This window comes from Zingiber officinale, chromosome 2B (assembly GCF_018446385.1).
Source record: "Zingiber officinale cultivar Zhangliang chromosome 2B, Zo_v1.1, whole genome shotgun sequence".
NCBI classification, from domain to species: Eukaryota; Viridiplantae; Streptophyta; class Magnoliopsida; order Zingiberales; family Zingiberaceae; genus Zingiber; species Zingiber officinale.
The window spans coordinates 67,974,311-68,045,711 of NC_055989.1; the positions used below are offsets into that span (position 1 = coordinate 67,974,311).

General features: G+C 38.3%; 5 protein-coding genes across 5 annotated transcripts; 1 reads left to right on the plus strand and 4 right to left on the minus strand.

Moving 5' to 3' along the window:
* Positions 1 to 13,410: 13,410 nt before the first annotated feature.
* Positions 13,411 to 16,740, minus strand: LOC122048324 (zinc finger MYM-type protein 1-like). Its single transcript, XM_042609910.1, has 5 exons — positions 16,478 to 16,740; positions 14,939 to 15,141; positions 13,770 to 14,800; positions 13,526 to 13,685; positions 13,411 to 13,421 (listed from the first exon to the last, which is right to left on the minus strand). The coding sequence occupies exons 1-5, from the start codon at positions 16,738 to 16,740 to the stop codon at positions 13,411 to 13,413; spliced, it is 1,668 nt and encodes a 555-aa protein (XP_042465844.1).
* Positions 16,741 to 27,599: 10,859 nt separating this feature from the next.
* On the minus strand, positions 27,600 to 30,985 carry LOC122045790 (photosynthetic NDH subunit of lumenal location 5, chloroplastic-like). Its single transcript, XM_042606162.1, has 7 exons — positions 30,852 to 30,985; positions 30,568 to 30,759; positions 30,272 to 30,422; positions 30,064 to 30,152; positions 28,363 to 28,417; positions 28,192 to 28,277; positions 27,600 to 27,856 (listed from the first exon to the last, which is right to left on the minus strand). Exons 1-7 carry the CDS (start codon positions 30,873 to 30,875, stop codon positions 27,704 to 27,706), a joined length of 750 nt encoding a protein of 249 aa, XP_042462096.1. The 5' UTR covers positions 30,876 to 30,985; the 3' UTR covers positions 27,600 to 27,703.
* Positions 30,986 to 42,189: 11,204 nt separating this feature from the next.
* On the plus strand, positions 42,190 to 44,294 carry LOC122045792 (ACT domain-containing protein ACR6-like). The gene is made up of 6 exons (XM_042606163.1): positions 42,190 to 42,384; positions 42,476 to 42,521; positions 42,596 to 42,710; positions 42,803 to 42,870; positions 42,961 to 43,662; positions 43,728 to 44,294. Exons 1-6 carry the CDS (start codon positions 42,299 to 42,301, stop codon positions 44,070 to 44,072), a joined length of 1,362 nt encoding a protein of 453 aa, XP_042462097.1. The 5' UTR covers positions 42,190 to 42,298; the 3' UTR covers positions 44,073 to 44,294.
* A 978-nt stretch (positions 44,295 to 45,272) lies between these two features.
* Positions 45,273 to 52,470, minus strand: LOC122045793 (membrane-anchored ubiquitin-fold protein 4-like). Its single transcript, XM_042606164.1, has 4 exons — positions 52,312 to 52,470; positions 52,091 to 52,234; positions 49,251 to 49,421; positions 45,273 to 45,666 (listed from the first exon to the last, which is right to left on the minus strand). Exons 2-4 carry the CDS (start codon positions 52,218 to 52,220, stop codon positions 45,611 to 45,613), a joined length of 357 nt encoding a protein of 118 aa, XP_042462098.1. The 5' UTR covers positions 52,221 to 52,234; positions 52,312 to 52,470; the 3' UTR covers positions 45,273 to 45,610.
* A 4,245-nt stretch (positions 52,471 to 56,715) lies between these two features.
* Positions 56,716 to 57,708, minus strand: LOC122048325 (protein FAR1-RELATED SEQUENCE 5-like). The gene is made up of 3 exons (XM_042609911.1): positions 57,552 to 57,708; positions 56,956 to 57,491; positions 56,716 to 56,877 (listed from the first exon to the last, which is right to left on the minus strand). Exons 1-3 carry the CDS (start codon positions 57,706 to 57,708, stop codon positions 56,716 to 56,718), a joined length of 855 nt encoding a protein of 284 aa, XP_042465845.1.
* Positions 57,709 to 71,401: the final 13,693 nt, after the last annotated feature.

Consider the following 71,401-nt stretch of genomic DNA (forward strand, 5'->3'; position numbering starts at 1 on the left):
AGTACGAGTCGACCAAGGCTCCGTACCAAGTAAATTGGTTTGCGTTAGCGTTGTTTTTTTTCCCTTCCGTTGCTTACTCTCGATACAATAGTTTTTTAATCGCTATTCATCCCCTCTAGCGAATTTCTCGATCCAACAAGTGGTATCAGAGCAGATATCGTTTTGATTTGGTGCAACCATCAATCGGACAAAGGGATGAAATTCTTTTTCATTTTTTTTTATTTTCAATTTTACATTTTAATCCAAACTGGTATCGTTATCTTTTTGAAAATTTTCTCGTAGCAATTAATATGAATTGGTGCAACACTAATTCAGTTTTAGATATTTTGTAAACACTGCACTACTAATCCAAGACCAAGTCTTGACATTTCTTGTTTTTTTTTTTGTGTGTATGTGTGCAAGGTAAAAATGTCTCAAGTCGAAGACTTCAGCACAGTTCGTCGTCCTCTATTCAACGAGGACGACTTCCCCTACTGAAAGAAGTAAATGGATGTCTACTTGAAGATCGACTTCAACCAATGGTTCAGCGTCACCAGATGCTACAAGGTACCGGTCGACAACTCCGAAAATCCACTGGACCCGGAACAGTGGACTTCGGATATGAAAAAGAAATCTTTGACATACTTCAAAACTTTTAACACACTATAATGTGGGCTGACGAGGGAAGAGCTGAACCGAGTAGGACCGCACCAAAATGCGAAGGAATTATGGGACAAGCTGGTCAAACTAAATAAATTATTTAATATTAAAATGCAGAAAGGAGAAACGGTAAGTCAACTTCATGCGAGGATCAAAGACATCCTCAACGGACTTCACGCGATAGGCCACCAAATGGAGAATCATAACTTAATCAGATACGCCTTAAACGTCTTTCCTCGAAATACATTGTGGGCATCCATCGTGGATGCCTACAAGATTTCGAAGAATCTCTCTAAATTGAAATTAAATGAGTTATTTTGCGAACTAAAGTTGCACAAGCAGACTAACGTTAGAATCGAGAAAGGTATCGCTTTGTTTACAGGTTCCTCCAAGGAAAGAACAAAGACCAAGCCTGAACATGAAGATGAGTCCGACTAAGATTTTGAAAATGAAGAGTACTTGGTGAACCTGGTAAAGAAGATGTTCACTAAAGGGAAGAAGAATTTCAGTAAAAAGAACTTGCAGAAGATCGACTCACCAACTGAACCAAGGAATATGACTTGCTTCGGGTGCAATAAAAAAGGTCACTAGAAGAACGAGTGTTAGAGATTGAAGAGCGATAAGTCGAAGACATCCAAGATGAAGACCCTCAAAGCAATATGGGACGACTCATCCTCAGAAGAATTGGAGGCCGAAGATCAGAAGCATCAAAGCCACCTTGCATTGATGGCTTGCGAAGAAGAATCGGAGGACGAATCGAAAGATGAGTCCGAACCCGAATCGAGCCACGAGTCCATTCTCATTTCCGAAAGTCCTGAAGAGATATATCTTAATTTAAATAAGAAATTTTTTAAAATTATTGTTTGTTTAGATAAGAAATTAATTGCAATTGAAAATAAAAATAAATTACTCTTTGAGGAAAACCAGAACCTCAAGGTACAAATCACAAATTCTAATCCAACTCAAGACCTAACACTTGAGTAGGAAAATTCAACATTAAAAATAGAAATTAATAAATTAAAGTGACTTTTAGAAAAATTTACAATAAGATCTAAAAAGTTAAATCTTATTTTAAATAGTCAAAAAGCGGTCTATAATAAAATCAGACTTGGCTAAAAGTCAAGTTTAAATAAAATGTTTAAATCACTAATAACCCAATACAAACAATAAACAAAAACTTGGGTTCCAAAAATGTGTTTAACCACGCAAGTAAGAATTAACAAATATTACATACTCAAAGATAAAATATATTATATAAAATCTGATAAACCAAATCAAAACTCAAAACACAAACCTAGACTAATTAAATCAAAATCTAAATATTTTAAAACCCACCAAGAATTAGACTATCATTAAGTTAAATATAATTTTAAAAGTACCAGACATAAACCTAGAACTAAAACTTGAAAATACAAGCCAATAATTCAGGGGGAGGCTTCAGAATAGCTGACATCTCCAAAACTAACCTACCCGATAGGGTAACCAGAAATTAACCTATCCTGCAGAGTAATTAGAACTAGTTTAAAGGGATAACAGTTTAACTTGACCAACGGTACTGGTGAAGTTTTGGATGATAGTACGTTAGGGAAACTTTGTCTATGCATATCTAAGAAGATATGACTTCGACTTGGTGCATTTGACTTAGTGGAACTAACTGAAGTTACTTTTTACGGATCCTAATCAATTAGATCAAGGTTTTGTATTAAGTTTAGTGGATAGGACTATTTGGAAAACCTCGAACACATAGTTATTCTAATGATGTCCAAGTGTCTCACCATAACCCAAAAGTTTATCTAAAGAATGCCTATTTGTTGAGCCCAAAATTAAACTTGAATTTAATACAAAGTTAAACCAAACCCTAAAATTGAACTTAACTTCATCTCACAAAAATTATAGGTTTCCCTGATTGAAAATATAGATCAGGTGAAATGAGTAAGGACTTCGAATCGAACTGAATCGAACCGAATCGAATCGAATTACATCAAATCTAATCTAATTAAATTAAATAAATTAAATTCAATTAAAAAATTAATTTAATTTTTAAAGCATTATTATTAATTTAATTTAAAAAATATTTTATTAATTTAACTTTAAAAAAATTAGTTTATCTTAAAAATTATTTTTAAAATTAATTTTTACTTAAAAATTATTTTAAATTACTTTAAGTTAAAAAATAATTTTAAAAATTAAAATAACTTTAAAATTATTTTAAAAAAAAAATTAATTGAATTTAAAAGTTATTTTAAAAATTATTTTAACTAAAAAATTATTTTATTTTGAAAATTAATTTAACTTAAAAATTATTTTAAAAACTACTTTAACTTTAAAAAATTATTTTAAAAATTATAATAACTTTAAAAATATTTTAAAAAATTAATTTATCTTAAAAGTTTAAAAATTAATTTAAATTTAAAAAATATTTTAAAAATTACTTTGACTAAAAAAATTATTATTTTAACTTAAATTTTTTTTAAAATTATTTAATTTAAAAATTAGTTTTAAATCATTTTTAAAAATAATTTTTTTAAATAAAAAAATGTTTTTCTTAAATTCTAGGATAAAAACGTTTGTGTTTTCAAAACTTCTCATTTTTAGAATTTTTGAAAATTAGATTTAACTTTAGAATAGATCAGTCCTTTAGAAATCATGTTTCTATAGCTCTAAGGTTTGAGCATCTCACCAACACGTTAGGGCTAACTTATTGTGTATTTCTGAACTTAAAAAGAGGTGTGATGCATAGATAGATTGTCTAGACTTAAGATGTTTATTTCAGTGCATCAACACAAGTCTAGGCGTTAAATGCAAAACGCATATTAATTAGATCTAAGGTTTGAGCATCTCACCAACACGTTAGGGCTAATTTATTTTGTATTTTTGAACTTAAAAAGGGATGAGATGCATAGACAGATTGTCTAGACTTAAGATACTTATTTCAGTGCATTAACACAAGTCTGAGCGTTAAATACAAAACACATATTAATCAGGTTAAGTTACTCAGTTTAGTCAAACACTAACTGATTACAATTGACTTAATCTAACTAACCAAGTGAAAACTGTTATCCTCTGATAGTCAGTAAGTAACTAACTGGTTACACAGATTTTTATGTGAGGTTCAGGGGAAAAATTAATTCAAATCTTTTTTCTTTAGTTTTTCTTTATTGAAAATATTTTGTAAAATTAGTTTAAAAAAATATTTTTTACCCACTTTTGAAAACTAACTTTTATAAATTAAGTTTTTGAAAATTGAATTTTACAAACTCAGTTTTGAAAATTAGATTTTGTTGACTTTAAAAATTAAAATTTGTAAACTTACCTTTTAATCTAAAGATGATTTTTTTAAATTTTATATAAATTTAGTTTAGAAAAACTAATACTTAATACTTGAAGATTAATATAATTAGCTTTTTGGATGTTACAAACTTAGTTTTAAAATTGACTTTGTTTATTTTACTTTTTGAAAATTAATCTCTATACAACTTATGTTTGAATATTGTCTTCCATTTGTAAGCTTATTTTGAAAGTTAAATTGATTCTTCAAAACTTACTTATTTTCAAAACTGAAAAGGAAATTTTAAAGTAAAATTTTTAAAATTTTCTACTTTAAATTCCACCAGGTCAATCAGATTTTAGTTGGAATTCTCTATTGCATTATTTTTCTTATTCGCTTATTTTTATCTATCCTATGTTCTTTTTTGATGAATGTCAAAGGAGTAGGGTTAGGTGATTTAAGTTAGTTACCAACGAAAAATTATCAAAAATAAAACGAAACAAGACTAACATAACATCATTGCTTGTAAGTGGTTATTTATTGCATATTTTTTCACTAACTTAACCAGGTTGTCATTGCATCAAAAAGGGGAGATTGTTAGTGCGATTAACACTAATGATCTAACTCGGATTTTGATAAATGACAAAGTATATTAAGTTAGTTTTATTGTGATCTAACGTTGTGACCAAGTGTGTAGGAGAAGCCTAGCTAGGTCGACGGGTCGATCGGATAGTTGGCACAAAGTCCAAACAGGTCGACGGGCTGACCGGATGTCTGGCACGAAGCCCAGCTAGGTCGACGGGCCGACCGAATAGCTGGCACGAAATCTAGATAGGTCGACGGGCTAATCGGACGTCTGACACGAAGTCCAGACGGGTCGAAGGGTTGACAGGACGTCTGACAGGTAAGTTAAGGTAAGTCACTGGAGGGGAGTGACGGTGAGGACGCGTTCCCAGGAAAGGAACTTAGGCGTCGATCCAATTTAGAGTCATTTCGGAATTCTAAGTTGAGATCTTGACTAGCTTTCGGTCTCGGTGAGACGGAATCTAATTAATACTCTATTTGATTATTATAATTGTGTTAACACTTTGTTTTGCAGAGTAATTTGCATTATGCTTCGGACTAACGTTTTCTTACAGGTAGTTGGAAAATAGACGTTCGGGCGCCCGGAAGGGCTCCGGGCACCCGGAATGCAAGTTTTATCCCGAAGCAACGTCGCAACGTGGAGCGCTCTGGTTGGCTGAGCTACGTCACAGTTCAAGCGCCCGGAAGGGATCCGAGCGCTCGGAGCCTCCTAATAAGGAGGTATTCTCCAGAGCTTCAACACAACAACGATGTCTTTTCTACCGCGCTGTGCTCCGACAATGTTGCGATGCTGCTATGCTACTCTGACAACGTACTACTAAAGAGTTTTTCTTTCCTATGTACTGCTAAAGAGTTTTTTTTTCCTTCATTTTGTTGTCGATATTGTTGGCCTTGATAGTTCCTGTACTCAAAATTGTAATCCGATTTTGCGAACTATTAGTGATTGTCCAATGAAAGCACTCGACGAGTACGGGTCTTGCAGTAGGAGTCAACCAATGCTCCAAACTAAGTAAATTTGTTTGTGTTAGCGTTGTTTTTTTCCCTTCCGTTGCTTACTCTCAATGTGATAGTTTTTTAATCGCTATTCACCCCCTAGCGAATTTCTCGATCTAACAGTCTCCCTCGATGAGCCCTTGAGTGAAGGCGTTCATCATTGTTTCAAATGAGACTGAGGGGATGTCCATGGCTATTTGATTGAAACATTGTATGTACGCTCGGAGCGCTTCTTTGGGCCCTTGCTTTAGGGCAAAGAGGTTGACGCTTGTCGTTTGATAGTGTCGGCTGCTGCCAAAATGGTGCCGGAACGCGGCTCGGAAGTCTTTCAAGCTTCGTATTGAGCCGTCTAGCAATCTTCGGAACCAGCGCTGCGCCGATCTGGAGAGGGTAGTGAGAAAGACTCGGCACTTCACTCCATTTGTATATTCGTGCAGCGTGGTCTCGTTGTCAAACCTATCCAGATGATCATCTGGATCGGTTGATCAGTTGTATATCCCGATCGCCAGTGGGGTATAATGTCTGGGCAGAGGGTCTTGTAAGATCCCCTCGGAGAACTGCCGGTTAATCCGTTCGGGTGACGCGCTATTTTGGGGCGCCTTCTCCTTTCGTGTGTCCCGAACGAGAGCATCATCCGAAGATGGTCGCGTTGTTTTGGGGCGCCTTGTCCTTTCGTGTGTCCCGAATAGGAGCATCATTCGAAGACAATCCCGTTCTTGATTCGCCTGGGCTATTTCTGAGGGGGTTTGGAATAAGGCGCGATGGAAGGGGATCGGCGCAAGCGGCGCCTCCCTCTGTGTGTCGGTCGACCTTCTATTCTGCCCTCATACGAAGATTTGCTCCGCTCGGTCTTCTTGCCTTGCTCCTCTCCCTGTCGCCAATGTTGCAGGCTACGACGTTTGTCGATAGGCTAATGCATGTTTTTGTTGTTGCTCGATCATCTTCGTTGCTCGGGCTTGCATAAGCATGTCAAGCTCTTTTGGGTGAGCGTCATGATTGTGAGTCATCGAGCGTTCTCCATCTTCTCGGCTCGGATGCAGGCTACCTTCCCACAGACGACGCCAAATATGATCATGTCCGAAAGTTGAAGAGATGGAAAGCCGGGGATGTGACACTCCCGCTAACCGCCTGTAGACTCCGCTCGGACCTGCAACACAAACTACGTTAGTGCCAAGCTAAGGAAGGGGTCCCCGGCGATGGTCCTCCGACGCTCAAATCAGTCATGGACGATGAAGTAGAAAGTGGAGTAACAAGAAGACTGTAGCGCAAATAGTGAATATCTCATATCTCCCTTTATATAGAGCTCCCATAGCGCGTGTGCACACTTCCCCAAGCGGGCACACGTCTCGAAATTTTTCTTAAAAAGATGTGTTAGTAAAGTATCCCTGGCAGTGGAAGCTTCTGTCATACGATCTTCTGGCTGTCCATGCACGGTGTCGACGACACCAACTCCCAAAAGGATATCGATGGATATCAGTGTACTGTACTGCTAGGCCGAGCGGGCTGGCCGCTCGGTCGGAGTTTCGACACCAGAGTCGCTCGACCGAAGTTTCGCCGCTCTAGTGTCCTTTCTAATCGGCCAAAATCTCGCTACTCCTGTGTATGTCCACTTGATCGAAATTCTCTTTTGCCACTACCACTGCTGAGACCTGTTGTCAGGCCAAGCGGGTAGCCGCTCGGCCGAAGTTGAACTATGCCCATATCAAGCTCTACTGTCTGGCCCAGCGGGGTAGCCGCTCAGCCAGAGTTTCGTCTGCCAATGGCGAATCCTGGTGCCTTGCCGAGTGGAGAAGCCACTCGGGCGGCTTCTGCACCTTGTCTTCATATAGCGTCGGTCGTTTGACTTTTCCTTGTGTCGAAGGCGGAGGCGGATCTAGACCAGACCCGGGCCGGGGCCCGTAACCGGGTCAACGGGCCGATTGGCCGTTGACCCGGTTCGTCGAGTCGAACCGGAACAGGCCCGGCAAGTTGCCTGGTTAGTTCCAGTTCATTCGTTGTAAAACCGGCGGGTTGAACCGCTGGTTCAGTCGATAAATTTTTTTTTCTTAAACGACTTCAACCGCCGGTTAACCGGCGGTTCACATACATCTTCTCTACTCTTAATCTCATTTTCGTATTCTCTAATCTCTAGACTCTACACACTTTCGTTTCCAATTTTTAATTACAATGGAAGGAGGCATCATCTCAAGCTCGGAAAGGAAAGCAAATAATGAATCCGCGGGAGGAGGACCCTAACATTCAATCCACCGATGATAAGATCGAGCATCTTCCGAATCCGACACCCGAAACACAAGGAAGTACCGATGCAATTACTTCTAAGGTTCGGGAACTTCCTCCTCTAAAGTCTTCTATTTTCACTAAACATTTTGAGAAAATCACTCTTCCGTCGGGAGAAATGCGTGTAAAATGTAAGCACCGCAATGCTTCCTACAAATTCCAAACCGGTAGCGGCTATGGGTCGTTGAAACGACATGTAAAAACGAAGCATCCGACGGAATATGGACTCGACCATTCTCAAATACAATTATCAAGATTTTCTTTAACTAGCGGTAGTACTGATTCTAATTTATTTTTATATTCGGATAATAAATTAAGAGAATCATTAGCTAAATTTGTTTCCGTAGAACATCTTTCTTTTAGTTTTGGATCTAAATGCACATTTGAAGATTTTTGTAAAGAATCTCTTAATCTATGTGCTAAACGTGTTCCTAGGAATCACTTATTCGTACAATTAAAAAATTAGTAAAATAAGGAAAAAAGAATTTAATTGATGAATTTAGTAAATTAGATAATAAAGTTTCTTTATGTTTCGATATTTGGAGTGATCATTGACGAACACATTTGTATTGGGTGTAACTTGCCATTAGATCGATAACTCTTGGAACCTCCAAAAAAGATTATTAGCTTATATAGTTTTTGATGAATCACATAATGCTCATAATATCGCACAATTATTATGTTTAATTTTAGAAAAATATGGTTTAACTCATAAAATATTTTCAATATCATTAGATAATGCTAGTTCCAATACCGCTTGTATAGATGATCTAAAATTTGTTTGTCAACCTATTATTGGAGGTTTATTTTTTCATATTCGTTGTGTATGACATGTTTTAAATTTATGTGTTCAAATAGTTTAAAAATTTTAGAAAGTTATATTAAACCAATTAGAATTGTAATTTCTTATTTATGGTCTCATCCATCTATAATGAAACAATGGGGTAGGCTTTGTAAAATTAATGGGATGAGACCTAAAAAATTTTCACGTGATGTACCAACATGTTGGAATTCAACATACCAATTATTACAAGATTCATTTCAATATAAAGAATTATTATGTTCATTTTTTGCACAAAACATTAATACTAATATATATTTATTTTCACAACAATGGAATGTTTGTAGTAGTATTTGTGAAATTTTAAATGTATTTAATGATGCAATTGAACAACTTTCCGGTGTTTATTATCTCACTGCTCAATTAATTTTAGAAAATTTTTCTAATATAGTATTAGTTTTAAATGAACATATTAATAATGAATCTTTATCTCCTTGCATCTTAACTATGAAAACTAAATGGGAAAAATATTCTTATTTAATTCCTGAAATTTATTTATTTGTATTTGATTTAGATCCTAGATTTAAATTAGAAGTTTTACAAGAAATGTTAACTTTATATTATGACGTTTTAATTCCAATTAAAGATTTTTCTTCCCTGATCCAGTTAATATTATATATAATGTTAGAATTTATTTATATGATATTTATAATCAATATTATGTAAAATATGAAACATAAATTAATATTTCTGAAATACAACAAACTACTAGTAGTAATTTTAAACTTACAAAAGCACAACTCTTATTAAAAAAACGGACAAAACGTCCACGAGGATCCTCAAGTTCCACACAGGAACTTGAGAATTATTTTACGACTTCTTTTGATTTGAATGAAACAGGTAGCGAAAACTTCCATATCTTAAAGTGGTGGTCACAGAAGGCTTAAAGCTTTCTCGTTCTCTCCGTGATCGCAAAAGAAATTTTAACTTGTCCAGTGTCAACTGTTGCTGTGGAGCAGACGTTCAGTGCCGACGGCAATATATTAGATGAACGACGATCAACTTTGTCTCCCGACTCATTGGAAGCCCAAGTATTATTGGACGATTGGACCAGAGCAGAGAAAAGAATCCAAGGAATGTAACTTTCAGATGACGAAGTTGAAGATTTTGATACTGAAGGAACAAATACAACAGGAACAGGAAATGGTAGTGAGTGAAAATGTAAAAGAACTACGTGGGCTTTGATTCCTCAAAAGGGATACGTAGGTAACTTAAATAAGTACAAGTCATTTTTCCAATAATTTTTAATTTTTAATTTTTAATTTTTAATTTTTTTTAACATAACAATCTTGTTCCGTGACAAATCGTGATGAACTGTGAACCGAACCATGAACCGGCGGTTCCGAACCGTGAACCGTAACTGTCTTGGGTGGTTAAGGTTAAAGGTCGATCGGTCTAGAATCGTCGAACCGGCGGTTCCGAATCGTGAACCGTAACTGTCTTGGGCGGTTAAGGTTAAAGGTCGATCTGTCTAGAATCGTCGAACCGGCGGTTCCGAACCGGCGGTTCCGAACCGGCGGTTCCGAACCGTCGGTTTCAAACCGTGGTCAGGTCTAGGTGGATCGGAACTTTCTCCCCGGTCGGGGCATGCCTCTCTTAACCGATCGATGTCACCTACATATTGATCGTCTGGATTTTGACCTCCACCGTGACAATAAGATGGGGCTCTCATTATCATTGCATCACTAATGAATCTAATATGATGCAAGAAGATCTTACAGGTTAAAATTTAAGAAAAAACTTAAATTTGTTGATTACTCGAAAGATATCATTTGAGATTAAGATGTGCTTGTGTTCTTCCTAGAGGATACTAAAGATTTCATGGTGCATTTCGTTTATAGAAACAATTCTATTCGCTTTGAATGTTTATGAGATTTAGTTGCAAAATGTATTTGGAATTCCAATTTCCCATAGTAATTTCTTATCTATTGATACGGTGATAGAGATGAATCCTCTAATATTAGGTTATGTTAATATAATTTGTACTAATGATCTAATTCAAATTTTAATGAATGATAAATAGATTAAAATTAGAGTGTTTGTGATCTAAGTGCTTAATCAAGTGTGCAGGAGTTGACAGGTCTGGAGGACTTGACACAAGACTGAAATCCAGTTAGGTCTACGAGATCTAATAGCTGGTGCGAAGTCTAGATAGGTCTGTGGGACCTAATATTTGACGGAAAGTTCAGTTGGATCCATAGGACCTGATAATTAACCAAATTTCAGTTGGGTCTGCAGATCAGACAACTGACGAGAAGATTTGATGGGTCAAAAATAAGTCAAGCGTATGTAGTGGGTAGGTAAGAGGTAAGTAATTGGAGGAGAGATCCAATGAGGATGTGTTCCTGGTTGAGGAAACTGTAGGTGTCGGTCCAGCTTAGGTCTATTTGGGAAACTAGATCCTGATCTCGAAGAGGCATGATCTAATTATTACTCTTATCTTATTATGTTGTACTAACTTTGTTTTACAGGATAAATATATTTTTACTTGTCTAAACTAATTCTTTTTTGTAGTTAGGAGAAGTGCGAAAAAGGAGAGTTCAGGGGCTCGAACTCCGGACGCTTAGAGCTGGTCCGGGCACCTGGACCAGCTCGCCCGAGCGGGTGCCTGGACAGGCACCCGCAATCTAGGCACCCGGACCAGAAAAGTTATCCAGGAGCTAAGTTGAAGCATGTCAACTAACCAAGCTTACGTCAACGGTCCATGCGCCTGGAGGGAGTCTGGGCGCCCGAAGGTGGATAAAACTTTACGGATGAAGTTTCGATGAGAGGTCGTCACGTCAGCATGGTCAGGCGCTCGGAGGGGTTTCAAGCACCCAGAATGGGTCTATATAAGGGCATTCGACCAGCAACTTCATAACAACACTTTCTACGACTTTCATTCTTGCGTGCTGCTTTGAAAAGGCTCTGACGACATCGAAAAGCTGCTTAGAAGTTTGAAGAATGAAAGACTTCAATGTCCTTTTTGTTTGTCGATAATAATTATTTCAGTTCTTATACTCAATACTTGTAACAAATTATTCGAACTGATAGTGATTTGTCCAACAAAAGCGATCAACGATCGCAGACCTTGGAGTAGGAGTCATCACAGGCTCCGAACTAAGTAAAACCATCTGTATTAGTGTTGTTTTTTGTTTTCTTTATTCCGCTGCATAACTCATTTTAATTCTCAATTTTCGACGAATGTTATTAACCCCCTCTAGCGTATATACAGTCCTACAAGTGGTATCAGAGTAAGACTACTCTAAATTGGTGAAACCACTAATTAAGCAGATGTTTTTTTTTTAAAGAAAAAATTATATATTTTTCCTTTCAATTTTTTTTCTTCATTGAAAATTTTTTATTTTTTTCATTTTTATTTTTTCACCATTAGTTAAAATTGGTAAAATATCTTATTAACAAAATTTGTCATAATATTTTTTATTATATTATTATTATTTTCTTTGAAATTCGTGTAATACTAGAGTAATTTCTTCATCTCCCGCATTATTTACCCTCAGGCATAGACTTCGAATCTTTGCGAGTTTTCTTTTAATGCTGAGAAATGGTGTATAAAGAATTATGCAGGCGAAATGTCAATGAACCGCCTCCATATAAGATGTGCAAAAGACACGAATTCAATCTGTGAAGGATGTAGATGAAAAACTTCATCCTTATGAACGACTTCGATGGTGGCATGACCAGGGGCGGAACCAGAAAAAAAAATTCAGGGGGGCTGAATTGTACAGATATTTTTTTTACGACTAAATAAAAATATTTAATAATTAAAGTTTTACATCAACTCTTAGTCTCTTACATAATATACGATACTGCAGAAACTATACATATGAAATCTGAAATCTAACGGACAAAGGAGTTAAGCTCTAGACTCGTCTATTCATTTCCACTGTGCTGATCCCTCCAAGGCTCCAACTCTTGCATAATATACGTTACTGCAGAAACTGCAGCCAAATAAACATGAACGTCACTCACATAAATTGTAATATGCACAGAATTTTTATGAGAGAGAGCGTAGAACAGAGCAAAAAAAATAGGTTCAGAATTTTGAGGAATCAACGATGAACAAAGAACAGTTTAATAGCAAATGTTTTTGTCAATATAGAAGCAATAAGAAATAGGTCTACATCTCATTTTGCAACCCACTTGATGACTAACAACATATAACACTCTCCATGCAAAAGCTATTAGCCATTTAGCCTATTAAGTTAACCACAACCAATTGATCTTATTGAACACTTAAGATTCTCATTTAAACCATATAACAGGCTGCAATACTAATACTTACAATATGTGATTGAAATGATATTGTTAGAGTTTACCAAGAGTCCAAGATACTAGAACTCGAGAGTCTTTCCATTGTCCCACTTAATACTCGACTGATTCTCCATAACCTGATAAAGTAACATTGAGAACATTTAATCTAACTTGCAAGAAAAAAAAACTAGAAGTTTAGGAAAGATTAGTCTACCTTTCTTCCATAGGTGAGCTTCATTTTCTGGTTGGCACAGAAGTCTGCGACTGCGACGGTCGACGAGTCGATACAAGAGGAGGCAATTGGATTCTACGAGATTGCATTTGTTGAAAATGTTGTAATATTTGTTCATTTGCAATTGTAGAAAAAATGTCCTTTTCAATGTATACAACTAGACTGTCATTCATCCATTCATCTCCCATTCTATTGCGTAAATCAGTCTTCACAGTCTTCATTGCAGAAAAAACTCGTTCAACCGAAGCAGTTGCAACTGGTAAAAATAATGCCAACTCTATCATACGATAAACCAATGGGAACACCAAATGTTTTTCAGTCTCAACCAATTTCTGAGCAAGAATTCCCAAGTCATCAATTGAAGAAAAGTAAGGATCATCCCGCAGATTATAAAAGTAACTCATAAGTTGTTGTTCCAAAAATAAATAATCAGTACCACAGAAGTCCTCGGGATAAAAATCAGCAAGATGGATGAGTTTGTGAACATCAAATTGAGAGAAAGAATTTCTTGGATGAAGACATGATATGCAACCAAGCAAATCCGTACTAACTTCTGAAAATCGATTATTCATCTCTTGTATAATTAAATCAACAACCTAGCATTCAAATTTGCAACCATGATAACATTAATACTCAATGAAATCTCTTTAACAAAAAAACAAGATTTTTAGAAATAATACCTGACAAAAAATCTCCACACGATAATGATGAAAATTGGTGATGAGTTGCCCTCTACGCCTACCATGACCACGAGTTAGCATGTTGTCCTCCATATCAAGTATTGGAATCATATTCAATTCACAAAATGTGTTAACTTGTTCCAAAATTATCTGCCATCCATCTTCCCTGAAGTCTTGTAGTCGACATTTCACACTTCTAACCAAGGACATGGCTTGAACAATATTTTGATCCCCTTGTTGTAGGGAAAGTGATAACTCATTTATAATTCCCAATATATACTTCATCAAATGTAACACAAAAACAAATTGATAACTCTCCATCTTTTCAATTAAACCTGCGGCAACACCTTTATTCGCAGAATAAGAAGCATCATCATGTATATTTCCTAACACTTCTATCACTGAAGACCACATAAAGCATAAACGAAGTAATGTTAAGTAGTGTGATCCCCAACGAGTATCTCCAGGTCTTGCTAAACTAGTTTCTTGATTTTTTCCTTTTCCACTAGTAATTTCTCCACTTTCCAATTCAGCAATTATCTTATCATGTTGAATCTTTCTAAGTTGATCTCTCCTCTTACAAGATGCTCCAGATATATTCACAATCATGGTTATATACCCAAAAAATTCACTCACAGTAAAATTGTCATGGGCAACAGCAACAAGAACTAATTGGAGCTGATGAGAGAAACAATGAACATACATTGCAAATGGATTTTCTTGTAGTATCAGGGATTTCAATCCATTAAACTCGCCACGCATATTTGAAGCTCCATCATATCCTTGGCCTCTCAATCTAGATAATGATAAACCATGTTGCACAAATAAAGTATCAATAGCCATTTTCAAAGAATGAGAACTAGTGTCAGGCACATGCACAACCGCAAGAAATCGTTCAATCACACATCCTTCTTTATTCACATACCTCAAAACAACTCCCATATGCTCCTTCACTGAACTGTCCCGAGCCTCATCAACCATCAAAGAAAAGAATTTATCTCCAATATCATTGATTATAGCAAGTGTGATCTCTGAAGCACAAGCACGTGTTAAATCCTTTTGAATTTTTGGGGAAGTCAATTGATTGTTTGCAGGAGCATTTTGTTTTATAACTTTAGAAACTTCTTCATTTCGTTGACTATACCATTCAAGTAACTCAAGAAAATTACCTCTATTTGAAGAACTAGTTGACTCATCGTGTCCTCGAAAAGGTAACCCCTGCTTCAATAAAAAGCGTGTCACATCCAACATTGCTGTTAAACGAGTGCGATAATCAATTTCCATATCGCGACTATGTACTCGTAAAATATTCTCCACACTATGCCTTTGATCTTGAAAAGCCTCAAATTGTATTCTAGCTTCATTGTGACAGCTATTCACAGTCCCCATATGACGATTGAATCTTTCTAATGCCCTTTTCCAATTGTTGTATCCATCTTTTATAAAGGCATTATCTACATTTTCTTTATTTAACGGTTTGAAAAGATAACACCAAAAGCAAAATGCAGCATCTTTTGATATGCTATACTCTAGCCATGTATATTTTTTATACCAAGTTCCTTGAAAACTTCTTTCTTGATTACCAAAAGTTGTTTTCGGATACACATGACCATTTGGTTGACAAGGCCCTCGGAGCACATACTCTCTTCGAGCTTGATCTCGAATAGCAATATCAAAGTCTTCAATTGGTTTTCGTAATCCTGGATCACTAATAATATCATCCAAATTTAATTCTACATGGGATTGATTTTCCACTTGTTCAATAACATTCGGCTCATTAGAGGAGCTAGAGCTGGAAGGCCCGGAACTACGAGTTCGTTTAAAAAATCTCTCCATATCCTATACAAATAAATAACTAAAAATAAATTATGTAATGAAAAAATATATGTTAAACTAAAACTTTAATAAACTACCACTACAAATGCAATAGAAAACTAATCTGTATATTAAAAACTAAACTGCAATAAACTACCACTAAAAAATGTACAAATACAATTCTGTATATTAAAACTAAAACTTTAATAAACTAAAACTTTAATAAACGTTAATAAATTATGTAATGGAAAAAATGTACAAATACAATTCTGTTCATTAAAACTAAAACTTTCATAAACTAAAACTTTAATAAACGTTAATAAATTACATAATGGAAAAATGTACCAATGCAATTCTATACATTTTATACAAAAAAAAAATCAAATAATAATGGAAACTACCAAGTACCCAAAAATAGTATTCTGTACATTTTCAAAAAAAATCAAACTATAAAAAAAAATAAAACACAACAAATCTAAATTCAAAGTTCAAACCTTATGGAGAAATGACGTTGGAGCTTGGAGCCTTAGAGATCCAGTTGCCGGTTGGAGAATGGAGACTACTGCCACCGCAACGCCGCCGCTGCTTGCCTTAGACTCTAGAGTCTTGGAGTTGGAGGAGAGTTGGAGTGGGAGAGGAAGAGATTAGGGATTTAGGCCTTTAGGGTTTCCGCCGCCGTTCTGTGAAGTAGCAGCGAAGAGGTAAATCGGCATCAAATTAATGAAAATAAAAGAAGGTGTCGTGTTTAATGTTTTCACTTTTTTATAATTATTTTATTTATTTAACGTGGGCCCACTTACCACTAAGTTATATATTATTTAATTAAAAAAATTAAGGAAGTAAGAATATGAAAAAAAACACCTTGTTATCTTCGTCACCCACCGCACCTGCACCTGGCCACTTGCACGACGCCGACGCGGACGCACCACACAAACGCCGAACGCGACAAACGCACAGTGGCGAATGGAGATTGGCAAGCAGCGCCGCAGACCCGCAGCGGCACCACCGCGGCAGGGCAGCGCCAGCGCCGCACGGCCCGCACCAGTGCACGGCGCACCAGCACGGCAACAGCCGCACAAGCGGCACTGGCAGGCGGCAGCAAGCGCCGTGGGCAGCGTCCTATGTCCAGGTGGGGGAGGCTGAAGCCTCCTCTCATCCTCTTGCATCGCTCGGAAATTTTCTTATCGTCCGGCGATATCAGTGGACGGCAGCCACGCTGGGGGGGGGGGGCTGAAGCCCCCCTCAGCCCCCCTAGTCGGTCCGCCTCTGGGCATGACACTGAGACGATCAACCCAATATACAGAAGTCAACAGAAAGGTAATAAATTCAATTGTAAAATTATTATCTAATGAAATCACATGCAGAATTAGAAAACATCAAGATGCCTATGAGTTCTAGACTTGTCTGACCAAGCTTCACGAAGAGCCAATGGAACTAGAGGATTAAGTCAAAAGCATATCCAGACTCGAGTCCAACTAAACGGAGAAATATTGAATAAGGGGTTATGCTCAAGGTAAGTCTAATTTACTAAAATACCTTTATTAATAGTGATTTATATAATATGCCTAATAAATTAGATATTATATTTTTTGGTAAATTAAATAATATTTTATATGACAAATTAAATTTAAAATTTTTAAATGAAAAAATTAATTAATAATTTTAAAAATTAAACTATTAATTTTAAAAATTAATTATTTCATAAAACTATGAAAATTTAGGTTAATTAATTTAACAAATTTAAATTTAAATAAAATAATTAATAATAATTCAATCAATTTAAAATTAAAAATTAATAAAAATTTAAATTTTAAGGATAAGAGATAACTAATTTAGTAAAATTAAAATTAAATCATACTAATTTAAAATTAACAAATATTAAAAAATTAAATATTAAAAATAAATCAGGAAAGAAAAATAATTTAAACAATTTAACTAATTTAAAATTTAAAATTAATAAAAAACTTAAATATTAAATATAACCAGTTAAATAAATATAATTCAAACAATTTAAAAATTTTTAAATTGAAAGGAAATTTTAAATATTAAATATAATCTTGGAGGGGGTTCGGCAGCAGGGATCTCCTGGTCCGCAAATTGCGGACCAGGGGATGGTCCACTGATCTGGACCTTTGATTTGAATGGACCCCATCTTTAAATAAGTGGGGTTCATTCAAATCAAAGGTCCACATGTAGTGGACCATCCCCTGGTCCGCAATTTGCGGACCAGGAGATCTGCTCTCGGGGTTCGGGCGCCCGAATGTGGATAAAGTTTTGACAAGAATTCACCATGTCAGCATGGTCCAGGCGTTAGAATGAATGTATATAAGGGTCTTCGACCAACAGCTTCATAACAACATTTTCTATAATTTTCATTTTTGCATGCTGCTCCGAAATGACTCCGACGACACTCAATGATTACTAGAAGCTCGAAGAACAAAATACTTCAATTTTCTTTCTATTTGTCAGTAATAATTATTTCAATTCTTGTATTCAATACTTTTAACACATTATTCAAATTAATAGTGATTGTCCAACGAAAGTGATCAATGATCGCGAGCATTAAAGTAGCAGTCATCATAGATTTTGAATCAAGTAAAATCATTTATATTGGCGTTGGTTTTTTATTTTCTTTATTCTATTGTGTAATTCATTTTAACTCTCAATTTTTTACGAAGATTGTCCTCCCCTTTTAGTGTATTTATGGTCCTATAGGTCATATCTGTGTTTTCGGAAGACTCTGATCTTTCAAATCTCTATTATGAATTAACAAAATAGATCAATTAGTTTGGATGAGTTAACTGGATGGTCGGTTGAATTGGATGGATCCGGACGATGTCGCGTAGATTAGTTTAGATGATTGGATAGTTAATTGGTTCAAATATTAATTAATTAAGTTGGGAGAGTAAATTGTATGAGCTAAATAGTTATATTTTATTATTATAATTTATTTAACCAAATATTAATTTTTTAAGGATAAATAAAAGTAAATATTTAAAATTAGCTTTTCTATGTAACTCGGAGAAATTGTCTTAAATAGTTATATTTTTTCTTCTGTAAAGAAAAACTATTTTCACTTTCTCATGTAAAATTTTGTTTATTTCAACTTCCTTATGTAAACATTTTTATCTATTGTCCCTCAATTTTTTTTAGGTATAAAAAATTTAAAATGAGATATAATTCTTTTTAAATTTAGTATATTTAAACTTGAATCGAATATATTTTCTATCAAATTGAGCACGATTTATTTCTCGTTTTATATTTTTGTTTGCTTCAACTCCCTACATACAAACATCGTTACATAATTGTCTCTTTTTTTTTAATCGAGTATATTTTCTATCAAATTGAGCACGATTTATTTCTCGTTTTATATTTTTGTTTGCTTCAATTCCCTACATACAAACATCGTTAGATAATTGTCTCTTTTTTTATATAAAAAAAAAATTTAAAATAAGATATAATTCTTTTTAAATTTAGTAGAATCATTTTTGATAAAAAGGAGAAAATTATGCTATTTATATATTCTCAATAAAGCACATTTTTTATTTAATCATTGATAGAACCTATTATTGTTGGTGCGGGAAGCATCCGATGATCGAATTTAAGTTTTGATAATGACAAAGAGATTCAAAGTTAAGATTCCTTGTTATCTAATGTGCTTAAATGAGATTTCAGGAAAGTCCTAACTGCGGTTAGGCATGTGGAAAAACCTAAGGGGCGGTAACCTTAGGTCCTAGGGGATGGTAACCCTAGGTGAAGGAAAATCCTAAGGGGCGGTAACCTTAGGTCCTAGGAGGTGGTAACCCTAGGTGAAGGAAAACCCTAGAGGGCGGTAACCCTAGGTCCTAGGGGGTGGTAACCCTAGGTACAAAGTCCAGTCGGTCTAGAGGACCGGACTGCCACCAGGTAATCTCTCTTGACGGGAGTAGGTGAGGACGCGTTTCCCGTAGATGGAACAGTAGGCGTCGGGTCGACCTACGATTTCTAGTCGGAAATCCGAAGTCAGACCCGGACAGTCCAATGACTGTCAAACATTTAATTTATCATTTTTATACCTGTTCTAACTTTGTCTTGCAGGGTACGATTTTGTTTTGGGACTTATATATCTTGCAGGTACAAAAGAAATAAGTTAATCCTCGGATGAACAGTGTCTGAGGCGCCTTCATGGAGCTTGGAGGCGCCTCCATGGAGCTTGGAGGCGCCTCGGGTGCAAGCTGAAGCTAGCTGTCTAGAGGAGCTGGAGGCGCCTTCATAGGGACTGAAGGTGCCTTGGACCACGGCTTGGAGGTGCCTTGGAGTGGCTTGAAGGCGCCTTCAAGTGGATGAGGTGCGACCAGTTCGATGCTGATCCACGCGGCTGACTCGGGAAGCTTGGAGGCGCCTTGGATAATGTTGGAGGCGCCTCCAACACTATATAAAAGAGGTGTTCGAGCAGCTCCTAAAATAAACTAACAAGCGATCCTTCTTCCGTGTGCTGCTCAAGAAACGTTCCAGAACTGCTATAGCAACATCCCGACAATCCGGAGATTCAGATTTAGCATTTCTTGTTGTCGGTATAATCTTTACTGCTTTTGATTGTACTTAGATTGTAATAATTTTGCGAGATATAGATGTTGCCCACAGAAAGCGAACAACGATTGCAGGCTTTGGAGTAGGAGTTACTCAAGGCTCCGAACCAGGTAAATCACTTGTGTTCACGTGTTGTTTTGCTTTATTATTTCCGCTGCATTACTTGTCGTCTTTACGAAACCGAAACAAGTTAAAGTCACGAGCGCTATTCACTTCCCTCTAGCGCTTTCGATCCAACAATTGGTATTAGAGCGGAGTCGCTTCGATCTGGTGCAACCACTAAATCAAGCAATTTTTTCGTGGTATTTTCAGTGTTTCGGAGTCGACCGGAATTAGTATAATTACTATATTTCGATCTATTTCTCGTTTGAATCGGTTTTGCTCGAAGCTGGTGCAACACCACTCGAGTTCGTTTTTTTTTTTACATATTTCCGCACTACTAATCCAAGACCAAGTCTTGGAATAGATTTTATTGTTTTTGTCGTGCAAGGTATCAATGGCCCAACAAGAGGGTTACAGCAGCGTTCGTCCCCCGCTCTTCACCGGAGAAGATTTCGGATACTAGAAAGGATGAATGGAGAACTTTCTAAAAATCCAGTTCGAGACATGGATGATCGTCAAGACTGGATTACAACTGCCAATCGACGAAGACGACAAGCCTATATCCTGCGAGAACTGGGAACCAACTCTAATCAAGAAGGTGGAAGCCAATGCCAAAGCGACCTGCACCCTCCAATGTGGCCTGACCAAGGAAGAGCTCAACAGAGTTGGATTATTCTCGAGTGCCAAGGAGCTATGGGAGAAGCTGATCGAGATTCACGAAGGGACCTCCGATACCAAAGTAAGTAAGCGAGATTTGTTATTTAATAAATTGTATAACTTAAAAATGCAGGAAGGTGAAACGGCTAGCCAGCTCCACGCCCAAATTCAAGAACTACTTAACGGACTCCATGCGATCGGACAGAAGGTAGATAACTGGGATATCATCAGGTATTCCTTAAACGTCTTTCCAAGGAACACCTTGTGGGCATCCATGGTAGATGCCTACAAGGTTTCTAAGGACCTCTCTACTATTAAATTAGATGAGTTGTTTTCTGAGTTTGAGCTTCATGAACAGACTAACTCACGTCCGGCCGAGAAAGGGTTGACTTTGATTGCAGGTACAGGAAGAGCACGCGAGTCAAAATCAAAACGTAGAATCGAACAAGAATCAGAAGAGGAACAAGATTCGGAAGATGACGACGAGCTCACAACCGAAATCGTCAACCTGATGAAGAAACTCTACAAAAAGAAGAGCTTCAACAAAAAGGATGTCAAAAAGGCCATCCAGACCAAAGAAGCCCAATCAAGCTCAAAGGTCAAATTCGAGGTGAGTTGCTACGGGTGCAATCAAAAGGGGCACATCAAGGCGAACTGCCCGCACCAAAAGGATCCAAAGAAACCAAGAAGGAAGAAGGCTCTGAAGGCAACTTGGGACGAATCTTCTTCCGAGGAATCCAACGACGAAGAAGTCGAGCAAGCAAGCTTCCTCACATTGACAGTCCGGGATTACACCAGAAGCGAGGGCGAATCGGAAGCCGAGTCCGAGAGAAGCCACAAATTCGCATCCGTTTCCAAAGGGACAAACCCCTCTGTAAGTAAATGTCGTTTATATAGTTTAATCAGTTATTTAATGCATAAAGTAGCTAAGTCCAATATTCGAATCAAGTCGCTTCTAAAGGAGGTAACACTCCTTAAAGAAGTGACTAACTCCATAACCTTGCCTGACCCAGTTCAGACTAGAAATTCAACTCAAGTCCAAAGGCTTAAGGAAGAAAATTCTAGTCTGAAAACTCAGGTCAAGGATTTAGAGAAGACCCTAGAACGGTTTTCTTTGGGGTCCAAGAACCTTGACCTAATTCTTGGGACTCAAAAAGCCGTTTATAATAGAACTGGACTAGGTTTTAAATCCAAAAGGAAATATCGATCCTATCTATCCTTAGTTAACAGACCAAATAGTAAACTAGTCCAAGCAAAGATACCCAAGTCCAACTTGGTCAATCAAGTTGAACATAGTCAATATTGAGTCCCCAAGAATCAAGTTCATTACCTTGATAAACCTTATCGAGGCTATGATCCAGGAGGAGCAAAAAGAAAAATTATCTTAATAAATTAATAAATAAATAAAATATAATATCAATAAATAAATAAAAACCATCTTAATAAATATATAATTCAAACTTTAAATTAAATAAAAGTTATAAAGGAATATGATGGGAGGCTCCAGAATAGTTGACACCTCCAAAAGGAATCTACTCGACATGGTAACTAAACGCAACCTACTCGACAGGGAAATTAGGACTAGAATAAAAAGGACTAAGTTTAACTTGACCCACAATACTGGTGAAATATTTGATGATAGTACGTTAGGGAAGCTTAGTCTATGCATGTCTAGGAAGATATGACTTCGACCTGGTGCATTTGACTAAGTGGAACTGACCGAAGCTACCCTTTATGAATCATAACTAGTTAGACCAAGGTTTTGTACTAAGTTCAGTGTATAGGACTATTTGAAAAACCTCGAAGGCATGGTTACTTTAATGATATTCAAGTGGCTCACCATAGTCCAGAAGTTTATCCAAAAAATATTTATTTGTTGAGCCCAAAGCTAAACATGAATCTAACATAAAGTTAAAACAAATCCTACAATTGAACCTAATTCATCTCACAAAATTATATGATCCCCTGATTGAAAAATTTAGATCGGGTGAGATGATTAAAAATTAGAATTGAAATTAAATAGAAATTTGATTAAATTAAATTAAATTGAAATTAAATTAATTCAATTGAAAATCGATTAATTTACTTAAAATTAACTAAATATTTTTAAAAAGATGTAATTAACTTAAATATTTTTTAAACTTAACTAAATATTTTTTAAAAAATATAATTAACTTAAATATTTTTCAAAATTTAATTAACTTAATATTTTTTCAAAATTTAATTAACTTAAATATTTTTTTCAAAATTTAATTAACTTAAATATTTTTAAATTTAAATTAACTCAAATATTTTTTTCAAAAATTTAACTAACTTAAATATTTTCCAAAAAATTTAATTAACTTATTTTTTTTTTAAAATTTAACTAACTGATTTTTTTTCAAATTTAATTATCTTAATATTTTTTCAAATTAAGTTACCATTTTTCAAAATTAATTTTTTAAACTTAATTTTTTTTTAAAAAAAAAATGTGGCCTAACTGAGGCGCCTCCCACAAAACGGAGGCGCTCTCAACAGCGACGGGAATAATCCCGCCGACTTTGTCGAAGGCGCCTCGTATCATCTCCGAGGCGCCTCAAATAGGAGGTCTAAGGCGTCTTATAACGTGTATAAGGCGACTTCCACCCAAGATTTTTACCACGAACAGAAACATTTCTGTTCGTCTTTTGCCGAAAGTTCCCACGAGTTTCTCGTGCGATCTCTACACAAATTCATCAGCCAAGGCGCCTTCAAGCCAACTCTTCCCTTTCTACACCTAGCAATGTCTCCTAGGTCTACTCTAAACTACTCTTAATCATCTCCTACATGATTTTAGCGCTAGTTTTTGCTATTTTTCTTGTATGTTGTCAAAAATAGGAAAAGTCGCAATGTTGATCCTACTCTGGCTAGAACCCCATCCACGGATCTAAGATTCCCCTCAGAACAACATAGGATTAACTTTGCTAGATATACATTTGAAACCATTAAACCTTGGTATCTAAGAAGATCATTCTTTGATCAGTTTTGTCACCCATCAGTCCGGATAATAGATTACTACCAACTAGGTAGATTGGTTTACTGCAGTACTGCAGTAAATCATGATTTATGTGCACAGTTCTATCACAACTTCGATCAGGTTGATGATAGTATCTATTCTACCAGAGTTGGTGAGACAAACATCCAGTTTACTCCCTCATTCATCCGCACTAGCTTAGAGCTTAGGGCATCTACATGTCCCTTTCTATGCTACCCTAGTAGGGATCTGTCATTTGACAATCCCTACTCTCATATTACATTAGATACCATCTATATGTATTTTTTTGGGGAGGAGAGATCATTTGGCTTGACTAAGTTCAAGTCAATCTCTCTTAGGCTTCAGGACTATGTTATGTACAGAGTCTTGACAGTCTACATCTTGCCGATCTCATCTCGGGACATCCCGAAGATGCGACCCTGGCATTCATTCCTTTTGTATGCTTTATATAACCGTTTAGACATAGCATTACATATGTTCCAGAACATTATTTATGCATCTAGTACAGTCACATCTCATGTAGTCCATATGCCCTACTGTCATGTTTTGACCTACATCTTTTCGACCCTTAGGATAGACACTACCAGAGGAATAGTCATCCCTCTTACCCTATATGACGAGTTTGGGCAGCGCAACCTTAAATTAGCCCGTGTTCATGTCACCGATGAGGGGATTCTAGCCTGGAGGGGTCGACCACAGCCAGCCGCCGCTCCGATTGATCCAGAGGTCGAGGATGCACCACCCGACATTGTCCCGGGCGAGGAAGAGGAGTGGCCCGACTTCTTAGCCGAGGAGTTTTTCGGAGATCCATTACCTTCCACCTCCGCCGGGTCTTCCACTTCAGCCAGGCCTTCGACTTCGACACCACTCTCCGTCGAGGATAGACTCGCTCGTCTCGAGGTTCAGTTCATTCAGACGCGACAGACTGTTCTAGATGGTCATCGCTCCCTCCGATCCCTCCGATCCGAGATAGCTGCCGGATTCACTTCTCTTCGGGATGAGATATGTCCGCAAGGACAGCCTGCACCCGAGCAGCCCCTTGCACCACCTCCAATTGACGACCCTCCAGCTGATGATCTTACTGTTTGACGCTATCATTTCATGCATTGTACCTTGGATTTTGGACACAGACATTTTCATTTCCTAGTCTAGTTGTACTTGTGATTAGTAGAGTTCAGTTACTCTGCTTATTTCTAACTACCAGTCTTTTTATGTTCTTTTATTTGCTTAATTCTGCACAAATTGGAATGTCTTTGGTAGAATAGAACTTAGTTGCTTATTGCTTACCAGTCTTTTATGCACAAATAGAAATGCGTTGGGTAGAATAGATCTTTATTTTCAAACAAATCTCATCCCAATCTTATTAGTCTTTCAAAATTTGGACTTAGCCTAGAATTTTCCCCTTAGATATCATGCTCCCCTAGCTTCAGCCAGAGCATCTCACAAACACACTTGGCATAACTTGTTTGTGTTTGAAAGAAACTTAGAATGACGTGAGATGCATAGAGTACAGCCTGGACTCCAGAATGCTTATCTATGTGCATCATAGTGAGTCTGGGCGTTAAAAACTAACTGTACATTAATCAAGTTAAATGATCCAGCCCTAGTCAAATCTAACTGGATTACTAACTTAACTTGACTAACCAAGTGAAAATTGTTGTCCTCTAGGTATTCAGCCAGCAGCTAAAGGTTAGACAGTTGGTCAAGAATCTTAGAAATTCAAATTGACTCAGCTTGCACTTTAGGGTTCTGATACCTTGCAAAAGGAACTTGATTAATTTACAATTTATTTAACTCAACTCATGCTTGGACATTAGGGTTTTGAGCTTATTGCAAAACTTAGCCTACTATTTTCGAAACTTGCCTTTCGAAAATCGTTTGTTTCAATTTTTTCAAAATTTAACCTAACTTTGCACAAATTCTAGCTAAGTAAAAAGAGTTCTTCAACACTAAAGTAATTTTAAAGTAAAACCTACAAGAAATGTTATTTTAAAGTACAACTTTTTTGTTGAAAATGTAATCTATTGGTTTTAAAAACTTAGACCTTTCATCTTCCCTCCTTCTTCCTACAAAGGTTTTTGATATATGACAAAGGGGGAAAGTAGGACAAATTCAAAATACTAACTCAAGTGATAAGAAAAGCAGAGCTCTCATTAAGGGGGAGCCTTACACACTATGTTTTAGCTTAAATCATGCCTGCACTGTTTATAGCTTACTTATCTTTATTTTGTGCATCTTGTTTTACTTAATTTTGAATTTTTATTGTCATAATCCAAAAGGGGGAGATTGTTAGTGCGGGAAGCATCCGACGATCGAACCTAAGTTTTGATAATAGCAAAGGGATTCAAAGTTAAGATTCCTTGTTATCTAATGTGCTTAAATGAGATTTCAAGAAAGTCCTAACTGCGGTTAGGCAGGTGGAAAAATCTAAGGGGTGGTAACCTTAGGTCCAAGGGGGTGGTAACCCTAGGTGAAGGAAAACCCTAGGGGGCGGTAATCCTAGGTCCTAGGGGGTGGTAACCCTAGGCACAAAGTCCAATCGGTCTGGAGGACCGGACTGACACTAGGTAATCTCTCCTGAGGGTAGTAGGTGAGGACGCGTTCCTCGTAGAGGGAACAGTAGGCGTCAGGTCAATCTAGGATTTTCGGTCGGAAATCTGAAGTTAGATTCGGACAGTCCAATGACTGTCAAACATTTAATTTATCATGTTTATACATGTTCTAACTTTGTCTTGCAGAGTACGATGTTGTTTTGGGACTAACATATCTTGCAAGTACAAAAGGAATAAGTTAAGCCTCGGACGAACAGTGTCCGAGGCGCCTCGGGTGCAAGCTGAAGCCAGCTGTCCAGAGGAGCTGGAGGCGCCTTCATAGGGACTGAAGGCGCCTTGGACCATGGCTTGGAGGCGCCTTGGAGTGGCTTGAAGGCGCCTTCAAGTGGATGAGGTGCGACCAGTTCGATGCTGATCCACGCGGCTGACTCGGGAAGCTTGGAGGCGCCTTGGATGGTGTTGGAGACGCCTCCAGCACTGTATAAAAGAGGAGTTCGAACAGCTCCTTCTAAAATAAACTAACAAGCGATCCTTCTTCCGTATGCTACTCAAGAAACGTTCCAGAACTGCTGTAGTAACATCCCGACAACCCGGAGATTCAGATTTAACATTTCTTATTGTCGATATAATCTTTACTGCTTTTGATTGTACTTAGATTGTAATAATTTTGCGAGATATAGTTGTTGTCCACAGAAAGCGATCAACGATCGCGAACCTTTGAGTAGGAGTCGCTCAAGGTTCCGAACCAAGTAAATCACTTGTGTTCGCGTATTGTTTTACTTTATTATTTCCGCTGTGTTACTTGTCGTCTTTACAAAATCGAAACGAGTAAAAGCCACGAGAACTATTCACCCCCCTCTAGCGCTTTCGATCCAACAACTATTTCATATTTTTATGAGAATTCTCCCTATTTATATGAATTGCCTAAAATTTACAAAAAGGGGGCAAATCATACATTTGTTCAAAATTTAACCTTAGTTAAGAATTTGGAGAATAAAATAGTAATAAAGTTAGGTTAGGGTTACAAAGGGTTCTTATCTTTTTCCTTTTTTCTGAGTTTTCTTGCGTAAGCATTTTGGTATATAGGGAAAATGTGGTTTTGGGTCAGAGAATACAGTTGCAAAGACAATGGAAACCTATCACGACCCATCAATAGAATGTGAAACTAGACGGTTGGAAAGACAAGTGCGAGATGGTTCTCTTAACAAAAAAAAAAATGTTCTTGTTCAGACCACTGGAAGCTCACCACAGTCGCTGATCACAACCCTCTTCTTGGGACCATCTCCACGGTCCGTCTCTCGTGACTCGATCAACCGTACCACATCCATGCCCTCAAGAACTTGGCCAAAGACAACATGCCTCTGGTCCAACCATGGTGTCTGCGTGAATGAGATTTTATTCTTAATTAGCTACGTTATGCTCATAATCATCGCACCAAAGTATATCGTTATCAATGAGGAGACAAGAACTAGCTGCTTAGATTGCAACAACTAAACAGAAATTATACGAACAAGACAATTATGAGAAAGGCATAAAGAGATTGCTAGAATACGATCGAGTTTTGAAATAGTATGGACAAAAGTTTGCTTTATAAATACTTCTCAGCTGATAAAAGATAAAATGCATTCAGAAATAGTCGAGGAATAGAAAGAGAAATTCAGAATTTGCAAAAAACTATAACGAAATTCAGGAATCAATTTCAACTTAGTTTTACCTTGACAGTGCAAATGAAGAACTGACTTCCATTGGTGTTCGGTCCGGCATTAGCCATACTAACCACTCCCGGGCCGATATGAACCACTAACAAATTTCAGAGAAGAAAATAAACATCCTTTGTATTCATATAGTAGCAGTTTTGATAAATGGTTTGCGATGTTCAACTCACACTTGAAGTTTTCATCCTTAAATGTGCGGCCATATATGCTTTTACCACCAGTTCCCTGAAATTCAACAATTCTATGTCCATTCATATCGCAAAATATTTCCTAAACACGATCGTTATCTAGAAGTGACTCTTTTTCATGAACTTCTGCGAATTTGAAACTATTTTGGAAAATAAACAATTTTCTATGAAACATACCGTATAAACAGAAAGCTATAAACATGTTTAAAGGATTTAAGGAAATGGTAATCTTCCAAATTAATACATCTGTGCCCTCCATGCATTCGACCATGAAGAACAATAACAACTAATTCATCATACAAATCTAAACTTCTCTGGAAAAACAGTATTGTAGCACATCATAATGCCGTAAAGTATGATAGTAACTCCAAGTGGCAATTGATTATCCTGGTTCAGCATTTCAGATATATTCTACTGATCCCATTTGAAAAGGCAACTAGTTTGAAACATGATTTAAGATAATAGTCAAGCAGATACCAGAACCACTAGAACCGTAGCTTGGCAACCATTCATGTCTTTTTCAGAATATATTAACAGAAGATAGTAAAAGCACAAGTTGGAATAATATTTTTGTATTAAAAGTCATGTTGGTTCATGTGTAGATTTTAAAAACAACCGTGTTGCTTCTTTCTGACAACTTGTAAGCCATGATGAGGCAAAATAAAATCCGAAAGATGAAATTTTAAACAACTCCAACTAGCATGACAGCATAGTCGTAACATCAAACCTGCACGATGATGACAGGCATGTATATTTAAAAACAAACTTACCGCCATAATAGTTCTTGCTATCCCTCTAGATCATTGTCCTAACACAACAGAAAATGGTTGCATATACTCTCAAACAAAATACAATACAATATTAAAGAGTAAAACAACTGACCCCCAACTAAATACAATAGACTGCTAAAATTCATAACTTATGAGCTCATTTGGTGCCCTTGAGAAAGTCATAAGCCCTTCAAAGAATTATGATTTCCGCATATGGTACGCCTCTAAGATAATGTGTTATTGAGCTTAACTCCACGCTTAAACAAACTGAGGCACAGACTTCACTTGATGAGATTGTAACAAATAGCTGGCATACTTAAACCCCTCTTATTTGAAGTGAAATAAGAAAGAAAGCAAACCAATGCTCATAAATTAGCACAAGGGAAGACTCTACAAGGCTGTAAAATAATCATCCTTTGTTTTTGTAGAAACATAGTCTAGTGAAGGGGACCCTTAGTGCAACGGTAAAGTTGTTGTCATATGATCTTGAGGTCACAAGTTTGAGTAGTAGAAACAACCTCTTACAAAATGCAAGATAAAACTACATACAATATATTCTTCTCCAGGACCCCGCACTAGGGGGAATTTCGTGCACCGGGTTGTCCTTTTATAAACTAGTGATCTACAATGGGAAATTTTTTACCAACACCTGTATATTTTGTAAACATATTCAAATGCGTGGAATGGATAGTTGAAGTTCTTTCAATAATATGATATTGAGAAAGATTACTTAATATGATGCACCTTTTTGTATCAAGGAAGAGTGTGCATTATGGTTTGCTACCATAAGGTAGTTCATTGCAGTCTATTTGTGTCTATTTTAAAACCTTCTGTAAATGCATGCAAACACTTGTACTTTCAAACATACAATGCATGATATGTAAACTAATCATCAAGGAATAAGAGCACCTACATTTCCCTTGTCAAAGTCTCCTCCTTGGATCATGAAATCCTTGATCACACGATGAAATGCAGATCCTTTGTAACCGAAGCCTTTCTCACCTGATCAAAATAGTCACATAATGCAAATACTTTCACCAATCAAACGAAACAGAAATCTGTTGGGCGGAGAAAAAAATCAAGAACAAAATCAAAAGAAACAAAAGAGAAGATGAAGTGACCTGTGCAAAGAGCACGAAAATTTTCTGCGGTTTGAGGGACATCATCCCCGTACAACCCTATCACAATCCTGCCCACATCCTTCCCCACCGGGTTGCCGATGCTGATGTCGAAGTAGACTTTGGTGGTCACCTTAGACTGCAGCGCAGCTTCCTAAAACCCCAGCACAAAAACACATCGTAGCTACATTTTTCATTTCCAGAGAACAAAGACCAAATAGATACCAGATCTCGGAAAAGATAAAGTCAAAAAGGAATTTAAGAATCAACGACAAGTTAATCGATCGAAGTCGCCTAACCTTCACCTCCGCGCGAGGCGATACGGTGCAGCGGGCTCTTCTTTGGGAAGCAGGCGTCCAGGGGAGCGCGGCGGAAGACGAAATTTCCGGCCAGATCCGGGATTCAGGCACGAAGAAGGCGGTCGAAGGTCTCAGAAGAGTGCACCGGATAGCGATGCTTGCGGCGCCGGCGACAATTGGGCGCACGCTTACCTGCGAGATAAAGAGCTCGGAAGTGAGAAGAAAAGAGGAGAGATCGAAGCAAATACTGAGAGAGAGAGAGGGAGAGAGAGAGGTTCACTCACGACTGAGGTCAACAAAGCCGCCATTGACGGAGGAAGACGCGGCGGCGACGGCGACGATGACGACGGTCGTTTCGAGCTCCTCGAACCTGCGAATTGCGATTACAGATACGAGACAGACTGGAACGGAGTTAGGTAACACGGCCAATTGGGCCTAAGTAGGCCTTTATTGAGCCGATGTAATTGGGCCCATGAATTTTGAGATAAATTCCATTTTACTCCTCCTTGTTTGATATGCCATTTGAAAGAGAGCGCATAAACGTAAAACACTTCGTATAAAAACTAAATAAAAAGATTAAGATCCGAATTTCAATAGAAATAAATATTTTAAAAGTTTTTTTTAAAATATTTTTAAACTATAGTTAAGATTTTTATTATATTCACTTTTGTAACGGAAGATGAATAGATATTCACCCTAAATGTTTGATCCGATCTAAAATCAACTAAAATGGCAAGTTAAAAATATGGTTGTACAGTTAACATGGCGAAAACTCCATATAACATTGCAAGACAATAACGTCAGTGTCAAGTTGAGAAGGGATTTTCAGCGTTAACCTTCTGACGCTGGAGTCAGTATCCAAAGAAAGGCTTTCTATATAGCTAGGAATCCCCTTTTATAGTGTCAACGTGGTGCTCGTGCACGCACCTTAAGGTATAGACATATTTTCCTAGGTGTCCTATGAATAGACAGGTAAAAATTATCCCTGACATCATACATTAAGTAGCCGTGCAATCCTCTGACGTGACAGCCAAGAGGTTTCTAACGTACGATTGCCTGCTGGACATGCCCTGCTGTTAGCAGCGTAGGCTTCCAAAAGGATATGAAAAGATACTTAATGGGGTCATGCACAGTCGCTCAGGGTCTGCTCGACTGGGCTGCCTCCGCATGGCGTTTTTCTCAGGACCTGCCGACTTTGTCCTTTCCTTGATTCCTTACTGTCTGCAGTTATTCCACTCAGACCGGACACAAAGCCTAGTTGGCGAGACCAACTGCTGCTTATTTCTCTTTGTTATCGGAGGGTCATTTTACCCGACCAAGGCAGAGCTTGACTTACTTATCCATATAGCTATCACCATCCGCTCGATCATAACCGGCCCGTTCGACAATACTTAGTCCGCTCAGCACTCCATGGTCCGCTCGGCGGACTAGGATACCCTGCTAAATTTTATCTTCCACGTCAATCGATCTTCCTTACATTAACCCATCTTTAGTGGGACCTCCTATCATTATCGGATCATAAATCTCCCCTTCAAGTCTAATCGAAGGAGACTGCAAGTCCGACTGACTGGACCATTTATATGCTCGTGAGCCTCTCTACCCGATCAGGTGTGCTGCAACTCGGGGTCGCCGATAGACTTTGCTGATGTCTTCCCTGGGATTTTTTAGCTGTCGTTCGGCTACTGCTGATGAAGATATCTAGTTTTAAAGTTGTCGTTCGGCTGCCAATGGTGAAGACCTTTAGTTTTAAAGCCGTCATTCGGTTACTAATAGTGAAGACATTCAATTTTAAAGTCGTTGTTCGGCTGCTAAAGTGAAAACATTCAGTTTTATAGCTACCGTTCGACTGCAGAAGCAAAGACACTTAGCCAATTTTTTGATTCCCTGCTGAGCTCTGCTCCCAACAGTGGTGGTTTTTAACTGTCGCTAATGTCATCTTAATTTCTTGAAAACCACTCAAATCTCCTTCCATTAACGCTGGACACACTCAGTCATGCCCCGTAATCATACTCTCGGCTTTATCATTAATGTTTCATGTAGAAGAATGCCACGTGGTGTGCCTATATGACGTCACATATGTGATGTGGTAGGTGACGGTTTGGGAATGATGTGACTGTTGTCTTTTTAAAATCAACGATCGCGATAAACTCTCCTTTTCCAAAACCCTAGATTGAACGGTTGAGAATGGCCGCTCTCTATGCTTTTAAGCCACTAATTTTTTCTATTCCCTGCAACGCCTTCTTTGAGCCCACCATTATCTCCTCCTTCTCCGTCGGCGATTTCTTCTACAGTAAGCTTCTCTCCCTTTCTTTCTTTGAATCTTTTGATCTTCTTCCCCCTCTATTCTTCGTGGTTGAGTCTCTTCATCCTCCCTAGCCTATCCCTGGCTCTAGTATACCTCCACAGCCTCCAAATTCAACGGTGATGAAATCGACCAAATGAAGTTTACCTATCATTTCCTTGCTAATTACCAACTCGCCATCCATTTTTCTTACGACTGTCCCCATCTGTCTCATGATGACTTTCTCACCTTCTTTAAGGACCAGTTTTATGCTAGCCTTTGATTTTCCATTCATTCTTTCTTCTTAGAAGTGTGTAGATATTTCCACATCTCTATGAACCAACTAGTGTCCAATTCCTTTAGGTTGCTATGCGGGGTGGTCAAGTTATTCCGTCTGTATGGAATTCCCTTAGTACCTCACGTGCTACATTATTTTTATTACCCCAAGTTATTCGAGCCGAATACCTTTTTGTTTCAAGCCTGAGTGGGTTCTGTCTATTTTGATAAAATGTCGTCCTCCAATAAACAATGAATAGAGCATTATTTGTTTGTTCACTTTCCCGTCCAACCCAACTTTCAACCAGTTGACAGATGGAATTGATGAAGCCTCCTTCGCTCAAAAGATATTGAAGTTGATTGGACTACCTCCAAGCAACTTCTAGTTTGGCCGGTCAGAAGTATCACATACATCGACTGTTATTAGAGGGTGTCTTATATGTATTTGGACTAAGTCCTATCCGAACGCGGCTTCTCCTTCCCCTAGGTATGTCCTTTTTCTTCCCATCATCTTTGAATCTAACTGATTTCTCTTTATTTTTTCAGTCCAAATCATGTTGAGGGCATAGTTGAGCGGCAAAAGCAGACTCGCTAATGCTAGGGGTGAGCATTCGGTTAATTTGATATTAATTTTGTATAAATTCTTTTTATTATTATTTTAAACAAATTTAGTTAATTCGATGTTAACCGAAATAACCGATTCGGTTAATTTAATTTTAGTAAAACTTTGATTTGATTCGGTTAGCTAACACTAAATCGGTTTTTGGTTAATTTATGGACCGAATTAACCGAATGCTCACCCCTAGCTAATGCAGAGATCAACGCCAAGGGCGTTGCTAAGCTGGAAAGTCGTGGTTTACTACTGGTCGAACATTCTGACGATTCGACCGATGAAGTAAGGGGCAGCCACTCGGTGGTTAGCGAGGCAGGAGGAAGTAGGACGGGGGCTAGCGATACCGAGGCCGCCACAGGCGAACTCCCCCTTGAGTGGTATCCACGACACCAATCGTAGTGCCTTCAAAGTCGGCCACCTCGGGCGAGCCATTAATCCAATGATGCAAGAGGCACCGAGTCGAAGCTTCCTTCCATTCGGCTACCTCCGTCCTACAAACCTCTGCACCTATCGCCCAGCACCCACACTCCGAGTTGGGCGAGACCTCATCTTTCTCCATCCCAAAGAGGGAGACTGCCATTCCCACTCTACCATCATCTGATTGGACACCCTCGCTATCTGCACTACCGGTGGGACCATATACACATAGTCAGTTGCGTACATACTGCCCCAATTGTTCAGGCCAGCCTCCCAGGTGTCTACCATTCACTCCTCCCCGATGTCCAAGTCAAAGGGTCTTCCCATTTCTGAGTCATCGGATCTGAGCGGTTGCAGGCACATAACAGTTATCATCCACCTATTGATCGACGAGTGGTGTCACCCTGACGATGCCGAGTCGCACTCTCCTAAGCACAAAATTAAGATTCAAGGACCTCTGGCCCAAGTCTGGGTCGATGCAAGGACCCGCGTAGCGACTATTCCGCCTAGAGAGCTTGTGGACAACTTCATTTAGATGTCCACTGGGGTATATATTTTTACTACGTGTTACTTTTGTTTTTCTCGATCGGCGCTTATTAACCTATTCTTGCTGTAATTCTGAGTTGAAAGTCTGACCATGTGCTAGAAGCTAGCCTTCTTGGAGCACGAGCTACAACAACTACACACTCCAGTCGGGCGATCAGAAGCCTCCCAGGCCCTTATCGATCAACTGAATACGGAGGTGGCCCTACTGAAAGAAGACTTGGACCGGAGTTTCGAGTAGCTGCTAGGCTCCGAACGAGCGCTCGGTGTTGAGAAGAATAAAGATCACAAGCAAGTCCTCCAACTCAACCGGCTTACCAAGCAAACTCATTCTTTTGAGTCGAAGATAAACTTTGCCAATGCCAGAAAACTCTGAGCCATCGAAGACCTAGACATTAAAAACAAGGAGGCTCAGATTCTAGCTCAAAATCTCAAAGAGGCAGAAGCTGCTCTGGAAGCCGAACGAGCTAGCCGATCAGCAGAGATAGCGGCGATCCAAATCCAGCTCGACGCAAAAGATCCCAAGTTGACTTCATTAAAGGCTGAGTTGGAGGTATCCCGAGCGGGTTTCGATAAGTACCAGGAGGAGGAACATGGATGTTTTTAAGGTAAATTATCTCCGCTCCGACCCATTCAATGATAAGCTCACCGACTGGGTTCTTTGCCTCTTTAACTACGGCATCGATGGGATCCTCCAGCAGTTGAAAGATGATGGCTACCTCTCTTCAGAGTTGACCAGCGAAATTATAAATAGGGAGAAGTTCACCGAGTCACTCCCGAATGATGTTTTCGACTACCTCGACTAGCACTCTCTTCATATTTCTAAGCAATTTTTTGTACTGCCCTCTAGTACTTTGTAAAAATTTCTAAGTGTCAATGAATGTGCGCCCGTTTGCCAGTTTCAAGCTTTTGTGTAGGGTTTTGCTAAATATTCTAAGTGTCCTTCCGTGTGTCGCGGCTCGGCGCTTTATGGCTATTTGGTTCTCCGTTCTATAATTTCGTAACCCTTGCAAAAATCTCCTAAGTGTGAATCCTTGTGCTCCCGCTCTTCTAAGTAATTATTTGATAAGGCATCCGTCTCGAGTCCAGAGTCTTTAGGCGTGAGAGCAACGCTCGCTTATAACTCATCCAATCGGGTCAAGAGTCTTTGACACGTCTGGTCTGAACCCCGTGGCAATTAATTTTCAGTCGCAAGAACAACGCTCGCTTATAACCCCGTGGTAATACAATAAAGACACTTTTTTATTTAAAAAACTCATAATGACCAACATAAATAAAAAACTTACAAATCAATGAACCATAAAGTACAACATAAATTAAAAAATTATAAACGTTAACAAACGACAAAGACCAACATAAATTAAAAAAGCATAAACGTCCACAAATGACAAATCTATTGTAGGTCACGTCTCTTTGTAATTTCTTCAACTATTTTCATATGTCAATGAAGTTGTGCCTCTATCATTCCACTCATATCTTTCATAATCATATCATAATCTTTTTGCTTTAGCTCGAGTTCCTTAAGCGCCAATTTTTCCTTTTGATATTGTTGCATTTGCTCCCATTTCACGCTGAAGTCTTCATCTTCTGTGACTTTGGCTTTATTCTTTCTTTTCGTCTTCTGTTGCCTTATTGGACGTGAGCAAATTTTAGAGTCACCATCAGTATCCGAATTGGTTGAAGAAGTATGTGCTCCTGATTCGGAAGTCCTCGCCTTCTTGTCGGCATGACGACCAAGAGATTAGGAAGCCCATTTCTCGCACTTTGTTATAATCTTCCATACATGTTCATACTTGAAAGCCTTATTCTTGTGTCCCTTTTTCCACATATCATGTGTAGCGGCTAAAACATTAGTGTCACTTCACCACTAGCCCGATTGTTGAAGAAATTATTGTATCATCCTGAGAACTTACCAATATCAGGCATAACCTGATAGCAATGTGACTTTATCTATGTCCTTTCTCTTCCTATCGTACCCGTAAGCCGATTATCATTATAGTACGTGGTGGTACGTTGCCAAAAATGCTTATTCTTTTGTGCATTACCAACTTTTGGTTCATGGGTAATAGTTCCCCAAGCTCTTGCAAGACACTTCTCCTCAACGATGGACCACATCACCTTAGCTCTATTACGAGAGGCATTCATTTCTTTGTCATCCTCCTCATCATCCTCGAGGTCAATATTTTCTATCCCAGGTGTCGTCAAATGTGGTGGAAATTGAGAGCGTAGCATTGAAATTGGTGTTTGGAGCTCTCTATCGGATCCAGATCCTCCCAAACTCACCTATCGAGATTTATTCAACAACATGCTTAATGGAGATGGAGTAGTAAATACTTGAGAAGGATGTTGCATCATAAACTGGTCACCCATTGAAGCATAATCAGATGGAAACATGAAAAACAGAGCATGAGGAATAAAATTTGAACCAGTGGGAGTATTTTATGAAAATTGAGTTGCATAAGCAAATTGAGATGGATGAGGATTGGGAAGAGAACGCGATTGAGAATTTTGAGAGTTTGAATTTTCCTCTATATTTGGAGAACTAAATAAATTGTTAAATGAACCACTGAATCTTTCAGCCATTTAGAATAAGGAGATAGAAATATTATGGTAGAGAAATTGTGGAGAAAGTTTTAGATAGTGAGTAGAGAAATGAAAAATAATTCTTTATTTATAAGCTAAATAAAGTTATTGTTAAAATAAAAAAAATATCAAATAGCCTTTTTTTTTACCGTTTTGTAAAAAAATAGACGTTGCCAAAATTTTTGCCAAATGAACGTTGCCAAATATCTATTGCCAAAAGTGATTCTTCATTAATTTTTTTGTTAAAACAAAAAAAATAAAATAAAAATAAGTATATGACTGACAAGTGTATGTGGGACCCATGTCCACTAATTTTTTTATTTTTAAAACCACTATAAACACAGCATCTAATTTTAGATGCTGGGTTCTTGAATCCTTAACTCTTACAACACGAGCAATGCCATTGGGTTTTGTAAACCAAACTTCTTGGGTTTTGTAAACCCACCGTTGCAGATACCCTAACATCCAAAATATTCCTTGAGCAACTGAATTACGACTCTATACTAGTCCATGATTACTTGGAAGGAGGTTGGTTTACTATTAAAAATTAAGTTTTTAAAGTAATTATTGTGTGATTCATTCTTCAAATATAATTTGTTTAAATCTATTCTTGTTAGCAGGTCTAGAATTTTACACTTACTACTACACTTTCAACCACTTCATATTTGTTGCAGTCTATTGTTTTATCTACTTTTAATTTAAAAAATTAATTACTTCTGTTTTCTTTCTGCTTTTAAGTGTGGCTATTCAATGTTTAAATTTCAATTCAAAAGCCTCTTCTATATTTAATATTTTTGCTTTTGAGGTTTTTAGGTTTTGCATGGTAGGTTTTCGAACTGGTGTTGCTGATAGGATTGGGTAGTACCTTGAGGTGATTAATAAGGTGTTTGACTGCATTCAAATCTATCTTTTACTCGTTTGCTTGGTACTATTTGCTTACTATCTGCTATACTTTTGTTTACTAATGTTACATGATTATTTCTTGGCAGTGTTTAGAGTTTATGAGGTATTGTGTTGGTGAATATTAAGCTTTTTTTATTTTATGTGGTATTGTGTTTGTAAGATTTATTCATTTAGTGTTTTAATTTCCTAGATTGTCTAACACACTTGGTTGGTTTGTTAATTTGTACCAGAGAAGCAATTTATTTAATGGAATTGGAAGACAAGCGAGAGCAAAGGGAAAAAATTGAAGATATGTATGCTATTAACAAGAGGATGGAGGAAGACATTATTAAAAGTAAAATAAAAATGAAACTCATTATCACATAAAGTAGGCAGAGGGAAAAAAAGTTTATAAAGAAGAAAATCTCAAGGAGATGATTCACAAAATGATTCAAGAGATGAAATATACAAATGTTTATATCTAGAAGGATTTAGTCTCTGTGAGTATTGTGATAGACAATAAAAAGATTAGATTACTTGTGATGAGATTTAAAAATGTATATATTTATTTATAGTTTCATTAATGGTTAAATTTACTTGTGTGATGTAACTATTATATATCTCAATGTTAATTATATGTTATTTTTGGATTTAAAGATTAGTTCTTTTTAACATTTTAAATTTATTTGAAATGTATGATTATTTTTTGAAAAGTAATATATAGATGAGAAATATAAAAATAGAATATAATAAAATTTAGTGATAAATTTAAAAATAAAATTATATTTGAATTTATAAATAGAATTGTAACACATTTATAAACAATTTAAAATTATATTTGAGATTGATTAATAATTGATTTAAAATAAAATTAGAGATAGAATTTGTATTTAAAATTAATTTTATTTAGTCACTTAAAATCATATTTATAAACAGTTTTTTTATCCATTTCTAAAATTAGAGATAGAATATATCCGTCTCAAAATTAGCTATGGGGCTTTCACTAACGATTTTTTGAGACGGAATATTACGTCTCAAACTTTCTTTAGAAACAAAAAAATGACTTTTAAAAACAGATTTTTTCGTCTATGAAGCCATGTTTTCTTGTAGATGGGGATCGACGGTACGGAGATGGGGACCGACGGTGCGGTCTTGGCGAGGCCACTTGTTGGGCTTTCGGCTTTAGACTGTAACAGTTTCTAGTGTTGTGTGATGTCACTCGATGAAACGAGCAGAAGAGTGGTGTCCATGGTCGTCTTTCAGTGGATCTTCCCCATTCGGCTTCCACATGTTAGATCGCGTGTGTACGGGGTTCTTGTTGCGATGTTCCCGCTCGAGGCCCTTTTGGTGGTGGGTTTGAATGGGTCGTTCGGTGTCCCAATACGACTGCGGATTCAAGAATTGGTTCTCTCCTCCAAGCTGCTTGGGCCTCATCCATATTAATGCACTTAGTAACATATTTGAGCAGGTCACCGAAGTCCTTAGGGGTCTCCGGATGAGCCAGCGAAAGAACTTGTCCTCCAACATCCCTTGTGAGAATGCACTCTCAAGAATCTCCGGCGTGGCCAAAGGGACTTCCATAGCTACCTGGTTAAATCTCGTGATATAGGCCCGCAACGCCTCCTTGGGCCCCTGCTTGACAGCAAACAAATTGACATTCATCTTCTGATGGCGGATGCTCGCGAAGTGTTATAAGAACGCTGCTAAGAAGTCTTTAAAACTACATATAGAGCAGTTCGGCAGTCGTCTGAATCACCTCTGAGTTGATCCGGAGAGTGCAGTGAGAAACACTTGGCATTTGACCTCGTTGGAGTACTGATGGAGCATGCCCATGTTTTCAAATTTGATGAGGTGATCCTCGGGGTCAGTTGCTCTCGTGTATTCTCCGATGGTTAGCGGCGCGTAGTGTCATGGCAGCCAATCACCCAGGATCTCCTGAGAGAATTGTCTGTTTATCCATTCAGAGGAGTCATCGAGCCTTGGGGTTTTACCCTTGCGCTCGTCCCCAGCAGGCGCTTCCTCTGATGAGGATCCTTAGGCTCTATCCGCTCGGCCTTGTTCCTCTAAAGGGGTGCTGAACAACGTTCGATGATAGGGGATTGGTGCATCCGGTGCATCTCCGAATGTGCCGATTAGCTTGTTGTTCGGTGACGAGCGGCAACGTTTCCCGCTCGGTCTCTATAATCGGCTTGTTGGCCTATCGCCGATGCTGTGGGTTCATTTACTTGGCGACCGACCATTGCCTGTTGCTGCTCAACATTTTCACCGCTCGTGCTTGCACCAGCATGTTGAACTCCTCTTGCGTCAACGTCATCGTGGTGAGCCTTCCAACATCCTCTATCTCAGCATTTCGTATTTAAGTAAGCTTCTCACAGACGACGTCAAATATGATCCTGTCCAAAATCGGCTAAGATGGCAAGATGGGGATGTGGTTGTGCGGTTGACGCAATGAAGACTCCACGTAGCTCTGTAAGACAACAAATGTCAGTGCTAGGCCGGGAAGGAGTTTCCGGCCTTGGCCCTCCGACATTTAAGTCAATGTCCGATGATCCAAAGAAAGAGGAACTGTAGCAAATAGATGTAAAAAATGAAGTTGCACATATTTTTTTTTTTTAACTAGAAACCCCCTTATATAGTGTCAACATGGTGCATGTGCACACATCTCAAGGCGTAGGCACATCTTCCTAGGTGTCCTAGAAAGAGACATGTCAAAAAGTGTTTGATACCATACCTTAAGCAGTTATGCAATCATTTGGCGTGACAGCTTGGAAACTTCTAACGTATGATTACCTGCTAGACATGCCCTACTGTCAGCGGCACAAATTCCAAAAAAGATATGACAAGATACTTGATGCATAGGGTCATGCACAGTCGCTCGGGGTCCGCTCGGTTGGGCTACCTATGCTCGACTGGGCTGTCTCTGCTCGGCGGTGTTCTCAGGACCTGCCGATTTTGTCACTTTCCTTGCCTCATGATTGTCCGTGGTTATCCCGATCAAATCGGACGCAAAGCCCGATTGGTGAGACTAGCTATTGTTTATTTCTCTTCGTTATCGAAGGGTCATTTTACTCGGTCAAGGATAGAGTCTGGCTTACTTATCCACGTAGTTATCACCATCCGCTTGGCCGTAATTGGCTCGTTCGACAGTATATGGTCCTCTCAGCACTGCATGTTTCACTCAACACTGTATGATCCGTTCAGCAGACTAAGATACCCTACTAAATTTTATCTTTCACATCAATCAATCTTCTTTACTATACCCCTATCATCACCGGATCAATGTCTTTTAGAGTCCGTTCTCATGTTATATCAATTTATAATCGATTCGGTGAAGAAATTTTTATCCGAAGCAACGTATTCATCCATAATTAATTCATATCGATTATAATAAATCTAACATCCGTTTAATAATGGCGTACCGGACCTTTCATTCCATTCGCGTATGTCAAACATGTGGCCAATCGATATCTATAAGATTCGATCGGATGAGGAGTATCTTCCAAAGGGACCTTAATGGAATCCAAGGGTCACGGGTCACGTATCTGATAAGGATGCTATTGCTCGAGTGGTCCAAGGCCACCCTTTAGGCGGCATGAAAATTCCATAAAATTTAAATAATTTTTTTTATTCCAACAAATCATTTTTTCCAAATTAATTAAATCGGTTTCGCTCGACGTGGCCAAAATTGACCAGGTTTTTGACGGCGTAGATCGCCGTCCAACTCTAAAGCACGCCCATCGGAGGCGCACGCGCGCGCCGCCTTTTACCACGCCGTTCCCTCTGCGTGTGATGCATGACGCAGCCGCCAGCCGCCAAGCCAATGAGATCTCGACACGTCACGGAAACCCTAAAAAACATATTATTTTCCGGAATAAACCGGCTATTTCGGCTGAAAACTTCAAGCTTTAATTCTGATCCAGTTGGCTGCGCAAGGGGATTGAATCTGCATCATAAAAAATAAAAAAAAAACAATTGAAAATCAAAATTCATAGAATAATTTTAAAGAAACTACTAGGCAGAAAACTTTCTATGCCTCTTTTGTGTACTATATTTACCAAGAACAAGACCTTTTTCTTTCTCCATTCCCACTGTCTGTGCCTCCTTTGCTCCTTCAAGAAGAAACCCTAACCAAATCCATGGGGAATCCTCCAGAGCAGGAAGTAGAAGTGGAGATGGATGAGGACGAATTCTCTAAACTCATCAGATGGATGAACTCCCCAAGGTCAGTTTTTTTTTTCTGCTTTAAAAGTTAGGGTTTTGCTTTGGCTGTTCTAGGGTTCTTCAGTCCTGAAACATCTGGTTCTTGGCTGCAGGGTTGTGATAGACAACGATTACTGCTCTGATGCAACAGTAATTAGAGTAAGCAACCAACTTAATGATCATTAAAGCTTAAGTGGTTAAGTTCTTACTAATTCTCAGCTTGAGTGTTTTAGGTGGATTGTGTTAACAAGCATGGTATTTTACTTCAAGTAGTTCAAGTCCTCACTGACCTAAACCTGTTCATCAGAAAGGCCTACATAACCTCGGATGGAAGCTGGTTCATGGATGGTAAATATCAGATCGAAATGATCAATCGATCGACTTTTCATCTCTGTGTGTGCTTGATTGTTTACTCTGTTCTTGGTGTTTGATTCTCTCAGTGTTTAATGTGACTGATAGAGATGGAAACAAAGTGTTGGACAAAGAGGTCATCTCCTACATCAAGAAGGTGTTTGTTGTTTGTCCTCTGTATAGTCTTTTGTTGTTTCGAGTCATCATCGGTATGATTTGTTTTGTTCGGTGTTGCATTTTTGTGCAGTCTCTGGAATCGGATGCTTTCTTCTTCCCTGAAGTGCAGAATTCAGTTGGGGCAACGGCCTCGAGTAAGCACACGTTGATTGAGTTAACGGGCTCCGACAGGCCTGGCTTGCTATCTGAGGTGTGTGCCGTGCTTGCGAACCAATCGTGTCATGTGGCAAAGGCCGAGCTGTGGACACACAACAGTCGAGTGGCAGCTGTGCTTCATGTTATCGATGAGTCGACTAAGGGAGCAATTGAAGACCCCCAGAGGCTTTCTACGATCAAGGAGCGCGTGTGCCATGTGCTTGGAGGTGATAACGATCCGAGAACTGCTACGATGAGTGTCTCAATGGGACTTACACACCCTGAAAGGAGGTTGCATCAGATGATGTTTGACGATCGGGATTACGAGAAGGTGGTTACTAGAGAAATTGTGCAGGACAACTCGAGGCCCAAAGTGACTCTGATGAATTGTTCGAAGAAGGAATACACTGTGGTCATTTTGAGGTCTAAAGACCGGCCGAAGCTCCTCTTCGACACGGTTTGCACGCTCACGGATATGCAATATGTCGTGTATCATGGCACTGTTAGTTCAGATGAGGGTGAAGCTTATCAGGAATACTTTATCAGAAATGCCGACGGCCTCCCCATAAGCGACGAGGACGAGCAACGACGCCTGATTCAGTGCCTTGAGGCAGCAATAGAGCGAAGAGCCTCTGAGGTACGACGGAAGTCCTCAACAATGTATTCAGATTTGTATTGATGTTTTTATCTTCTTATTCTCAGGGTGTGGCATTGGAGCTGAGGAAAGGAGAAAGGAACTTCTCCCTATCGGAAATCACTCGGGTATTCCGCGAGAATGGATTGACGATTCGAAGAGCAGAGATTTCGAGAGAAGGCGCTGAAGTAGTGGACAACTTCTATGTTTCTGAAACCTCAGGCACCCCTGTGAGTCCTGATAAAATCGATTCGATACGTGAACAACTCGGGCTGCCAAGCCTAACGGTGAAGCAAAATCACCCTTTGCAGCCTGCGAATCCGCCCGAAGTGGTTAGCGCCGTTAGTCTTTTCTTTGCTAATCTCTTCAGGGCATCGTTTCAGAGCTTTCGGTTGATAGGCTCCTACTCATGAACCTTGATTTGTTCATTATGTACAAAAATTCAGTTTCAGAAACTTAGACCCCTCAACACCACTGCATACACACACATACATACTCGAATACTCCGGGATAAAACAGAAAGAAGTATTGTTCTTCCTAGACCGCGCAATTGCATGTGGATGTAAATATACACTCTTGTTCATACTTATTCTATTAAGTCAATGAGTTTGCTCGATTGTGTATTGTTTCGTTAAGAACTTTGGCACGAAAACAAGTTGAGATTGCATGAACGAAGAAGACGATTAGTAAATCTATAGCCAAAGGTGCAAACGAAATGTTACTAGACACACACACTTTGTATAGATGTGTATCGACCAGAGATAATCAAGACAAACACAGTTTGATAATGACGGAGGGCTAATGATGATGATCTATCGCAGTATAAGATCTTTGCGAGATTCGAAAGGATAAACTCTTGCAACCCACTTGATGTCAATTTTTAAGTGAGGGGAACCTTCCACTCAAAGCAACATTATTGAGGAAAGATCACCATCGTTGACTCTTCTATGGGTTCTAAGTCAACCCCCCTTGGCCCCACCGACCCACATAAGTCATGACAAAGTCAACCATTGTCTTTTAAAATAGTGCTGATGAAGGTGACCCACTATAAACGAACTTTTATCGAATATCTATCTTATTCGCAAATGTTAACTCACTTTGATTTAATACCACTTGTAGATGGCTTGACTTGTGTATTTCTTGTTTGATTCCACTCCAAACCTTCAAGCACCTTCAAGCATGAAGACTGAACCACGTTCGAAAAGTTATCGTGAAGGATCAGCAAAGTTTAACAAGTGAACCATCAATAGGTAAGACGAGCCTAACAGAGCTGCAAGGTGAGTACATAGAGTAGGATGAACTAATGAAGCTTAGCAATGCGAAGAGACAAAGTAAAACGAGTTAAATAAAACTAAGTTGGGTGAACTAACAAAGCTTAGCAACGTGAAGTAAAACAAAGTTCTCGGATAAAGCCCACAACAGATAGACGAACAAACCCAACTGAGAGTATCAAAATCAGTTATGTAATTTTCACCCTATCCAGGCTACTGTGTAAAAATCATTGAAATTCTGGTTTCATGGAGTCATCCCTATTTTACTTCTTGAAGCTTATCTGGTTAAGTGTTTCAAAAAGATCTTGTTTTCATGAGAAACCAAGCAAATATCGATATCGCTGAAACGACATCAGTATTATCTAATTACATTGCATTTGATACAATCGAAACATATATAACATGTTTAACAAAAACTATAGATGATTGTAAATGCAATCCACAAGAACAGCCTAGTCCATAAACAAGACTCTTGTACAAGGCCCTCTTTTCCCATGCCAATATCTACCTGCATCTTTGAAACTGGTCGCGTGACGATCTGACTTTGGGCAACGACATAGAAAAACAGGACGACAGGTTCCTCTAACAAAACAACACATTGTGTCGGGTGGTTTTTGTTTTCCGACACAACCGCGTAGCAGATCATGATATCACTGATGGAGCGAAAAATTGACTAGCTCCTACATTATACAGCAAGTGCAGGTTGTCTTCTTGGGCAACTCATCAACCTTCTTTTCTGGAGTCATTATAAATGGCAAGTAGGAATCAATTCAAAAATAAGAAAAAAGAATCTAAACAGCAAGAATTAAGAGGGAAAATCCAGTTTAGAATTGGTTATGGTTGATCAGCTCAAGGGATATCTAAACAGGAAACTCTAGCAATCTGAACAAAAGTTAAAACAGTCAGAGTTCGAGGAGTTTAGTACTATTCTAGATCAGACGAAAAAGATAATTATATTGTTTGCATGAGAATTAATATTCCACACTAAATGCCGTAAAGAAGTACTACACCAACCGGCCACATAATGAGCAGCAATTGATATGGATGGTATCTAACATATATCAGCTGACTATTGGCTAAAATTAGCTCGCTCAGAAGGCCTCTAGAAAGCAATGCATTCAGTTCATTAGAATTCACGTTTTTCTCTTGGCAATCCTATTTGATCCTCTCCGAAAGCGGTGGGAACGTGGCTGCTGTTGACCAAATGAAGACTTTGCGTTGTCCTGCGTAACACAGAGAGCGTTAGTGCCGGACCAAGGAAAAGACCCTAAACGTTGACCCTCTAACACTCAAGTCAGTGATCGAGTTATGAGAAGAAAACAATGGAGGAAAACTATAGCAATAGTGTATAGAACTATAGAGCATCGCATACCTCCGTCTGTAGATGGAGACTCCTTTTTACAGTGTCACTATTGTGTCTATGCACGCATTCCAAAGCACTCCTAAGAAAGGACAAGTCATAAAATGACTCTGACACCTTTCCTAAAATGAGCCCGAAAATCTCTGTAATTTGACAGGCTGGAAGCTTTGAATATGCGATTTGTCTGCAAAATATTTTCTGTCCTTTATGACACAAAATGCCAAGAAAAAGTACGAAGTCATTGGGCCATGGGGCCCACAATAGGCCAACCGACCAATGTTCAAGAGGATCACAATAGGCTAATCGGCCAACGTTCAAGAGGATTGCCAGCTCGGCCTTGCAGGATACAGTCAATAACTCATTCTTCACTCGGTTCCTTTGTTTCCCTTGAAGGCACGGTATGTCTAGTCGATCTGTATGTCCGATTAACCGGAGAAGTTGGTCGAGTTAGTTAATACTTAGCCTTAAGCCTTGCCAGAATATCGTAGATTGTCCGACCAATTGGAAGGCCCAGTCGGCTGGGTTTCCACTACTCATTATACTCTGTCTACGTGTAAGGGGTTCAGAGGTCCGACTCCGAGGCCTAGTCGATCATTCAAGGTCCGATCGGCCATTCGAGGCCCAATCAACCATATGGTCTGGTCAGATATATTCTTACTCCTGTTGGTGATTTTAAAGGTTGACCGTTTCTTGACTTTAACTGTCTCGTCAACTGATCTTCCCAGCCTTGACCTGCCTTTTGGGGGGTCCACCCTTATCACCATATCACTATTCAACAACAATGTTCTATGGAATAAGTTTACAAAAAAACATCTTCAACCAAACTTGGATACATCCAAAAAAACATTGCAAGGAAGAATTTTACTTCCAAAAGTTATTCCCCACTATTGCTGTAACAATTTTTCACAACGTACGCTCCCTGTCTTGGATTCTATGCATTGAAATCATCCGACATTTCTGATCATTTTTTACAATCATATTAGGCACATGCTTGCTATCAACTAATGCAAGGAAAAACCTATGGCAATAAGCATTGACAAGTAAACAAATCAATTATAAGATTCAGATTTAAGCTTTTCAAGGCCAACCAAGAGACTTAATGTTGGTACAATTTCCCTGAATCAAGGTTGACCAGGTTGACTAAGCCTGAATTGGCTCAAGCTTGAGTGTTGATGTTTGAGTTTCGATGTTTGATAATATATGGAGATTGCTGGTGCAATTTTCCATCGGGGAGATTGACGATCAAAGGTTGACTAGAAAAATTAAATAGGTTAAGATTGACCGGATATTTGACTGGAAAATCCTAACTGGAGATTAGACAAGGGAAAGACCAATGAGAAAGTTGGCAAAAGAAGAAAATCCAAGTGAGTCAATGTTGACCGGACACTTAATGTGAGAAATCTTGATAAGTGAAACCAGGCAGATGGAAAGTCCTGATGAGTGAAGCCAGGTAGATGAGGAAAGTTCTGGCAAGTGAAGTCGAGCAGTGGAAAGTCTTGGTGAGTGAAGTCAGACAGATAGAAAGTCCTGGTAAGTAAAGTCAGACAGTTGAAAAGTCCTGGTGAGTGAAGCCAGGTTGATAGAAAGTCCTGATGAGTGAAGTCAAGCAATTAAGAAAGTCCTGGTGAGTAAAAAGCCCTAATGAGAAAAGTCAGACATTGAAAAATCTAAATGAGTCAAAGGTTGACCAGACACCTGCTGTTTGGAAGTCCAAGTGGGTCATGGAAGACCGGACACTTGGTGAAGAAGTCCCAACAAGTCGTGGTTGACCAAATGCTAGGCAATGAGGAGTCCCAACAGGTCACAGTTGACCGAATGTTAGGCAAGGAACCTTAGGACTTGAGTTTAAGAGCCGGGATTGCTGAATCACTTAGGATAAGCGATTCGGCAGGCTTAAGGACCTTTCTATGAGGAAACAGAAAGGTTGGTAAGCTATTAAGCAAGGTTGCTTAATCGCTTACGAGTCTTTAGCGATCGAACAGAAAGGGTTATAATTGATTAGGGTAATCGATTACAACATACTTAAGCGATTAAGGTAATCGCTTAACCTCGGTAAGTGATCAGGATGATTGCTTAAGAGTTGTGCTTCGCGCAGTGAGTTGCTGAATCGATCTGGCTAATCGATTTAGCATGGCTTAAGCTATTGGGGTAATCGCTTAAGGTTTGAAAACTAGTCATTTCTGCAGGTTGCTAACGTGGTAATCGCTTAAACATCTCCTTAAGCGCTTAAGGTTCGAAAATTAATAGTTTCTGCAGGTTGCTGACGTGGTAATTGCTTAAGCATCTCCTTAAGTGATTAAGGTGGCCGAAGAAATCCTAGAAAAGGATTTTTCGTGTCTGTTACACGCAGAACTCTCACGCACATCTTCTTTGCCATTGTCACCAGTTCTTGAAGTTTCTTGGAGACAAGTGTTACTGCACTTCCAAAGTTCAAGAGGTGATTACAAGCTATAAGAGATCAAGCAAGAATAGGTTTTCATTTGTATTTGTGTATTTACTTCTTGTTTTGAGTTGTACTCTTATATAAGATTGTACGAGGTTTCTCCACCTCCGGATTGTTTCGAGGAGTGTATTTTATAGTGGAGAGTGTACTCGTGTGTGGATCCTTGGATTAGTCACCTCGTTAAGATGGATACCAAGTAAATCCTTCGTGTTAGCATTGGGGAGTTTTGCTTCGTGTTTTCCGCTGCAAAAAATCATCATCGACAAAGCTGATCGACGAAGCGAGCCTAGCTCCGAGTGACCCAACACTTAAAACGTTCTTGCGTAGATTATATAGAAGTTCTTGAAATACAACTAATCTAAGTTTTTGTTAAAGTTAGAATCAATCTGCTGTCACCCATTTGAAAGCTACTTGATACACGAAAGAAATACAATTTTATGGACAACTAAATCTAATCCAACCTCAGAGAAACTAAGAAAATATCAAAAGTAAAACCCAACAAACGATTCCAACTTACCTGTTTTGGTTTTAGTCAATGTCGGTTGTATAACAACATGCATGGTGATAAACCCTACAGGGAGCTCACTGAAAGGTGATTTGCATTGGGCAATTGTTGTGCTGTTCTCCAGTACTTTGCCAGCACTTACGAGTTTGACATCATTAGCCACTTTTGGTACGATTTTCTTATCTAGAGAATACAACAGAAGAATATATTAAACCGTAAGTTTGACACAGACAAAGACTAATAAGTAAAAAACATTAAAATCACAAAGATTCTTGCAGATGTCAAGCCATAATAACATGGTAGGCATAAATGGGGTAATTAAGAATATTAAGATAAAGACTGATAAATGCTAAATATGAAAGACTCATAATTATCATCACCAATGAATTACCTACTATAAAACTTTAAACAGCTCATATAGATTGCAGTCAGTGTGACTTTTATAGTGATTATACTTTCAAGAGTTTAAACATGTAATGTAATCTGCTTTCTTCTTTAACACCAAATGTTGGATGATTTCAAATGAGATGATTGAATTTGAAAACAAAGTAAAACAGACAATACCTCATTCTGACTGCTACCAGATTAAGGCTATGTATTCTGTGAGAGAGATTGAAGAGTGCTAAAGCTGAGAGGCACCACACCCATTGTCCCACTTGGACAAGTGTGATTGTCCATTATACATATACATATAAATGGATCTTTCTCCTTATTTCTCAACCTGATTTTGAGATAAGTGGTCAGAGCAGGAGGTTTGGGGGTTTGAGTCCTACCTATATCAAAAAAAGCACTTATATTTGTGAGCTATGATGGACGTGATGGCGTGTTAAAATAAAGAAACTCCACATCCATTGCTCCACATGGATATATATATATATATATCCGTTCGGTGCACACTCCTGACGACTCTCACATGTCCAGGCGCTCAGGGTGCCCATGTGCACCAAACGGATGTGTAGGGTATCAAGGCAATATATATATATATATATATATATATATATACGGTGATAAAGATGGACCCCCCAAAAGCAGGTCAAAGTGGGGAAGACCGGTTGGCATGATGGTCAAAGTCCAGAAGAGGTCAAAGGCACCAATAATTTCAGGGGTGCATCCAAACCGGCCACATGGCTGGTCAGACACAAGTGGCCGACCGGGCCTCTTGCCCAGCCAGACTTCGTGTCCCAATAAACCCCATTTCTAAATATTAAGTAATTCAACTGATTGCCTCATCTGATTGGGGTTGTGGGTCGATCGGACACACTATTCCCTTCGAAGCTAAGGAAAAGGCCCATTGGAGACCGGATCATTGATTGGGTTCGTTCAGCAGGGCCGAGCGAGCAGTCCTCTTGAATAATGGTCAGTCGGTCTATTAGGGGCCCCATGGGTAGCGGCTTCGTACTCTTTTTTAAAAGTTTGTGCTACAAAGGACAAAGAATATCCTGTAGGCAAATCGTGCTTTAGAATCTTCTATCCTGTCACATCAGAGAGATTTGCATGCTCATTTAAGGAAAGGTGTCAGAAGCACTTTATGACCTATCCTTTTTTAGGAAGGCTTTGGAAAGCGTGCTAATCTTTTTCGATGCGTGCATAAGTATAATAGTGACACTATAAAAAGGGGTATCCACCTACAGGAGAAGGTATGTGATGCTTTAGGGTTTTACACATTCGTTGCTACGATTTCTTCTATTATTTTCTCCTCACAGATTGATCACTGAATTGAGCGTCGGAAGGCCAACGTCGGAGATCCCTTCCCTGGCCCGACACTAACGTTCTTTGTGTTATGCAAGACAGCGCAGAGTCTTCGTTTAGTCTACAGCCAAGCTACGTTCCCAGCTAACCGCCTTCACCGCTTTCGGATAGGATCATATATATATGGTCAATTTCCTAACAGCTCGAGCTTTAATATAGGCAAAAGTAGAGAATATATATATTTTGCCGTGAAGGATGTTGAGGGAGAACTGAAGAAGAAATGGGGAACTTATTTCCCTCATTTTGGTCCTGACCAAGTCAGACAGAAAATAGAAGCCAATTACATCAAATATGTGAGAGGAAGATCGAAAAGGAATAAAAAAGATACAGAGGAAGAACTTAGCACCAAGGGGGTAATAAAGAGGAAAAATATTCAACCACATTAAAATTAATTCCAGGTTAAATTCACTTTTAGAAGATGAGCAAATAAGAGCAAAGCTCCAAGCTAGATTGCTAAAGACTTCAAACATGATTGTACGGAATCATGTAATAGATAATCAGAAAAAATAATCAACAAGGAAAACAGAGAAAAATAATTTGGATGAGACTTTTAATCATTCAAATATGCATCTAGAGCAGCTGGTGAAGGCCTCAGCATGCGCTTGCCATCCTTGGGTTTGAGACTTGCCATCGTCAAATATTTGGGGTATGGAAGCTTCCGGCTTCCCTATATATTTTTCTAAAAAATTTTTTAGCAATTCTCCTTGAGATTTTAAAGAAAATGTTTAATACGACTTCTACAACTTGGGAATTCAAATATCATTTGAATCCTGTGCTAGCACACCAACAGTTCTGTGACTGATTACCAGCACCAATTTGGTAACGCTCAAAGATTTAAACTTCAATATAACAAACAGCACAATTATTAGTACTTTTCACAAAATACTACAAATCCAGTATCACAACCACGTTGTACAGAGAACAACAATACGAAACGACAAAGAGATTGTCAAAACTGAATTTATGGAATATGACAAAAAAAAATGGTTTTGAACTTGCGGAAAGATCTGAGAATAATAAAAAAGGAGATGTTTTCTTCATCTGCAGTCAGAAAAATAATCTGATTAAAATGTAGGACAAAAAAAAGGAAGGGAGACTCCTACCCGGAGGCCACTCTGATATTATCCTTTCTTTGACCGCAGCAATGGTGGAAGAAGAAGAGTATCGGATAGGACCGATGTCCGATCCATCATACAACCGGAACTTGAGCTCGACAAGATCTTCCTCCGGCATTTGCTCTCTCCGATCTAACACCCAGTATTCATCAACCATAAACGAAGGCCTCAAAATCAAAATCCAAACGGGAGAAGAAAAAAAAACATACCTTGGCGGAAGAATCGAGCAGGTACGATCAGATCGAGAGAGGGAGAAATCCGACGAGCAGATGAAAGGGAGATCTTGGGACAGAGATCGCACCACGATGAACCGCGAGGGTTAGGGTTCAAACAGAAGAGCTCGATCGAAAGACCACAGATAAAGAAGATCAGAAGGGGAAGCGAGGAAATCAAAATAACGCAAGACGACTCCACTTTTGACTTATATTTTCATTTGGACCCCTATAGTTTTAAAAACTGACACTTTACCCCATAATTTTTAAATGATTTTCCCGCCCGCAGCCCACCAGTGCGGTGCACAAAGTAGCTTGGAGTTGAGGACTTGGGGGGCTCCAATGCACTTCTAAGTGTGAGTTATGTTAAGTCAAATTTTAAGTTGTTCAAACTAATTTAATAAGATAATTAAAATAAGCTAAGTCAACTGAACATAAAATGTATTAAATCGTTGAAACGATTGTTTAAGTTTGATTTATTTTCTCTATGAGTTTGAAAGTGGTTCAAATTTAATTTGAACTTGCTTCGTTTAGATGTTTGTTTGATTATTTAAAATTTAATATTTTTAAATTTATTTAATTAGTTAGTTAATTTGATATTATAAATTTATTTATTTATTTATAGATTTTTTTGTCTGTAAGTTTGTAAGTTTGATAAGAGTTTAGTTGATAAACATTATTTATAAATTTTTATTCGATCCACCATGAATATTATGTATGAATAATTCATAATTTTTGTTTCTGAACAAACGAGTAAAATATATATATATATATAGAGAGAGAGAGAGAGAGAGAGAGAAATGTTATGCTGGACGACGTTTTATGCGCGACCGTGAGCAACGCGCAGATGTGGCACCGCCAGCTCGATTTCACTACAAATAAAATAATCCACAAAAGTTACTCTCTCCCTTTCTCGCCTTTGTTCAAAATTTCGACGGCGCTTATTACCAAAAAACAAATAAAATCTCCCTCGCCGCTCTCTCTCTCTCTCCCTCCCTCTCCCTCGCTGCTCTCTCTCCCTCGCTCCCGGTCCCCTCTGGCGTCCGTCCTCCGAGCGACCTGACGCTTCCCCGGAAAGTTCAATATTTTTTGTCTGGCTCGCTGCTCGCCCCCTTCCCTTGATCCCTCCGTCGAAACTCGTCCCTCGCGCTCCTGGCCGGAAAGTTGCTCCGGCGTCTTCAATCGCAGGTCTACTGTGAGATCCTACCACCTCACTTCAATTTAATTTCTTAATCCACACCGTTATTACCTTGTGAAATCGGTATAAAAATAGCTGTAATAATTGTAGAAAGATGCACCGCGGCTTTGCTCCCATTTCTAACTGTTGCATCAACTACTACGACTGATGAAACTGTGCTTGTAGGATATGACTTGGATTGGTCGTGGTAGAAGGTCGGGAGGACTTATGCTACAACCTGGATGGTTGACGACTACAACAACCGCCTGCTCTCTGGTGGACTTTCATTTTGCTGCTACAAGGTGTAGCAGTTTCATGGGGAGGAAGCTGCTACAACGTGTAGCACTTAACTGTGCATGAAGCTGCCACACCTTGTAGCAGCTACCTTGATATTTTCTAGCAGAGATTAACGTACTCGGTACCCATAGTTTTCATATTGTCTTTATCAACTCGATTCAGAAATTATTCTTAAAAAAAATTTTCACTGCTTCAGCGCCTTTCCTGCTACAGATTGATTGGAATTCTCTCTCCTTCGCTCCCTCCGTCTCCCTCGTCTTCGTCGAAGGTCGTCCGGCTGATCACTTGGGCCCCTGCCGGGAAAGTGAAAGGTCGGCTGCACCAACCGCCTGCTCTCCGGTGGACTTTCATTTTGCTGCTACAAGGTGTAGCAGCTTCATGGGGAGGAAGCTGCTACAACGTGTAGCAGTTAACTGTGCATGAAGCTGCCACACCTTGTAGCAGCTACCTTGATATTTTGGATTTCTAGCCCCTCTATCTTCTAGCAGAGATTAACACTACACTTTAGTCATAGTTTTCATATTGTGCATATCAACTTGATTGAAAAATTATTTTTGATGCATGACTTTTCGCTCTTTCAGCGCCTTTCTTGCTACAGGATGATTGGAACATGTATATACATTAGATTTAAAAAAATTTAAAATTTTTTATGCTTCTGCAGGGCCATGTGTTTAGGTTTGCTGCTACACAGTGTAGCAGCTTCCTAGACTAATAACTTGCTACACCGTAGTTGTATATCATATTGCTTAAAGGCGCTGAAAAAAGTGATATGTGATGCTGCATCGGAATCCCTTTAGTTTGCAAAGCGTTGTAGCAGCTACTATGACTAATAACTGCCACACATTGTAGCATTTACATATACATGTATCTTCCACAACTTGTTGCATTTACCCAAATTTGTATTTCTTTGTTATTGCTTTATTTACCTTTAAAAAGTTTGTAAGTAACTTCCATGTTTCAGTAAATTATAATCTATTGGATGTATGTGTGTAGTGCTTACCTCTAGTAAAACTGTCAGACGTTGTAGCAGCATGCTACCTCGTGTAGCAGCTCTTAATGAGTATAAATATATTTGGTATTAATACGTGTGACCGGTGTGGCCTTAGCAGATCACGTCACATCACCGAATTAGATTCTACATCGTATATCAGCTAATCCTCACTAATTGTCGTATAGTGTAGCAGCTAATATGCGCTCCATATGGAAATGATGGATCAGTGATATGTGCAACAATAACTTAATCCGGTGTTTACAAATAGAGTAATATATGGTAGTTGTCGCTACAAAATGTAGTAGCTACTTAGTACGAGGATAACACGTTATAGCACCCATACATTTCACTAATATAATTACCTGAGAAAGTAATGTCAAAACATTTACATTTCGAGGGCATGTTCAGATATATTTTACACAATGTTCAATACCTCTAGGATCGCCTGTATTACTCTTTTCAACTTAGAGACTAGAGAGTGGTAGTACCTATCCTCATAACGGAAAGGGCAAGGTGTTAGACCCTACAAGATTAGTGCAAAAATTATAAGATAAATATGCGTCCAGATTGAGTCATATAGGTACACAAAAACATGATTGTACCAGCTATAGATGCCAAATCTTCTTCATACGATTTGTCGTCGTTGGTATTATCCTTCTCTGTAGCATTTGATCTGGAAATCGTATAGTTATTTACTATATTATTTTTGGATGATATAAATTGATATGCGCAGCTAAATATGTATGGTCTAAGGCGATAACTAATGGACGCATACCTCTGCTGCAGTAAAGGACAATTGCGCTTGTCGTGTGAGACACCTCGGTGACCGCATCCACGACATAGCCTCGCTTTTGAGGTTGTTGTCTCTTTTGATGATTTCAATCATTTTCCACACCCATTTGCCCTGACCAAAGAAGGGTCAACAATAGAGGGCCCCCATCGATGCTTTGGTTTCTTTGACTTTGGTTTTCATTTTTACTGCTAATGTTAAGATCTTGAAGTTTACTATATATACAATCGAATTGATCATCCAACATGTTTGTCCCCTCATCAGTTAAAGATGCAACATCAATAACTACTGAAGCTTTATAGGATAGCCTAGAGTGTCTTGCTATCAACTTCGCATCTGGAGTGTCGATGGAAGTTTGCGCACCAAAGTCATAGATTGCCCCCACCTTGACATTTCTTGTCAATCGGTTGAGTATGTACTTATCAGACAGTAGAAATACTTGGTTGATACAGAAAAATGCTAACATATGCCTACATGGAATACCCTCAAATTCAAATTTACTATAACTACACGATATGTAGTCTGCAAGTTTGTCATGTGTGAGGACCCTTGGCTTTGCAGATGAACCACTTTGAAAATTCATGACATGATAACCCATTAAATCACCAACCATAGATGCTTGTTGCACATAATAACCATGACTCACAGTCATTTCACTTTGAAAGTCCAACCATTTTTTTTGGTGTACACCCTGACCATTTGATATTCCATAGGCCAGTTTGTCTTAATCTTAGGTTGCTCGACCATATCAATATGGTCGGCAACTAATTCATTGTGTCGTTGGTGTCGCAATGCTCTATTAAAACGTGTGATAAAATCCATCAATGAGTTCTTATGTGATACATACTTCTTGAAAAATGAATGTGAGCTTTCAGATCGCTGACTGCTTAACATTCCAGTAGAAAAAACATGGTTAAAAAATAATGGGACCCACTTTTGTCTTATTTCATACATCAATGTTAACCAATCATTGTTCTTCAATCCAGAACACCTGATAACTTCTTCCCATGTCTTCTCAAATTCGGCTGGGGATGAGGAGTTAACAATTACATCCTTTATCGTTTGATAGTAGTTGCGAAAAGTCAAGGGGGGTAATTTATCTTGAAATTTATTGAGTATGTGCCACAAACAATACCGATGCACTGTTTAAGGTAAAACCTGGCCAATGGCCTTCGTCAACGCTGGATCTTGATCGGTGATAATCACAGTTGGTGGACCTTTAGGCATTGCTTCAATGAACTTTGTAAGCAACCAAACAAACAACTCAGTTTTCTCATCACTTAAAAAGGCACAACCGAATACGATGCTCTGATGATGATGATTAACTCCTATAAAGGGTGTGAAAATCAACCCATATTTGTTGGTGTTATAGGTTGTATCAAATACAACAGCATCACCAAAGACGCTGTATGCCCTCCTTGATACATGATCCGCCCAGAAACACCTAGTGAATCTTCCTGTTGAATCAATCTCATAAGCATAGAAAAAGGCGGAATTCTTCTCTTTCTCAGTCGCAAAAAACTCAATCAGTGTTTCAGCGTCAATTCCCTTTTGTTCATCCCTTAACTCTCTCTCAAAGTTTCTAATATCCCGTTCCGTGCAACCTAGAAACTCAGGGCCTCCGGAATCTATCTCTAATAATCGGACTTGTTGACAAGTTGGGATATTAGCTTCTGCAAACTGCTGCGTCAAAACTTTCTTGGCTTCAGAAACATGGCGATGTGAGCGGAGCAAATGCACCTTCGAAGGTGTTGAGAATGGATGATTATGACTTTCCAAGAATTTAGTGACAATCCAATTTGCCCCGGTCTGTTCTTTAACAAGTGATAGTTTTGCCCTACATCCAGTCCTTACTTCCCCACGTGCTCTTTCCTTTACACTGTCAACTTGAGCAACTTTTTTCCGTTTTTCATCTGTATGTCCTTCTTTAAAGCATACAAATCATTTCCATCCAACTTTATTTGTCCGCTTATTCTTCTTACTGTTGCCTAATCTTGCACTAAAGCCGGATTCACGTGCATATTGATTATAGAATGTGAAGGCCTCCTCCAATGATGGAAATTCCATCCCAATCTGTGGTTTTCGATCTTCCCCCACTTGGGGATTGTATAGGTGAGGACCCTCAGAGGTGTCTGCCATTGCTAGACGATGACATATTTAGGACCGATTGTAGGTATGAATTACAATCAATGATGATGACTAATTATGTTAAAATATTAGATTGCAGAAATGGTTATATGATCGAAGATATAAGTACAATAATCTAAAAGGCGAAAATATTCCATCTGAACCCTTACCGTCGTAACCCTATTCCCAAAGTGAAGAGTCAAAATAACTTACAAAAGTCGAAGAATCGAAGGCGGAAACAAGATGTCGCAGTGAGGTTGGGGGGAGCTGCGACGGTCCCGACGGTCGAACTTAAGATGGGAGAAGCAGTTTCTATAGCTTAGCTGATACACTCAGTAGCAGTTTCTATAGATTAGCTGCTACACATTTTTGGAGAAGGCACCGACCGTGAGATGCTGATTTCTTTAGCATTTAATTCGAATTAGTTTCTAGACATTGTAGCAGCTACCCCCTATATGGAGATGCAACTCGTGTATTGGTTACTGTCGATTCAGATTCTCTTTGTAGCATCTACTCTCCTACATAATATATACAAGGAAACAATTAGTATGTTTTTCGCCTTTTCCAGATATCTCACAGAAATCAGAGTAATGACATCAGATAGTTGGCAGTACTTGTAGCTTGTTACAACCGTAACTGCTACAACAATAAGTTATAAGTTTTTTGTCAGCCGTAACTGCTATATCATCACCTTAAGTAGATTTACATTTCTCCGGCCCCATCCGTTGCTACATTGGTGTAGCAGCTATAATGTTGTAGCTGCTACAACGTGGACCTAATAGCTGCTACACTTTCTGCCTTCTGGTAGCTTGTTAAGAGATGATGCAACACTCTGTCGCAGTTCCGGCCGAATAGCTGCTACACTTTGAAGTAGCCAACGCCCAACGGTCGAACACACTATTTCGTACAATTAACATCTTAGAAATATAGTTTAGAAATAAATTTTTACAAACCTTGATACCTCCAATAAATATACAGACGGACGTGGTCGGTGTTGGTCTAGTTATAGACCAGTAACTGCTACACCTTAACGTAAGTTAAAATTATTATCACCGACTTCTCCCGGAGGTGTTAATATTGGAAGGGTAATTAAGTTCCTACAATGGTGTTTCTGTCTGCCACAATGTAGCTGCTCCAGCGTGGACGTCAGTTCATGAGGTCGCGTTCTTGTTCAAGTATGCATTAGTCCACTTGAATATATCAGTTCATGCTTCTACGATACACTTACGACACAAAATGAGAATAATAAAATTAAAAAAAAAAATTCATGTGGTTAACAATATATTGTAGTAACTGCTACATAATGTAGTAGATACTTAGTACTTGGATAACAATGTATAGCACTCATACATTGAATTATTACAAAGACAAGAGCTAATAATGTTAATACATTTACATTTCCATTGCATCAGTGGTCATATATTGACCAGTGTTTAAAACCTCCAACAACACCTACTGCTCTCATACCAGCAACGTCATATTCATATAGGTCAAATATCATCCACATTCATCTCCATTCGGAAACACCCTTCATCAACCGTACAGAGTGTTGTGACCAGTAAAGTGATTGTATTATTTTCCACATGCCTCGCATCCTTTGTGACTGGCTGGGAAAACTTATTCGAGGCCATCATCCTCTCCCTAATGTACTCCAGCAGCCAAACCTCATCAACATACACGCATCAGGGCTTGACGATGGTGTTTGGAATGAGGAACTAATTTTACGAGTATGGAACCATAATCTATACCGTGGAAGGATACATGACCGCTTTGTGTTGGGCAAAATGGGAGCTTGATACACCTCACGTCACTTGGTCGAGGATGGTCCAAGTTCAAGGAGGAGAGAATCACAAAGAATGTGCTCCATGACGATTCCTCAGGGCGATGAAGAAGCACTTTGTCGCGCACACATGATTTAAGACAGAAGTGAGAAATTTGCATGACCATCCGCCTATCATCCACGTATGTTAACGAGAGCTAGACGATGATGATTGTATTAAGGAAATAGGATTTAACATATGGAACTGTACTCTAGAGTGTAGAAGTCTAGTTGACCGCTTTGCCTTTTGTGATTTGGGAGCTTCATGCACCTCCAGCTTTATATAGGAAGGCATGGATGGATTGATGGAGGTGGTGCTGATAAAATGTGGGCAACCGATGAAACTGCTACTCATTACCCTTTGCCACATTCATGAACGTTGCGACCCTCAATTATAAAGAGAAATCAGGTGCAGGCACGAGCCCAAACAAATCTGACTGAGAAAGCTACTTAGAAGAAAACGAGGCAGGGGTCATTAATTATGCCAGCTATGTATAGTCATATGGGTGATGGGTCTGCTCTGAGTGGTCATTCTAGGGTCGATGCCTGCTCTGAGTGGTCATTCAATAGACCCTCAAATTTTTAGAGCATCGCGTTAATGCTGCAGATGGCAAAAAAAAATAATTAAAAAATACACAATAACGCTTCACGCGGTAAGCTAATTAAGCAGCTAGGACCCTAACATCCTACAACGTGGAGTAGAGGCGAGTTATGCGTGGATATTTTGCTACTACAACGTGTAGCAGCTAATTGAAAGGTATACTGGTACAATGTAGAGCATTTACTTGATAGATCATAATGTCATATCATTTTACCTTTTGTCTCCAATCTTATGCTACCATATTCGTTGTGGGCATGAATATTAAGGGTAGTTGGTTCTGTTGGCGCTATACTTTAATCCTCACAAAGGACACTTCATATAATAAGACATTTTAGACCATTCAATGAAGAAAATCTAGCTACTACATCACTGGTACTAAGCTGAAAATCCTCAGTCTTTAAATTACCTATATAAATTTATATAATCTTGGTTGTGTTAGGTTATTATATTTCTTTGGATAAACATAATCATTTAAACATAAAACTAATAAAAATGTAAATAAAATTACTAATATATATATAAATTTTGATGAAAAAAATTATATAATAAATTAAATAAAAAAATAATAAGTAAATTAAAAATCTTCAAAATTACAAAAAAATTAAAAAATATACATTAAATAAAATCGAACAAAAAAGAAAAATAAGGATACAACTGTCATTTGACAGTGAGAGAGACAGCGGAAGAGGGGTGCGCTGTGAAAGCGAGAGGGGACAAAATCAATCCACTTTACGCATCCAATTGGCGGTCTGAAAAAGTAAGATTCGGATTTCCTTTCACTAACCGTGGTTTATGACAGGTATTGCTTGTCACACCTCCCATAACTGACAGGTATGAGTGGTCATTTATGGATGTGACGGATGAATGGAAAGATGTCGTAGGTCACCTATACTCTATTTGATAAGTCTGCATACAAATGTATTTATTAGTTACTTCAGCATTAACAACGGCTACATCTTCTTGGATCTCACAAAATAGGATTATTTCCTACACGTTGTAACAGCTAATTCAAATTAACTGCCACACGATGTGGCAGCCAATTCAAAGTAACTGACGTTGTAGCAGCTAATTCAAATTAACTGCCACACGATATGGCAGCCAATTCAAAGTAACTGACGTTGTAGCAGCTAATTCAAATTAACTGCCACACGAGGTGGCAGTCAATTCAAAGTAACTGCTACACGAGGTGGCATCCAATCCGTACAAACTGCTACAAAGTGTAGGAGAGGCTTTTAATCTCGGCTTGGCGCCTTGGCCGAGTATTGCACCCCAGACGTCATGCCGGTAACAACTCATGTGCTGGCCACTAGACCGTCCTGCGGGGACAAGGAGCACCTCCTTACAAGCTGATGATATTGCAACATTGTACCGTTGAAGCTGCTACAACATGTAGCAGCTTGTGGCTAACTATAAACAAATACATAAAACGTAAAGATGGCCAAAAATGAGATCCAAAGTCAACATTTAGATTGAGGGACTACAAATATTGTTCAGCGTAGACGAGGAAGGCTTGGAGTCTATAGTTAGGTTTCATAATAACATAAGACAAACAATATCTTAACAAAGAGTTTATTCAAACATTAGTGCGTAATTCATTCCCTTTATAGCAGTAACTAATGATACATTACAAAGACATAGGTATCGTCCTCCTTGGACACATACAGTTGTACTCTTTTTCTCCCGCTGAAAGGCAGCATCCCTATGGAGATGTGAGGCAGAGTTGCACAAAGAGTGATATTTTACTCATTATTTTGAATTACGGCCTCCTCTAATGCCCCATTGACTTGGGACAGTTTACGTCGTAGCTGCACAATTTCTGTTTGATTCTTTTTCTCTCGAAAAAGGGCAGCTTCTAACTCCTTCCTCGCCTGGTCCCGTTGTTCTGTGAGATTCTTAAGATAGCCACAAACTACATGATGTTTCATGGATAAACTGAGATACCTGTCACGAATATGTTGGAAAAATCAAGATTCAAAATAAATAAAGATATTTATAAAGAACAACACGATGAAATAATACAAACCTGGAAGCATACGGATCTAGTGATACAGATGATCTTTCTGGTGAAGAAGAGACACAGCTTGAATCCTCTTCCAAAGGGGGGTGTTTAACCCCACCCATAGTAGGTTTCATCTTTCTGCTAAAAATAGACATGATCATGAAAGAGATGTAAATGGAGATCAAATGCAAGGCAAGTTGGATGAGTCTGTCCAGTGAATCGCGTAATTATAGGAAAAAGCCCCTACCAAACCCTACCATTTCCTATACAGAAGTCAAACGGACACGTCTTTTCAAGTAAATGGGCCATTGAAACTCTCACTACACCCCATTACGAGCTGGAAAAAGTTAGGACTATCTTACATATAGTAAATACAAGGATTAATGAACCCTCGGATATGAATTCCTACCATGCATGTATTGTCTAACGGCTCCTGCAACAGGTCGCATATAACATTATTTAAATCATACAATTAATTATACATACGTTCCGTACCCACTATCTAGCTGCGCCAACGTTCAGAATTTTATGCTACAAGGACAGATAACACAACAAAAGGATAACAATTTAACATGAAGCAGTTAATGGCGATAAGCTGCTACACGGGGTTGCAGATTATTTGGATTAATTGCCACATCGTTTAGCATTGACTCTATTTTTATACTTTATGATCTAGCTGGTACAACATCTAGCAACTACTGTAATAACTAGGACCACAAATGTACTAGCTAGGGGTGATTAAATTTTTTTCACATTTTTTTTCCATTTAACCTATTATTAATATTTTTATCAGCTATAGATGTGGTGCTACAAGTTGGACTAGCCAGCTTCACAAGACATTAAAAACTTAAATTGTTACACCCCATTTAATTTAACTACAATTATAGAGACACAGCGAATCAAAGACGCTGCTTTTGTGAAAGTAATAAATTTATAGAGACACACCAAATAAATATTTGTAACATACCACATCAAGGTCCATTCATCCGTCACGTCCATGGAATGACCACTCATAGATGTTTTTATGAAACCTATGACAACTCATAACTGTCATAAATCTTGACTAATGAAGACTCACAAAATGGGGCTTGTCAGAAGCACAGCTGTGGCCGCGTCATGGCAAGGCAACTATTCCCATACCGAATAGAAAGCGACTCTGATTTTCTATATAACACCGGCAGGGAGGCTGCTTACATGACCATCTAATTCCAAGATGAGTAGTTCAACTTGGATTTACGCCATTTTCACGACACCGCCATCCTCTTTTCTTTCATTGCAACTAGGCAACATATTCAAGTGTTTCTTTTGTTGGTTGCTACTCGAAAAACCTAATGGTTCCACTGTACAAAAATTTTGTACAAAGGTCTGAACATTTTCCTAGCTACCATGTGTTCTTTTAAATTAAACTCGGATCGCCTGCGGAACTTAACACGTTTGATCCTAAGTTTAATTTATTTGTTCTTTTAGGTTTAGACTTAGATCTCCTGCGGAACTTAACACTTTCGATCCAAATCACCTAGGTTATTAATTCTATTAAATATTAATTTCCAAAATTGGCTTCCAGTACTGACGTGGCGAGGCACATGACCTTCTTGGATATGGAAGCAACCACCACCGACTAGACAAAGCCTTTTAAGGAAAGCTAATATTTAATTTCCTTAAATAACTTTAGGTCAACCGAAAAGAACAATCAAATCACAAGGAAAAAGAAAAATAAAAGAACACAACATCGAAAATAAATTCAAAATACTAGAATCGCATGCCTCTTGTATTTGGTATTTTTACAAAGAAATAAAACTAGCATGATGCGGAAAAACATTACTAGTTATACCTTTCTTTTGAAGACAAAGACCTCTTGATCTTCTATCGTATTCCTCTTCTAACCTCGGACGTTGTGTGGGCAACGATCTTCCGAGATGAGAACCACCTTTCCACCTTCCTTCTTTCTTCTAGATTTCGGCCACAATAAATTTCTTCAAGGATGAAGAATTTCGGCCACCACCAATGCTCCAAGGGATGCTAGAGACGAGGCTTGCTTTCTCTTCTTCTTCTCCTTCCTTGATCCGGCCACAAATAAGAGCTCCACCAAGAAGATAGGTTTCGGCCAACAAGAGGAGAGGAGAGAAATAGGGCCGGCCACCAAAACCAAGGAAGAGAGGGAGGAAAAGAATAGAGGTTGTTCACCCATGAAGGCTCCTCCATCTTCTCTTTTATAATCCTTGGTCTTGACAAATAAGGTAATTTTAATAAAAACTTCCTTAATTCTTTTTCCATGTAAAGGAAAAATTTATTTAATTAAAAATAATTTTTCTTCTCATTATTATAATGGTCGGCCACACTAAATCTCCAAGCAAATAAAAATTTTAAACACAAATTAAAACTTCCTTATTTGCTTCCGGAAATTTTATAAAAATTTCTCCAATAATTTTTATCCCTTCATGATTGGTTAAAAGGAAATTTTATAAATTAAATCTTTCTTTAAACATGTGGATAATTTCCGGAAAGTTATCTCTAAAAATTAAAATCTCCTTTCAATCTACAAATAAGGAAAGATATCAAATCTTTTTTTAATCTTTTGTAGAAACTAATAAAAGAGAATTATTAATTTTTTAAACTTTCTTTTAAATCATGAACATGGTTAAAAGGAAAGTTTTTACCAAAATTAAAACCAACATTTTAATCTACAAATAAGGAAAGAGATTTAGCTCTTCTCTTAATCTTTTGTAGAATCTTATAAAAGGAAATATTTAAATTTTTAAACTCTCTTTTAAAACATGTTATCCACATAAGAAAAATTTTAAAAAATAAAAATCCTTTTATTTTAATTTGGGCCGGCCACACCAAGCTTGAACCCAAGCTAGGGCCGGCCACCTTGAAGCACCCATGAACCAAACTTTGGCCGGCCCTAGCTTGGTCTCCAAGCTAGCTTGTCCGGGCCCTATGGGATGGGTAAGAAGGTGGGTATAGGTGGGTATAGTATTCTATAATTAAGAGGCTACGTTAGGGACCGAGAGGAGGAATTGGTTTTGGTCTCCCAATAAAATTAAGCATCCCGTGTTCGCCCCGAACACACAACTTAATTTTATCAATAATAATTCATTCCACTAGAGAACTATTATTGAACTACCGCACCAATCTCAAATTACATTTTGGGCTCCTTCTTATTATGAGTGTGTTAGTCTCCCTGTGTTTAAGATAACAAATGTCCACTAATTAAGTAAGTTACTGACAACTCACTTAATTAATATCTAGCTCCAAGAGTAGTACCACTCAACTTCATCGTCATGTCGGACTAAGTCCACCTGCAGGGTTAACATGACAATCCTTATGAGCTCCTCTTGGGAACATTCTCAACCTAGATCACTATGACACAGTTTCCTTCTATAATCAATAACAAACACTATAAGTGATATCATTTCCCAACTTATCGGGCTTATTGATTTATCGAACTAAATCTCACCCATTGATAAATTAAAGAAATAAATATCAAATATATGTGCTTGTTATTATATTAGGATTAAGAGCACACACTTCCATAATAACTGAGGTCTTTGTTCCTTCATAAAGTCAGTATAAAAGGAACGATCTCAAATGGTCCTACTCAATACACTCTAAGTGTACTAGTGTAATTATATAGTTAAGATAAACTAACACCTAATTACATTACGACCTTCCAATGGTTTGTTCCTTTCCATCTTGGTCGTGAGCTACTGTTTATAATTTATAAGGAACCGATAACATGATCTTCTGTGTGTGACACCACACACCATGTTATCTACAATATAAATTAATTGAGCAACTACATTTATCGTAAATGTAGACATTTGACCAATGTGATTCTTATTTCTAGATAAATGTTTATACCAAAAGCTAGGCTTTTAGTATACATCCTAACATCTTTCATGTAGTAACGAGGCTCCATATGATTCTTGTGACGACGAACTTCTCCCAACCTTGACCAAATAACGTGGATAAGCTATGGCGGTCTATCATCGCCCAACACTCTTTGTCTTCACAATGAAGACCCTTAGAGTTCACTGAGGAAATTATAATGGAGTAACCCTACGAATCGTGCTTCCACAACCTTCTCCCACTTCTCCCACCGGCAAGGAATTTTAGTTTTGCGAACACCACTATCAAAGGATCACCGTTCGTTCATGCGTTATGGCCTGTAAGGGAGTGGTCTGACTTTTGTACAATCTTCCGTTTGTGCACCACAGCCCTTCAGTCATTCCCGCAGGAATTCTATTTGATTTACATATACATTATGGCGTCGGCGAGTTTACAGTTACTATGGAATATCTGTAGCAGCTACTAATTAATGTATTAGTCCAATTATATTTCATTGGCATGTGGGGATATGTTTAATCGGTAAAATAAAATGGATTCATTATTCTATATCATTGTCAATAACTAGGAACATGGTATTGGTAAATCTGGTGCACGTCGTAGCATCTACAATATTATAGCTGGTACACCAAAGTAGCAACGGGCGGGGTCTGTGATATGGTAATATTCACAAGGAGTTGATATTGTTCATATAATAAATTTAATATTGTAAATAAAGCTAATAACGTAACACAAACAAGATTCTCTTGTAATTTGATGCTGCATATAGTAGCAGCTTACCGACAGTCAACTACCACACTTTGTAGCAGCTAGTATTTGTTTAATTCTATCTGGCTTAGCATCATCCCCTTTTCCCAGGTGTAATAAAATATAAGTTATAAACAATTTAAGCTGCGACATGGTGTAGCAGCTTTAGTACATTAATTGCAGGCAGGAATTTAATACATGGTGTAGCAGCTTTTGTGCAACAAGTCCTCGAAAAGAGTAGACCTTTTGACTCGTCAATAACATGCGCTGGGTTTGTCTATAATTACTCACGTAAGCTAATTTATAGGTTTAACGTAGTCACATATCGTATTGGTGCTATATCTTGTTATCCTAGTACTGAGTAGAAACTACATTATGTAGCATCTACTGCAATATGATTATAGACACCGGATAACCATAGTTTTGCACTTGTAGCTGAACCTTCGTTTCCATATTACACATTAATTGCAACCGAAGGGGTCGGTCATATAAAATAATACTTTTATCAATAAAATGGTGTAAAGTGATAAAAATTTCAGTAGCTTATCAAGATTAGCTGCTACACTAAGTAGCAGTTAGTGCGGATCAGCTGCTACAGCTTATAGCAATATATCTTAATTGTATCTGCTGCACTTTGTAGCAGCTACCTAGGATTATCTGCTACAACGTGTAGCAGTTATGCTAGTGTTATACTTTATGATGTATCTACTACCACGCGCGGCCACTAGTGCATTGCATGCCCAAAACGTTGTCGTAGCAACTGCTGAGTAGAAGTATTTCACATTTTTTTTCAACTTATTATACATACCAACATTGTAGCAGTTTTTTCTCCTCCATTCCATAAACCGCATTAATGGCAACCTGATGGGGTGGTAAAAATTTAGTATAATTTATCACGCTACATTTATAAAGTTATCTCCTACAAATTACAGCAGCATCTCATTAGTAGATGCAACAATCTGTAGCAGTTATTGCTGGTAAGCATCTTCAAAGATTTTAAGCTGCTCACGATTAGCATCAACAAGTTGTAGTATCTACTTCCTATCAAAAAAATATACAATTATCTTTTGACACATTTAATATACACATCTTTAGCTGCTATACAATGTATTATCTTCGCAAGGCATTGACAGCAGTATTACAAATAAATTACCACCACGAAGCCTAAATTTTTGACTCTAATCAGTTTCACAATGCGTTTACAATCAGATTATCAATACTTTTACACCCCCACCTTGTCATTAATTCAGTGTTTGCTATTAAAAATTTTATGACCAACATGAAAACTAAATTCTCTCATTCCATCTTGTCCAAAATTTGTTGGCCTTCGATACATTAAACTCTCAGCGTATCACATCACAAAAATTGCACAATCTAGCCTGCAAGATAGAGTTAATATCACATTGTCAATCACATAATTAGTAGCAGAGGATTGGACATGTATCAAATTTATGATTAAGCATATCTACTTACGATTTAACTTGTGTTGGCCCCGGGATCGTAGAAACCTCAAATTTTCTCGACATTAAGGAATCTAGCCCTGGATATCACATTTCGTAGTAAGGTGGGCCTATATTTTTAAAAATATCAACCTGCACGAGTTTGAAGTTTGTAACCAATGCACACATACATCCATTACAATATGATTTACTCAACATGGAAGTTACTTACAAACTTTCGAAACTTAGATGTGTATAGTTGTGAGGATCCAAGTGAGTTGTAATGCAAATATTGAGCTTCTTGGAGGTCTATGATCAGTAGGTGCCAGTGATCATTTGCATTATTTAATGGACAGAATATATACCTGAGTGGTTTGTCGGTGTCAGTGCTTGCTGCTAGGACAAATGCCTCATATGATATCATTGCAAACAAATCATGTGTATGCAGACAAACATTGTTGGAGGCATATATTGAAAATAAAAACTAGATAGGAGTAGTTGTTGTCATCCTTACATCAAAACCAACAGGACAAAATATAGATGACCAATAAAGGATGTCGAAAGTTTTGGCTTCCTCTGTAATTACTGCAAAATATGCATTTATGCAATCACCATCTCTGTAGCCAGTCCAATCAAAGATACCCATGAAAGATGCCAAACCCAATGATATAGTTCCATTGGACCATATTGGTTTTGTCGTAACCCTACAAAACAAAATAAAAAAAAACTTTACATTAATTTTGTTTACGTCACCCCTCCCAATAACTGCTACACTTAAAGCAGTTGCCTAAATTATATGTGTTATATAAACTTTAATATCAGGTGCAGTAGTAGATTTGCTTAAATACAATGATATGTTTGATTCACTATTAATTAAGCAAAACCACTTCCAAGATAAATAACCTTGTGTTCACAATCAAATGGTATATAACTCAAGAAACTTCCAACTCACGTTAGCTGCCTCAGTTTCAACAACGACTCTGCCACAACAGCATCTTTATTTTTCTTAAAATATGACTTCGATTGTTGAAACACAATATATAGGCAAGGTTTCAACGTGAGTATTCAAATGTGAATTAAGAGTAATAGAAGACACATTTAACCAACCTAACCCGTACCTTAAGTATTTTGGATTTAAGTTGGGTAAGGGTAGACAAATTTTCATTCGATGAAGATGTGGCAGCTACATCAGTAGATGGTACATGGCCTTCTTGTACTTTAACAGGAGTCTCCCCAACTGCCTCTCCTTTGCCCTTGACCTTCTCTACCTCATGCTCATCTTCAAAAATTATTCTTTAACTCCTTTTGGCCAAGTGCAATCCCTTAATCTCTTTGCCATTTGGGGGTTTCCTTCTCTTTGTAGCACAAGTCTTTGTCCTGGGTACTGGCCACGTGGCAGGTAATGGGTCAATAACCTTGGCAAGCAACTGACTTTTAAGCTCTTTGATTTTCCTCTCTTGTTCTGTTATATTTTGCTCTTTTAACTTTATACTTCTGTCATTCTCATCTATTATTTTATCCTTAGAAGATAATGATTTTTCTGCATCACTGGCAAAATTTATTTTCTCCTGATTTAGCTCACTTATTATGCGCTCCATCTGGGCAATGACCTGGTCCTTGCCCTCAACCACAGACTCCAGTCGAGATTTTTCTGCCTCTCAGGCTTGACATTTTGTACAAGCCTCTTTTTCCTCAACATATTCTACAGAAAATGGCTCTGGACCTCGATACGACTTTTCCATACATTCTGCTGCATGTACAGGAACTTGGTGGGGAATACCCTGAGCATCGACTGCCTCTTCATTAGATTGCTCAGGAATTTGATCAGCATTGCCCTCCCAAGCTAATTGTAAAAACCCCTCTGTAATTTATTGATTTATATGCTCTACAATATCTTCTAGGGGATCGTTTGAGAGCAGGTGTGTCTCTAGGTCTGAAGGTTGCAAATCAACAATTATTTGTGCAGGAGATAATTCAGCGATCCTCGACTTTATTGTCTCCACGCGGGAGCCTGACCACTTCCACCTGCATATTCTTGGAAGGGCATGCTGTCTGTAAGGATCCATTATTCTGACATGTTCACACATCCAGACCTGCAATACAATAAAAACTGTCAAAATTTGATACATTCTGGTTTTATCTTATGAGACTATCATTATATTTAGAGACTTACAGCAAGGAGATGTGCGAACCCTCTGAGCATGGGAGCTTGCATTCCCGCAAGGCCCTCAGGTTTCACCCTCAGTGAAAGCATCGAACCAATGGCCCCCAACTGCGAGCTGATATAGTCATATACAGCCTTACACCAATTATACCTACCTAAATTGGTAAAATCATCTACACAGTCTATTAGTGATTGTACTGGTAATCTAGATATGCTGCTAGTAGTAGTAAATAAAACACTAACAAAGAAATACAATATTAATAATTGACAAAACAGAGTATCAGTTTCAGCAGAGGGAGGTTGGTTGCTGAGGTTTATCATCTTCTTCTCCAGCTCCTTCTGTGTACACTCCACATTATGGAAGTGTTGTAGAAATAGTGGGGTGGTAGCTGCATGCTGTTGCAAAATAACTTCAGCGCCTTGGTCTGGAAGTCCAAGTATCAAAGAGACGTCTTTCCTGGTGAAGCTAATCTTCTTGTTATGAAAGATGAAGCATCTGACTTGCACGTCCCAATTGTCAAACATATTTTGAATAAGACTACGAATATTTGCAATTTCAGGCATGGCTAATGCCCAAGCAAATGAGCTTCCATTGATCATATCCAGCTGTCGGTCGGTTATGTGGAGTGATGATATAAACTCCTTGAAGTGAGGGTAGTTACTTTTCCAGTGCACTTTCTTGCGATATGCATGGGAAGCTGCAGTTCTTTGGCTCGCCATTTAGTTCTGTCAAACACAAACATAAGCTCATAATGCTACTCACTTCCCTTATGTGTAATCTCTATATTATAAATCATAATATAAACCCCGATACTGTTATTAGTAAGTAGTAACCAGACCCTAATACATTACCATGTCTATAATCTCTATATTATCAACCATAATATGAAACCTGAGACTGTTATAAGTAATCATAATCTAATACATTACAAGTTCTATAATCTCTCCTATATATATCAATGTGACTAGTTGTGCTTAACATGAGTACTCTACACATTGTAGCAGTTAGTGTCAAGAAGCTGCAACATATGTAAGGAGACAATGGAGACTGTAGTGGTTAAGCGAGTTGTTTCATTTTGTAGCAGTT

What these genes read in the sequence shown, in the direction of transcription:
- LOC122048325 (XM_042609911.1), bottom strand. Translation starts at nt 57,708, where the DNA reads ATGGCAGACACCTCTGAGGGTCCTCACCTATACAATCCCCAAGTGGGG. An exon ending in TAGTGCAAGATTAGGCAACA is followed by an intron (nt 57,492 to 57,551) that starts GTAAGAAGAATA and finishes GCTTTAAAGAAG; the next exon opens with GACATACAGATGAAAAACGG. An exon ending in GCGTCTTTGGTGATGCTGTT is followed by an intron (nt 56,878 to 56,955) that starts GTATTTGATACA and finishes CATCATCATCAG; the next exon opens with AGCATCGTATTCGGTTGTGC.
- LOC122045793 (XM_042606164.1), bottom strand. Translation starts at nt 52,220, where the DNA reads ATGCCGGAGGAAGATCTTGTCGAGCTCAAGTTCCGGTTGTATGATGGA. An exon ending in AATATCAGAGTGGCCTCCGG is followed by an intron (nt 49,422 to 52,090) that starts GTAGGAGTCTCC and finishes TGTATTCTCTAG; the next exon opens with ATAAGAAAATCGTACCAAAA. An exon ending in ATTGACTAAAACCAAAACAG is followed by an intron (nt 45,667 to 49,250) that starts GTAAGTTGGAAT and finishes TAATGACTCCAG; the next exon opens with AAAAGAAGGTTGATGAGTTG.
- LOC122045790 (XM_042606162.1), bottom strand. Translation starts at nt 30,875, where the DNA reads ATGGCGGCTTTGTTGACCTCAGTC. An exon ending in CGGCTTTGTTGACCTCAGTC is followed by an intron (nt 30,760 to 30,851) that starts GTGAGTGAACCT and finishes TTTATCTCGCAG; the next exon opens with GTAAGCGTGCGCCCAATTGT. An exon ending in GAGACTTTGACAAGGGAAAT is followed by an intron (nt 28,418 to 30,063) that starts GTAGGTGCTCTT and finishes GTTGAATTTCAG; the next exon opens with GGAACTGGTGGTAAAAGCAT.
- LOC122045792 (XM_042606163.1), top strand. Translation starts at nt 42,299, where the DNA reads ATGGGGAATCCTCCAGAGCAGGAAGTAGAAGTGGAGATGGATGAGGAC. An exon ending in AGATGGATGAACTCCCCAAG is followed by an intron (nt 42,385 to 42,475) that starts GTCAGTTTTTTT and finishes TCTTGGCTGCAG; the next exon opens with GGTTGTGATAGACAACGATT. An exon ending in CTGATGCAACAGTAATTAGA is followed by an intron (nt 42,522 to 42,595) that starts GTAAGCAACCAA and finishes TGAGTGTTTTAG; the next exon opens with GTGGATTGTGTTAACAAGCA.
- LOC122048324 (XM_042609910.1), bottom strand. Translation starts at nt 16,740, where the DNA reads ATGAGAGGAGGCTTCAGCCTCCCCCACCTGGACATAGGACGCTGCCCA. An exon ending in GGCGTCGTGCAAGTGGCCAG is followed by an intron (nt 15,142 to 16,477) that starts GTGCAGGTGCGG and finishes GACTGTGAATAG; the next exon opens with CTGTCACAATGAAGCTAGAA. An exon ending in AACTAGTTCTTCAAATAGAG is followed by an intron (nt 14,801 to 14,938) that starts GTAATTTTCTTG and finishes CTTGTGCTTCAG; the next exon opens with AGATCACACTTGCTATAATC.